Genomic DNA, 72,089 nt, shown 5'->3' on the forward strand with positions numbered 1-72,089 from the left:
ATCATATTATGACGTGCGAAGAGCGAGATAATTGAAGATTGCCTTTAAAACCAAAGAGGGGCTTACGTGCAAACAGCAGTATGTGTAATCAATTATTTACTACTCGTAACTGTATGGGATGATTTGACTCCATTTTATGACGTGCGGAGAGTGAGATAATTGAACAATGCCTTTGAAACCACCCCAATCAAGTATTTGCTTCTATCAGATTTTGGTAATGCAAAACAGGAAAAAAAGATACGATAGTGATGTCGGTTACATGCAAACAGCATTATATCGATCCATCTTTAGTCAGTAAGTGATACCAGTTTGAAATGACATGATATCAGATAATAAACTCAAACCAAAATGTGTCTTGTGTGGACTCCAATTAATCTTTCACCTACTTTATGTGGCAGTAAATGATAAATAGCAGCTTACGCTAGAAACAAAATATTTTGTCGGCCAAAGCATATAAACAAAGGAATTACTGAAAAGGTCAGACGCACGATGACAACATACTATTTGAATAAAAGAATATTCCTTAAAAGCTAGGGTGGTGATGCTTGGTAATTCGTGTCTATTTTACCTACTTTAATGACCGGGATCGACATCTTACAGCTCTTCGTATGAAGTGGATTAGGCGTTTTAAAATATCATATATTATCATTTTCATTGTTGCTTATTTATTGAATAATGATATGTCTTTCTTTTAATTCATTGAAATTATTTGGTTTAAAACTTTAACAAGTTGAGAAGTGATTACAATTTAACTCTTTATGTGCCATGGTTGAAACCCCCTGTGTGCCACGTTATTCTATGCCACAAAGGTAGTCATGCTTTGAAAAAGAATTCTGTTTTTCCAATTTGTATAACTTCTACAAATTTCTGCCTGATGGGCATAATAGTAGGCAAAGTTAAAGGCTAATACCAAGCTTTGTTTCGATATAGATTGTATAACGACTCTATTTTCATTTTTTTTTTTGAATGACCAGTTGCTACATGCCTTACTGTGGAAAGGCATGATTTTTGCACATTCAACCGTGACAGAAACTTAGAATGTACGAACAAATCTAGTTAGGAACATCGCTTGATAGTCGATCACCACATACAATGCAAGCCGTATATGAGAGGAACAAAAGCACGAGAAACGGTTTCACTGCACCGCGGGATTAGCAGTAATTAGTGGTTTATCGATCGGTATTGGCGGCTTTGTTTGTTGAGCAGAATATGCGAACTTGGCACGCCGTCGACTGAGTAGGAGGTGCGAACGTGGCACATAAAGAGTTAAGTAATAAAACTCTCTTTTAGAACGTTTAAGAACTAAAATTCTCGTCTAGTACCTCAAAATATTCATTCATAACTTACTCTCAGCTAAACGATTTGTGACCCTGCACCTCAAAACAAACAAAAAGTCGCCAGACATGAATTTATAGTTAAGACCATATTCTGAAAGAGCAGACTTTAAGCTTTAAAATGATGTATAACTCAAATTTAATTGGCTCTCCTAACCTGTCTAAATATTGGAAAGAAAACACAAACTCAGGAAAAGTGTGAACTGAGAAAAGAGGCCCTGAAGTACAGTGTCTATTCAAGCGCTTAATCTTTACCAAACCGTGCTGGCTGTGCGATGAATGGGACAAAAAACAGGAAGTAAACCACCAGAGTAACAGCAATGAAGGGATTATCAGATTAAACTGAAATTAAATATGCCTCATTAACACATTCTGTCCATAATTAATGCCAACTTTTAAAGCAGTAGCACTATCCTTTCAAAAGTTATTAGAGTTGAAAGTGAAGAGTGTGGACAAGGTTTTTCAGAAATGAAAAGGGGATTCTAAAGACACACCTAATCACACTATTCTACCAAAAAACTTTAGAGATAAACTGCTAAAAAAAAAAAAAACCACACACACTTTCCTGCCCGTTTTATGATACTAAATTTTAGCATAATGTAAAAGAAGACCCGCTCTTTCAGAAAATATGTTCGGCTACGTTGATCCATTTCACTTATTTTCAGTTCTCACGTAAAATCAGTGTGTGCGACTTTATGTTCGTTTTGAGGTGCACGGTCACATATGTAATGTACTGCAATATTGTATGGGGCAACTGTAGCAAAATTAGATTAAACACATTTTTTTATTCTTCAGAAAAGGCTCTTCGTATATGCACAAACTCAAATTTCTTGGCTCACAATGATCCCATATTTTAGCGCTTAAAAACTCTAAAGGCCCATGATATACATATATACCAGGTCCTAACTGCCATATCTATGTATAAACACACTCGGAATTTATTACCATTTTTTCATAATGCCTTAATAACCAATGACCATATTCACTCATACCCTACTCGTCGTTCCCATGATTTTCATCTAAGTAATCCAAAGTTTCTACTTGCTCAAAAGTCGATCAGACATCACGGTCCGGATGCAGGGTCACATATGTGACCCTGCACCTCAAAACAAAACAAAAGTTGCCAGACATGAATTTTTAGTTAAGACCATATTCTGAAAGAACAGACTTTAAGCTTTAAAATGACGTATAACTCAAATCAAATGGACTCTCCTAACCTATCTAAATATTGGAAAGAAAGCACAAACTCAGGAAAAGTGTGAACTGAGAAAAGAGGCTCTGAAGTACAGTGTCTATTCAAGCGCTTTTAATCTTTACCAAACCGTGCTGGCTGTGCGATGAATGGGACAAAAAACAGGAAGGAAGGAACAACAATGAGGGGATTATCAGATTAAACTGAAATTAAGCACGCCTCATTAAGACATTTTGTCTATAATTAATGCCAACTTTCAAAGCAGTAGCACTATCTTTTCAAAAGTTATAAGAGTTGAAAGTGAAGAGTGTGGACAAGGTTTTTCAGAAATGAAAAGGGTATTCTAAAGACACACCTAATCACACTATTCTTCCAAAAATGTTAGAGATAAACTGCTAAAAAACACACTTTCCTGCCCGTTTTATGATACCAAATATTAGCAAAATGTAGTAGAAGACCCGCTCTTTCAAAAGATATGAAAAAGTCAAGTTCGGACAGGTTGACCCATTTCACTTATTTTCAGTCCTCATGCAAAATCCGTGTGTGCGACTTTATGTTCGTTTTGAGGTGCACGGTCACATATGGTAAAAAATGGAGTGTTATATAACAATATTAAAGTTTGACCATTGATTAAATACTTTATTCTCCTTAAAACACCAGTTGTTTTAGATATTGCTGTAGTAATATTCTGAACATGAGTGTTCCAAGTTAGATTGCTATCTAGGGTCACTCCTAGAAACTTGGCTGAATGTTTCTCAGCAGTGTGTATATCATCAATAGAAATACTTTTAGGAAGGGTGGGTTGGGATTGAAGAGTATGAAAATGTATAAAACATGTCGTATCAATATTCATTGAAAGCTTGTTACTGCTATACCATTTCGAGATGTTACCTAATTCCATATTAAGGGTATCAATCAGTGTTGCAATGTCCTTGTGGGAGTAAAAGAAAACATTAGTGTCGTCTGCAAATAAGATGAAGTTCAAACCGAGGGGAGGAATTGATATGTCATTAATGTAAATCAAAAAATGTAGGGGCCCGAGGATAGATCCCTGAGGGACACCACATTAAACGTTAGAATATAATAAGTGACTAGATTTAAATGCAACATATTGTTTGCGATGACATAGATAACTTCTGAAACATGACAAAGTAATCCCTCTCACGCCATAATTATGGAATATTTTCAAGTAAAATGTCATGATCAATAGTGTCAAATGCCTTACTAAGATCCATAAAAACTCCATTTATGTGCTCTTTTTTTAGTAAGCGCTTCAATAATATTGTCAACAGATTTGATTATAGCATAATCGGTAGAAAATCCGTTCCTAAAACCAAACTGATTCGGAATTTCATATATCATTTTCAATCACAAACAAGAATAAACACTTGTAAACAACTTTTTGTAAAATTTTCGATAATACGGGTAACAACAAAATGGGTCTGTAATTTTTCAGCATTGATGGATTTTTTTTTATAGTTCGGGATAACTTTGGCGATATCAAAAAAGTATGGATACTTGCCATTAAGTAGAGATAGATTGAATATTTGGGTGAGAGGGGCTGCTAGGGAGTAAATCATTTTTTTCAACAAATTCACCCTTCAATTATCAGGCACACAAGATTTACTACATAATTTTAAAGCTTAAAGTCTGCTCTTTCAGAATATGTTCTCAACTAAAAATTGATGTCTGGCGACTTTTTGTTCGCTATGTTGTGCAGGGTCACATATATATATATATATATATATATATACATATACATATATACATGTATATATCTATATATTTTTTTTTCGAAAGAGGAGGGGGAGGCAATTGAGAAGTGAATGATACCGATGTATACTTAGATATTTTCATTGGCGTGGCAATCCCTTATCAAACACTCAAGAGTTCCATTGTTTTTATTCAGAGTTTTGATAAATAGTTTAAACTTTAAAATCCACATCTAACATTAAACTTGATTTCAGCTAATGTTCGTCTAAATAATGGATTTGCAGGCTTAAAAGATTTATCTTGTTAGCATTTTGTTGGAGCATTTCATTTTTACATTTAATTCTCCCATTTTTTTGTCTGATTTTTTTTTGTGTGTGTCGTCCAACAACTCAGTAACTCTAAGTTCCCAGAAAAAAAAAATAAAGTGGATTAGGCTTTAAAAATATGCTTTAAAATGCTTTAAAATATCTATTATTATCATTTTCATTGTTGCTTATTTATTGAATGATGATATGTCCTTCGTGCAATTCATTGAAATTATTTGGTTTAAAACTTTGATAAGTTGATTACAATTTAAGTAATAAAACTCTCTTTTAGAACGTTTAAGAACTAAAATTGTCGTTTAGCACCTCAAACGCTTCATTCATAACTTACTCTCAGCCAAAAGATTTAAAACGTGGGTGAACACTTGCTCAAAACTATTATTACTCATAGGATGTAAAGATATCATGGGAATTGATTTCTACATACAAAAACGAGAAAAAAAAAGGAAAAGGTTTTATTGTCTGTTCAATAAATCCGGAACCGTATTTAGGTACTTCAAAGTAGGTCACATTTATATGTGACTACAATGTAGGCATGGTTTTGGAAATAATGAAGATTTTCACATTCATGTAATTACATATATATATATTTATATATACAAAAAAACTCACAGGAATAAAGAGAAACATATGCACCATTCCTCGAACAGAAACACGAATATATATATATATATATATATATATATATATATGGGTGAGAATTTTGAACGATGTACAATTGCCAATTTTCGCACCTTATGACATTTGTTCCCTTAGAACGCGTCAGGATGATCTAAGAAATCACATTCTTTCATGTCATCTCAAAGCCCGGTAAATTTCCTTTTAGAAAAAGTATGGTTTGGTTGACTTTTTACTTATATTTTTCATTTGACAGGGACTTAAAGCGTAAAAATACGGTAAAAACGCTATTTTCACAATAATGTTCGTTTTGTTAAACTAATGATGTGCCTTTTTTATGGTACATGGCATCTAATATCTGACCATGTTCTTGATCTGACATATCATGGAAATGCACCACAAAATTATAAGAACTTTAGGAGCACGTATAAAATTACAGATAACAATTGGAATGTCAAAGCCCTAAACAGACGAACATCCGTGATGCTTTTATTTCTATCGCTGCTGCAAATTCTACTTTGTTTTCCAAACTTTAATGTATACGAAAGTTTGGTGTTCCATCTAATGACCATATCCTGCAAAATTTTACGCCTGCTGGCTGTTCATGGGACGTAACATTCTTTTATGCAAAATTGTACTCAGTCTTCGTCACGGACGTGCTTCCGCTATTTACTTATTAAGATCGTAGCCCATTAAACGTTATTGGCGATATTGTTCTGAGTCGTAAACAACTAAGATCTAGCTTCACGATAATATGAAGAGTTTGTTTGCAAAAACCGATAAGTCCATATTTTTCAAATGGAGATATGTGCGATTAAAGGTCAAGAAAAATAAAGAGAATAATAAGAACATTTTTGCTTCTTTTAACCATAACTTTAAAAACATACCGTTATATGTAGTGACAAATATATCATTTAAAAGGTATTATTTTGTACTTTATGACAGAGACCATACTTCAAATTCTTCAAAAATGGACTTATCGGTTTTTGCAAACAAATGTTTCATATATTTGTTTTGAGTTTCTGTCCATCCTTTGTCAAATAGGAACCGAAATTACATTTTTAGACGAACCTCCGAGAAAAAAGAACGTCCGTGATGATTAAAACGTTATCGAATTGGACACCATCTTGCTTTGATAGCGAAGGTACATTTTACCTCTGGCTCTCTAGCCTAGGAGCTGCATGTCAATTTTGGAGCTGACTGAGGCTCGTCCGCAGTTTTTGGACCATGCAATTCACCGAAAACCAAGCAAACAATTCACATTTCCTCTGAAAATTCACCTCCTGATCCCCCTCTGAGCAATATATATGTTGTAAGGATGTCATTTTTTAAAAATAATTTGCATTGACAATACCTTTTCAAACTTTTGAAAGAGTTAAGAAGGCTAGGTACTCTCTGCCGATTAGTTACCCGTCCTGGAACATGACCCTAGTAGTAGAACGAACGTCCGTGACAATTACAGCGAACGTCCGTGACGTATCAATCCCAACGATAGGGATAACTTGTCCCGAAAGTGTTCTGTATTCTTTAAAACTCTTGGCTCTAGTAGCGACAAATAAAGTTTTACAAAGTAAACAATGAGTTTAGAGCAGTAGTTTCAGAATGTTTAAGGCGGTATGTGATCATGATGAACAAACAGTTGAAAATGTACTCACAATTTCACGCTTGTTTTCCCTCTTATTATATACAAACAGCTTTACACTGAAAACCAAGTTATAGGAAAATGGAATTTTGCGTAATCTATGATTTCTGTGCATTTAGATTTCTTTGTAATGAGGTTCTGGAGACATTTTGCACTGTTACAGGTTCTGAAAATTTCGCTCACGGACGTTCGGTCCGAGAAAGGAAATTTCTGATAAATACACTTATATCACTGCACATTAAGTTAATGTTACTTGAAAATATAATCAAATCATCGAGTCTCTCATACCCAAATGTGAATAACGTTCAGCACTCAATTTACCTGTAATAACAAACGGAAAACGTTTTGGTCACGGATGTTCCTTGGTAGAATAAGTCAATGGATTACATAGTAGGAGAAAGAAGAACAGTGCCACTTTTTAGTGACAGATGCTCCAAGTGTTTATCTTTTGAGTATGATAGCTGCCATCTCAAACAGAACACATCCAGTTTTGGTCTCCATCGCGGACGTTTGCTGTAATTGTCATGATATTAAATGCCTTAATTCATTATTATTTTTCTCTTCACGAGAATATCTCTCTCATTCCCTAAGTAGCCTGAACATACTGCGAGCAAAAAGGAAAAAAAAACCCAAACCAAACTAAACAAAACAAATCCGAAAGTGCTACGCAGTCACATTCAGGATAATGACGGAAGAAGTCTGTAATGGGCATGTGTTGAAGAAGAAACGGAAAAGTATCAAAAGGACGTTGAAGCAGTTGAATGAAAACGAGAAGAAACAGAGCAAGGGTTGAGCTCCAACACACAGAGAAAAGAATTTCCGGTGCACTCCCGTTATACCGAATTCCTTTGGATTTTTTTTTTTAATTTTTTTTTCATCGAAATGCCGTAACAAGCGAACAAAAATTATGCAGTATACAATCATTGTCTCATGAAAACACGCAAATCCTCCGCTTATCATGACATGGTGTTTTTCATACTCATCAATGAAAAGCAATGTTAATTTGTAATTCTGTTCCAGATGTTTTTTTTTTTTCATTTTACGTTCAAGAGACAGAGAGATCGTCAATTTGTTTGTGTTTTTTGTGCTTACTTTGAAAACACATGTTTAAAAAAAAAATATGATTAAGAATATGATTAAGGTTGCACTTTGATACGTTCGCTCTTCCAAAGATTCGTTACTCCGAATGTCCAAAGGTTTGTGATTCTGAAAATGAAAAAAATAATGTTCGTAGTTAATTCAGGAGGTTTCTTATTAAAAATGTTCTTATTCCGAAAGTTTCTTAATCCGAAAATCAAATATCAAGGTTCATTATTTTTAGGTCCGTTCTTCTAAAAGTGGAAAGGGCCTGATATTCGTTTAGGTGAAAACGATTATCATGAGGTTTTGAAATTTGGAGGATTTTGTTGTTAACTTGTTTCTCCACATTTGAATAAGGAAACCTGATTTTTCATGTTCGGAATAATAAACTTTTCGATTAACCTTCGGAGATTCCTATCATTTACCGAATAAAGAAGCTTCGTGACTATACGAACTTTTCGGATTGAAAAACTGTATAACAACAAAAAATGTTTGTTATAACAAACCATATTGTATATTGTTTAATACTATTGTATAATATCGAAGTCACAAACATACATCCAAGTTGTATGGACTTGTGTCTTGTTATGACGAAACTTTGCAGTATCGAGCCTAATATCATTTCTGACTAATATAATAACATAAATTCTCCTCGGTAACAGTGTGTAACACAAGGAGCAAACGCAGAGGGATTTCTTCCTAACGTATTCATTTGCCCTCCCGAGCTAAACTTCGTATTTCTATTATGGAGCACATTTCTTTTTTTTTCTATGTCAATTCCTTGTCATATTTAGCTGTGACCATGTTCGTTATAAGCAAATTTTGAATTGTAGACTTTAGATAACAAATTTAGGACCTGAATCTTTACTTCGTGATAACAAAATTTTGATTCGTTCTCAAGGATGGACTACATCACTGAGATTACACGTATAAAACGTTTGTACGTTCAATTACGAGAGATGGAAAAATTGTTTTCGTTGATTCCTCAGTATGAGAAGATAAACAAGCTTTTATAGTATAAGCTTTTTTTTGGTAGAATAGTGTGATTAGGTGTGTCTTTAGAGTCCCTTTATTATTTTCTTTAAAACCTTGTACACACAGTTCATTTTCAACTGTAATTACTTTTGAAAAGATGATGCTACTGCTTTGAAATTTGGCATTAGATATGTACAGAATGTGTGAATAAGGCATGATCAATTTCAATTTAATCTGATAATCACTTCATTGTGTTACTCCAGTAGATTACATCCTGTTTTTTGTCCCATTCATAACACAGCCAGCACGGCTTGGTATCAAAAGATTAAGCGGTTGGATAGGCTGTACTTTACTGTACTTCAGAGCCTCTTTTCTCAGTTCACACTTTTCCCGAGTGTGTGCTTTCTTTCCAATATTTAGATAGGTTAGTAGAGTCCATTCGATTTGAGTTATACATCATTTTAAATCTTAAATTCTGCTCTTTCAGAATATGCTCTCAAAAGTTTCATGTCTGGCGACTTTCTGTTTGTTTTGTGATGCAGGGTCACATATATGTGACCGTGCACCACAAAACGAACATAAAGTCGCACACACTGATTTTGCGTGAGGACTGAAAATAAGTGAAAAGGAGCAACCTAGCCGATCTTGACTTTTTTATATTTTCTGGAAGAGCAGGACTGAAATTCTTTTATATTATGCTAAAATTTGTTATCATAAAACGGGCGGGAAATTGTGTTTTTTTAGCAGTTTATCTCGAACATTTTTGGTAGAATAGTGTGATTAGATGTGTGTTTAGAGTCCCTTTTCCAATTCTGAGAAACCTTGTGCACACTCTTCATTTTCAAGTCTAATAACTTTTGAAAGGACAGTGCTAATGCTTTGAAAGTTGCCATTAATTACGGACAGAATGTGTTGATGAGGCATGCTAAATTTAAGTTTAAATTTGATAATCTTGATAATGTTGTTACTCTGGTGGTTTACTTCCTGTTGTTGTTGTTGTTTTTTTGTCCCATTCATCACAGACCCAGCTCGGTTTGCTGATTAAGCGCTTGAATAGACACTGTACTTCAGAGCCTCTTTTCTCAGTTCACACTTTTCTTGAGTTTGTGCTTTCTTTTCAATATTTACATAGGTTAGGAGAGTCCATTTGATTTGAGTTATACACCATTTTAAAGCTTAAAGTCTGGTCTCAACTAAAACTTCATGCCTGGTGATTTGTTATTCGTTATACAGTATATATATATATATATATATATATATATATATTTATATATATATGTGACCGTGCACCTCAAAACGAACATAAAGTCGCACACACTGATTTTGCGTGAGGACTGAAAATAAGTGAAAAGGGTCAACTTAGCCGAACTTGACTTTTTCATATTTTCTGAAAGAGCGGGTCTTCTTTTACATTATGCTCAAATTTGGTATCATATAACGGGCAGGAGAGTGTGTTTTTTTAGCAGTTTATCTCGAACATTTTTGGTAGAATAGTGTGATTAGGTGTGTCTTTAGAATCCCTTTTTCATTTCTGAAAAACCTTGTCCACACTTTTCACTTTCAACTCAAATAACTTTTGAAAAGATAAGGCTACTGCTTTGAAAGTTGGCAGTAATTATGGACAGAATGGGTTAATGAGGCATGCTTAATTTCAGTCTAATTTGATAATCCCTTCATTGCTGTTACTCTGGTGGTTTACTTCCTGTTTTTTGTCCCTTTCATTGCACAGCCAGCACGGTTTGGTAAAGATTAAGCGCTTGAATAGACACTGTACTTTAGAGCCTCTTTTCTCAGTTCACACTTTTCCTGAGTTTGTGCTTCTTTCCAATATTTAGATAGGTTAGGAGAGTCCATTTGATTTGAGTTATACATCATTTTAAAGCTTAAAGTCTGCTTATTCATAATATGGTCTTAACTAAAAATTCATGTCTGGCGACTTTTTGTTTGTTTTGAGGTGCAGGGTCACATATATACTAGGTGTTTCAAAAAACATTTCCCACTTTTGATTCTTAATAATTCAAAAATTATGTATCAAATAACACTGTTATTGATATGAGTGATAGCTAAATAGTGTACAATTTAGTTGAAGGTGGTTTAAATATGAAAACATAAATACGTTTCATGATATCCATGATTAATTTCACAGTTAGGTTCCAGACTTTGCTCTATTTTCAACCCTCTGTACAAAATTTCACCTTGCACAGGGGTCAATGGGTGTGTATGGGAGTGTGTGGTTAACACCCTGACAATGGTCCTCAACAATGGCCAGAGTTTGAATGCTTCATTATTTATTCATGAGAAATTCCACTATCACAACTAGTCTTTATACAGCCTCTGGCAGTATCTGTGTAAAGTCAAACGTCTGTTGATACTGTCGTTGAGTCGCGACAGTGCTCTCCCTACTTCTGTAAAACAGAATCACAATGAATACCTTCTGTTCTATCGTAAACGTCGTGACAGGAAGCAAAGAAAAGAAATTGCAGTATAATATTTTGTGTATATGGAGCCTTAAATAAATCTACTGTGAAACAAATCGCCCTTATGGTAAATGCTGCGTAACTCTTTACCAAAGATGATCGCTTTTTATCGAAAAAGCGAAAAATTTTGTCTGACAATTTAATTAGTAGATAGTTGTATTAAAATGAGGAACTTTAGATAATTTATGCTTATTTATATCCCAAATTTAGTGATATGTGAAGCAAAATTTGAAAATGATTGCCAGCTGGAATGAAATGTGGTGTTTGCAAGCACTTTCTATCGTGCATGAATTCAGACTAGCAGTGCCCAGGGCAATCTAAATGAATTATTGATTAAGCATTCTTGTGCCAGGGAGCGCGAGACTGACGCCTAGTCAACAGGTGTTCAGGCATGTCCATTGTTCAGGGCCATTGTCAGCACACACTCACATACACATCATTGGTTCCTGTGCGAAGTTCAGTTTTTTTACAGAGGGTTAGAATTTGACGAAAATCTGAAATCTTACTTCAAAATTAATCTTAGATTTAATGAAATTGGTTTATGCTTTCACGTGCAAATTACCTCCAACCAAATTGTACACTATCCAGCTATTACTCATATCAATGACATTTTTATCGAATAAATAGTTTTTGAACTATTAAGAATCAAAAGTGGGAAATGCATTTTGAAACACGTAGTATATATATATATATATATATATATATATATATATATACATGTATATATCTATACATATTTCTTTTTTCGAAGGGGGGGGGGGGTTAAATTGAGAAGTGAATGATACCGATATATACTTAGATATTTTCATGGGCGTGGCAATTCTTTATCAAACACTCAAGATTTCCATTATTTTTATTCAGAGTTTTGATAAATATTCTAAACTTCGAAATCCACTTCTAACTTCAACTAACGTTCCTATGAATAATGCATTTGCAGGCTTAAAAAAAGGTATCTAGTTAAAAAAAAATGCAAACCTTTTTATATCCTAGGAAGTGTGGAGCATTTCATGTTTTATATTCACTCCTCCCATTTTTTGTCTGTTTTCTTTTTGTGACGTCCAACAATTCAGAAACTCAAAGTTTCCAGAAAAAAGAAAATAAGCAATTAATGACCATTTGCAGAGGAGGCTACTATTTCGCGGAAGAGCCGAATGAAGGAATATATGGGAGTGTATTCAGTCGACACAATCATATTTATTCATCAGAAATGTATGATACTGAAGAATAGAAATCAAGATACAGAGAGTGGCTTACGTGCAAAAAGCAATATATCCAATGAACCTTTTAATCTGTCAAAGACTCGTAACAGTATGGAATAATTTGAATCATATTATGACGTGCGAAGAGCGAGATAATTGAAGATTGCCTTTACAACCAAAGAGGTGCTTACGTGCAAACAGCAGCATATGTAATCAATTGTTTAATCTGTGAATACTCGTAACTGTATTGGGTGATTTGATCCTATTTTATGACGTGCTGAGAGTGAGATAATTGAATAATGCCTTTGAAACCACACCACTCAAGCATTTGCTTCTATCAGGCTGTGGTAATGCAAAACAGGAAAAAAGATAAGATAAAGATGTCGTTTACGTGCAAACAGCATTATATCGATCCATCTTTAGTCAGTGAGTGATACCAGTTTGAAATGACATGATATCAGATGATAAACTCAAACCAAAATGTGTCTTGTGTGGACTCCAATTAATCTTTCACCTACTTTATTTGGCAGTAAATGATAAATAGCAGCTTACGCTTCAAACGAAATGTTTTGTCGACCAAAGCATATAAATAAAGGAATTACTGAAAAAGTCAGACGCACGATGGCAACATAATATTTGAATGAAAGAATATAATTCCCTAAAATATAGGGTGGTGGTGGTTGGTTATTCGTTTGTATTTTAACTATTTTACCGGCCGGGATCGACATCTAAAAGCTGTTCATATCTTGTGGATTAGGCGCTTTAAGAATATCAAATATAATCATTGTCATTGTTAAACATTAATAGAATGATGATATGTGACCATGCACCCCAAAACGAACATAAAGTCGCACACACTGATTTTGCGTGAGGACTGAAAATAAGTGAAATGTGTCAACCTAGCCGAACTTGACTTTTTCATATCTGCTGAAAGAGTGGGTCTTCTTTTACATTATGACGTGGTGCACTGTCTGGGGGGTAATTTTCCTTTTGATAGTTATATAGGGGAGGGGGAGTTGTAGGCCTACTTATCCGGGGTAATCATCCATGGGAAGTTATCGGAGGGGGTAGTTATCGGGTGGAAGTTATCTGGGGTCCAGTTATAGGAGGAGAGGGTAGTTAACCTGGGGATAATTGTACTGGCGGTTATCTGGGGGGTAGGTATCCGGAGGGTAATTATCCTGGGGGTAATTATCCGGGGGGTAATTATCCGGGGATTATTATCCGGGGGGTAGTTATCCGGAGGGGGGGGGGGGTAGCTACCCAGCGGGTAGTTCTCCGGGAGTGGTTACCCAGGGGGTAGTACTCCGGGGGTAGTTATCTAGAGGGTATTTCTCCGGGGGGTAGTTACCCAGGGGGTAGTTCTCGGGGGGGGGGGGGTAGTTATCCAGGGGGTAGTTATCCGAGGGGGTAGGTATCCAGGGGTAGTTATCCGAGGGGTAGTTATCCAGTGGGTAGTTTTCCTAAGGGGGAATTGCCCTGGGGGTGATTGCCCTAGGAGGGTAGTTGTCCGGGGGGTAGTTGTTCTAGGGGGTAATTACCCTGGAGGGTAATTGCCCTTGGAGGGTAGTTGTCCGGGGGGTAGTTGCCCTAGGGGGGAATTTTCCTGGGGGGTAATTATCCGGGTGTTAGTTATCCGGAGGGTGGTTTTCCAGGGTGTAGTGTTCCTAGACCCATAATTATTGTCATTGTTAAACATTAATGGAATGATGGTATGTGACCATGCACCTCAAAACGAACATAAAGTCGCACACACTGATTTTGCGTGAGGACTGAAAATAAGTGAAATGTGTCAACCTAGCCGAACTTGACTTTTTCATATTTTCTGAAAGAGTGGGTCTTCTTTTACATTATGCTCAAATTTGGTATCATAAAACGGGAAGGAAAGTGTTTTTTTCCGCAGTTTATCTTGAACATTTTTGGTAGAATAGCGTGATTAGGTGTGTCTTTAGAATCCCTTTTTCGTTTCTGAAAAACCTTGTCCACACTCTTCACTTTCAATTCTAATGACTTTTGAAAGGCTATTGCTACTGCTTTGAAAGTTGGCATTAATTACGGACAGAATGTGTTAATGAGGCATGCTTAATTTCAGTTTAATCTGACTATCCTTCATTGTTGTTACTCTGGTGGTTTACTTCCTGTTTTTTTTTTGTCCCATTCATCGCAGAGCCAGCGCGGTTTGGTAAAGATTAAGCGCTTGAATAGACACTGTACTTCAGAGCCTCTTTTCTCAGTTCACACTTTTCCTGAGTTTGTGCTTTCTTTCCAATATTTAGATAGGTTAGGAGAGTCCATTTCATTTGAGTTATACATCATTTTAAAGCTTAATGTCTGCTCTTTTACAATATGGTCTTAACTAAAAAATTCATGGCGACTTTTGCTTTGTTTTGAGGTGCAGGGTCACATATGTCTTTCGTGCAATTAATTTGAATTATTTGGTTTAAAGCTGTAATAAGTTGAGAAGTGATTACAAGGTAAGTACTAAAATTCTCTTTTAGCACGGTTAACTACTAAAATTATCTTTTAGCACCTCAAGAGCTTCATGTATAACTTTCTCTCAGTTGAACGATTTAGAACGTGGGCGAACACTTGTTCAAAACTATTATTACTCATAGGATGTAAAGATATCATGGGAATTAAATTCTACATACAAAAACGAGAAAAAAAAAGACATGTTTTATTTTGTTTAATAAATCCGGAGTCGTATTTAGGTACTTCAAAGTAAGTCACAATTATCTGTGACTACAACGTAGGCATGTTTTTGGAAATAATGAAGATTTTGAAATTCATGTAACTATTTGCTAATGAACTTTGTCCCAAATATGAAATTAATAAAGCTGGAGAAGAAAAAAATCTTTAGCTTTGATATGATGTTTAATTAATCATTTTGTAAAGACCTATTTTACAGATATAAAAACACAAAACTCACAGGAATAAAGATAAACATATGAACCATTTATACCAGAGACACACGAAAATAAAAAGGAAAAATATATATGTCTCTCTCTGTATATGTTTTTGTTTTCTTACGCGCAAACAGCAGCATATGTAATCAATTATTTAATACTCGTAACTGTATGAGATGATTTGATTCCATTTTATGACGTGCGGAGAGTGAGATAATTGAACAATGCCTTTGAAACCACCCCACTCAAGTATTTGCTTCTATCAGATTTTGGTAATGCAAAGGAGGAAAAAAAGATAAGATAGTGATGTCGGTTACATGCAAACAGCATTATATCGATGCAACTTTGGTCAGTAAGTGATAACAGTTTGAATGGACATGATAACAGATAATAAACTCAACCAAAAATATGTCTTGCATGGACTCCAATTGTGACCGTGCACCTCAAAACAAACATAAAGTCGCACAAACTGATTATGCGTGAGGACTGAAAATAAGTGAAATGGGCCAACCTAGCCGAACTTGACTTTTTCATATTTTCTGAAAGAGCAAGTCTTCTTTTACATTATGCTAAAAATTGGTATCATAAAACGGGCAGGAAAGTGTGTTTTTTTAGTAGTTTATCTCGAACATTTTTGGTAGAATAGTGTGATTAGGTGTGTCTTTAGAATCCCTTTTTCATTTCTGAAAAACCTTGTCCACACTCTTCACTTTCGACTCTAATAACTTTTGAAAGAATAGCGCTGCTGCTTTGAAAGTTGGCATTAATTATGGACAGAATGTGTTAATGAGGCATGCTTAATTTCAATTTAATCTAATAATCCCTTCATTGTTGTTACTCTGGTGGTTTACTTCCTGTTTTTTGTCCCATTCATCGCACTGCCAGCACGGTTTGGTAAAGATTAAGCGCTTGAATAGACATTGTACTTCAGAGCCTCTTTTCTCAGTTCACACTTTTCCTGAGTTTGTGCTTTCTTTCCAATATTTAGATAAGTTAGGAGAGTCCATTTGATATGAGTTACACATCATTTTAAAGCTTAAAGTCTGCTCTTTCAGAATATGGTCTTAACTAAGAATTCATGTCTGGTGACATTTTGTTTGTTTTGAGGTGCAGGGTCACAATTAATCTTCCACCTACTTTATGTGGCAGTAAACGATAAATAGCAGCTTACGCTAGAAACAAAATATTTTGTCGGCCAAAGCATAATATAAGCAAAGGAATTACTCAAAAAGTCAGACGCACGATGACAACATGATATTTGAATAAAAGAATATTCCTTAAAATCTAGGGTGGTGATGCTTGGTTATTCGTGTCTGTTTTACCTACTTTAATGACCGGGATCGACATCTTACAGCTCTTCGTATAAAGTGGATTAGGCGCTTTGAAATATCAATTATAATCATTTTCATTGTTGCTTATTTATTGAATAATGATATGTCTTTCGTTTAATTCATTGAAATTATTTGGTTTGAAACTTTAATAAGTTGAGAAGTGATTACAATTTAAGTAATAAAACTCTCTTTTAGAACGTTTAAGAACTAAAATTCTCGTTTACCACCTCCAAATCTTCATTCATAACTTTCTCTCAGCTAAACGATTTAGAACGTGGGTGAACACTTGCTCAAAACTATTATTACTCATAGGATGTAAAGATATCATGGGAATTGATTTCTACATACAAAACCGAGAAAAAAAAGGAAATATGTTTTATTTTCTGTTTAATGAATCCGGAATCGTATTTAGGTACTTCAAAGTAGGTCACATTTATCTGTGACTACAACGTAGGCATTGTTTTGGAAATAATGAAGATTTTCAAATTCATGTAACTATTTTGCTAATGAGTGTTGTCCCAGATATGCAATTGATAAAGTTGGAGAAGAAAAAAAAATCTCATGCTTTGGTATGATGTTTAATTGATTAAATTTTGTAAAGACCTACTTTCCATACATATATAGACAAAAAACTCACAGGAATAAAGAGAAACATATGCACCATTCCTCCCACGGAAACACGAATATATACATATATATATATATATATATATATATATATATATATATATATATGTGTGTGTGTGTGTGTGTAACCGTGCATCACAAAACGAACAAAATGTCGCACACACTGACTTTGTATGATTACTGAAAATTGGTGAAATGAGCCAAACTAGCCTATCTCGACTATTTCATATTTTCTGAAAGACCAAGTCTTCTTCTAGATTATGCTTAAATGTGGGATCATAAAACGGGCAGGAAAATGCGTTTTTTAGCAGTTTATCACAAGCATTTTTGGTAGAATAGTGTGATTAGGTGTGTCTATAAAGTCAATTTATTATTTCTGTAAAACCGTGTACACACCCTTCAGTTTCAACTGTAATAAATTTTGAAATGATGATGCTACTGCTTTGAAAGTTGGCATTAGTTATGGACAGAATGTGTTAATAAGGCATGATCAGTTTCAGTTTAATCTAATAATCACTTCATCGCTGTTACTCCAGTACTTTACATTCTGTTGTTTGTCCCATTCATAACACACCCAACATGGCTTGGTATTAAAAGATTACGCTCTCTAAAATTTCATGACTGGCGACTTTCTGTTTGTTTTGTGATGCAGGGTCACATATATGTGACCGTGCACCACAAAACGAACATAAAGTCGCACACACTGATTTTGCGTGAGGACTGAAAATAAGTGAAAAGGAGCAAACTAGCCGATCTTGACTTTTTCATATTTTCTGAAAGAGCAGGACTAAAATTCTTTGACATTATGCTAAAATTTCTTATCATAAAACGGGCGGAAAATTGTGTTTTTTCAGCAGTTTATCTCGAACATTTTTGGTAGAATAGTGTGATTAGATGTGTCTTTAGAGTCCCTTTTCCAATTCTGAGAAACCTTGTGCACACTCTTCACTTTCAACTCTAATAAGTCTTGAAAAGACAGTGCTACTGCTTTGAAAGTTGATATCAATTACGGACAGAATGTGTAGATGAGGCATGCTAAATCTAAGTTTAAATTTGATAATCTTGATAATGTTGTTACTCTGGTGGTTTACTTCCTGTTGTTGTTGTTGTTTTTTTTTTTTTTTTGGGGGGGGGGGGGGGGGGAGTCCCATTAATCACAGACCCAGCTCGGTTTGGTGATTAAGCGCTTGAATAGACACTGTACTTCAGAGCGTCTTTTCTCAGTTCACACTTTTCTTGAGTTTGTGCTTCCTTTTCAATATTTATATAGGTTAGGAGAGTCCATTTGATTTGAGTTATACACCATTTTAAAGCTTAAAGTGATAGTACAGTATTGGTGGAGATGAGAATTGGGCTTTAAACTTTTTGCGAGATACCAAGAAAACACTTATGATATAGTACAGAGAATACCATTTTAAGCGGAATTCAAGGTTTATTTGATGAAAATCGGGTTTGGAATGACTGAAACATCCAAAAACAAAGTAAAACAAAGCGATCGTAATAAAGTGTGGGTCCCACACTTCATTAGAATCGCTCTTTTTTCGATATCCCAGCCATTTCAAAACCAATTTTCATCAAATAAACGTTGAATTCCTCATAGAATTTCATGCTCTATCATATTTCATAAGAGGTTTTTCATTATCTCACCAAAAAATGTTAGAAACCTGAAATTAGGTCTCAACCACAACTGTACAATCCCTTTAAAGTCTGGTCTCAACTAAAAATTCATGTCTGGCGACATTTTGTTCGTTATGTTGTGCAGGGTCATATATATATATATATATATATATATATATATAAATACGTATATATATATATACATATATACATATATATATATATATATATATATACATATATATATATATATACATACATATATACATGTGTATATCTATACATATATTGTTTTTTCGAAAGGGGGGGGGGGGCAATTGAGAGGTGAATGATACCGATATATACTTAGATATTTTCATGGGCGTGGCAATCCTTTATCAAACACTCAAGAATTCCATTATACTTATTCAGAGTTTTGATAAATACTCTAAAACTTCGAAATCCACTTCTAATTTCAACTAATGTTCCTATGAATAATGCATTTGCAGGCTTAAAAAAGGTATCTAGTTACAAAAAAAAATGGAAGCCTTTTTATATCCTAGGAAGTGTGGAGCATTTCATGTTTTATATCTACTCCTCCCAATTTTTGTCTGTTTTCCTTTTGTGGCGTCTTACAATTCAGAAACTCAAAGTTTCCAGAAAAAGAAAATAAGCAATTAATGACCAATTGCAGAGGAGGCTACTATTTCGCGGAAGAGCCGAATGGAGAAATATATGGGAGTGTATGCAGTCGACACATTCATTTTTATTCATCAGAAATGTATGATACTGAAGAATAGAAATCAAGATACAGAGAGTGGCTTACGTGCAAAAAGCAATATATCCAATGATAATTTTTATCTGTCAAAGACTCGTAACAGTATGGAATAATTTGAATCATATTGTGACGTGCGAAGAGCGAGATAATTGAAGATTGCCTTTACAACCAAAGAGGGGCTTCCGTGCAAACAGCAGAATATGTAATCAATTATTTAATCTCTGAATACTCGTAACTGTATGGGGTGATTTGACCCCATTTTATGACGTGCTGATAGTGAGATAAATGAACAATGCCTTTGAAACCACACCATTCAAGCATGTGCTTCTATCAGGTTGTGGTAATGCAAAACAGGAAAAAAGATACGATGAAGATGTCGTTTACGTGCAAACAGCATTATATCAATCCATCTTTAGTCAGTGAGTGATACCAGTTTGAAATGACATGATATCAGATGATAAACTCAAACCAAAATATGTCTTGTGTGGACTCCAATTAATCTTTCACCTACTTCATGTGGCAGTAAATGATAAATAGCAGCTTACGCTTCAAACGAAATGTTTTGTCGACCAAAGCATATAAATAAAGGAATTACTGAAAAAGTCAGACGCACGATGACAACATAATATTTGAATGAAAGAATATAATTCCCTAAAATATAGGGTGTTGGTAGTTGGTTATTCGTTTGTATTTTAACTATTTTACCGACCGGGATCAACATATAAAATGTGTTCATATCTTGTGGATTAGGCGCTTTAAGAATATCAATTATAATCATTGTCATTGTTAAACATTAATGGAATGATTTATATATGACCATGCACCTCAAAACGAACATAAAGTCGCACACACTTATTTTGCGTGAGGACTGAAAATAAGTGAAATGTATCAACCTAGCCGAACTTGACTTTTCCATATTTTCTGAAAGAGTGGGTCTTCTTTTACATTATGCTAAAATTTTATCTCATAAAACGGAAAGGAAAGTGGTCTTTTCGCAGTTTATCTCGAACATTTTTGGTAGAATAGTGCGATTAGAAGTGTCTTTAGAATCGCTTTTTCGTTTCTGAAAAACCTTGTCCACACTCTTCACTTTCAACTCTAATGACTACTGTTTGAAAATTGACATTAATTATGGACAGAATGTGTTAATGAGGCATGCTTAATTTCAGTTTAATCTGATAATCCCTTCATTGTTGTTACTCTGGTGGTTTATTTCCTGTTTGTTTGTTTTTTGTCCCATTCATCGCGCTGAGAGCACGGTTTGGTAAAGATTAAGCGCTTGAATAGACACTCTACTTTAGAGCCTCTTTTCTCAGTTCACACTTTTCCTGAGTTTGTGCTTTCTTTCCAATATTTATATAGGTTAGGAGAGTCCATTTGATATGAGTTATACATCATTTTAAAGCTTAAAATCTACTCTTTCAGAATATGGTCGTAACTAAAAAATTCATGTCTGGCGACTTTTGCTTTGTTTTGAGGTGCAGGGTCACATATGTCTTTCTTGCAATTAATTTGAATTATTTGGTTTAAAGCTTTAATAAGTTGATAAGTGATTACAAGGTAAGTACTAAAATTCTCTTTTAGCACGGTTAACTACTAAAATTGTCTTTTAGCACCTCAAGAGCTTCATGTATAACTTTCTCTCAGCTAAACGATTTAGAACGTGGGTGAACACTTGTTCAAAACTATTATTACTCATAGGATGTAAAGATATCATGGGAATTAAATTCTACATACAAAAACGAGAAAAAAAAAGACATGTTTTATTTTCTGTTCAATAAATCCGGAGTCGTATTTAGGTACTTCAAAGTAAGTCACATTTATCTGCGACTACAACGTAGGCATGGTTTTGGAGCTAATGAAGATTTTCAAATTCATGTAACTATTTGTTAATGAACTTTGTCCCAAATATGCAATTAATAAAGCTGGAGAAGAAAAAATCTTAAGCTTTGATATGATGTTTAATTAATTATTTTTTAAAGACCTATTTTACAGATATAAAAACACAAAACTCACAGGAATAACGATAAACATATGAACCATTCATATCACAGACACACGAAAATAAAAAGGAAAAATACATATGTCTCTCTCTATATATATTTTTTTTCTTACGTGCAAACAGCAGTATATGTAACCAATTATTCAATACTCGTAACTGTATGAGATGATTTGATTCCGTTTTCTGACGTGCGGAGAGTGAAATAATTGAACAATGCCTTTGAAACCACCCCACTCAATTATTTGCTTCTATCAGATTTTGGTAATGCAAAGCAGGAAAAAAAGATAAGATAGTGATGTCGGTTACATGCAAACAGCATTATATCGATGCAACTTTGGTCAGTAAGTGATAACAGTTTGAATGGACATGATATCAGATAATAAACTCAACCAAAAATATGTCTTGCGTGGACTCCAATTAATCTTTCACCTACTTTATGTGGCAGTAAATGATAAATAGCAGCTTACGCTAGAAACAAAATATTTTGTCGGCCAAAGCATATAAACAAAGGAATTACTGAAAAAGTCAGACGCACGATGACAACATAATATTTGAATAAAAGAATATTCCTTAAAATCTAGGGTGGTGATGCTTGGTAATTCGTGTCTGTTTTGCCTACTTTAATGACCGGGATCGACATCCTACAGCTCTTCGTATAAAGTGGATTAGGCGCTTTAAAATATCAATTATCATCATTTTCATTGTTGTTTATTTATTGAATAATGATATGTCTTTCGTTTAATTTATTGAAATTATTTGGTTTGAAACTTTAATAAGTTGAGAAGTGATTACAATTTAAGTAATAAAACTCTCTTTTAGAACGTTTAAGATCTAAAATTCTCGTTTACCACCTCAAAATCTTCATTCATAACTTACACTCAGCTAAACGATTTAGAACGTGGGTGAACACTTGCTCAAAACTATATTACTCATAGGATGTAAAGATATCATGGGAATTGATTTCTACATACAAAACCGAGAAAAAAGGAAACATGTTTTATTTTCTGTTTAATAAATCCGGAATCGTATTTAGGTACTGCAAAGTAGGTCACATTTATCTGTGACTACAACGTAGGCATTGTTTTTGAAATAATGAAGGTTTTCAAATTCATGTAACTATTTTGCTAATGAGTGTTGTCCCAGATATACAATTGATAAAGTTGGAGAAGAAAAAAAAATCTTATGCTTTGGTATGATGTTTAATTGATTACATTTTGTAAAGACCTACTTTCCATACATATATAGACCAAAAACTCACAGGAATAAAGAGAAACATATGCACCATTCCTCCCACGGAAACACGATATATATATATATATATATATATATATATATATATATAAATATATATATGTATATATATATATATATATATATATGTGTGTTTGTGTGTGTGTGTGTGTGTAACCGTGCATCACAAAACGAACAAAATGTCGCACACACTGATTTTGTATGAGGACTGACAATTGGTGAAATGGGCCAAACTAGCCTATCTCGAATATTTCATATTTTCTGAAAGACCAAGTCTTCTTCTAGATTATGCTTAAATGTGCGACCATAAAACGGGCAGGAAAATGCGTTTTTTAGCAGTTTAACTCAAGCATTTTTGGTAGAATAGTGTGATTAGGTGTGTCTTTAGAGTCAATTTATTATTTCTTTAAAACCGTGTACACACCCTTCACTTTCAACTGTAATAACTTTTGAAATGATGATGCTACTGCTTTGAACGTTGGCATTAGTTATGGACAGAATGTGTTAATAAGGCATGATCAGTTTCAGTTTAATCTAATAATCACTTCATCGTTGTTACTCCAGTAGTTTACATTCTGTTGTTTGTCCCATTTATAACACAGCCATCACGGCTTGGTATTAAAAGATTAAGCGCTTGAATGGGCATTGTACTTCAGAGCCTCTTTTCTCAGTTCACACTTTTCCCAAGTGTGTGCTTTCTTTCCAATATTTAGATAGGTTAGGAGAGTCCATCTGATTTGAGTTATACATCATTTTAAATCTTAAAGTCTGCTCTTTCAGAATATGCTCTCTAAAATTTCATGTCTGGCGACTTTCTGTTTGTTTTGTGATGCAGGGTCACATATATGTGACCGTGCACCAAAAAAACGAACATAAAGTCGCACACACTGATTTTGCGTGAGGACTGAAAATAAGTGAAAAGGAGCAACCTAGCCGATCTTGACTTTTTCATATTTTCTGGAAGAGCAGGACTAAAATTCTGTTATATTATGCTAAATTTTTTTAGCATAAAACGGGCGGGAAATGTTTTTTTAGCAGTTTATCTCGAACATTTTCGGTAGAATAGTGTGATCAGATGTGTCTTTAGAGTCCCTTTTCCAATTCTGAGAAACCTTGTGCACACTCTTCACTTTCAACTCTAATAACTCTTGAAAAGACAGTGCTACTGCTTTGAAAGTTGCCATCAATTACGGACAGAATGTGTTGATGAGGCATGCTTAATTTAAGTTTAAATTTGATAATCTTGGTAATGTTGTTACTCTGGTGGTTTACTTCCTGTTATTGTTGTTGTTGTTTGTTGTTTTTTTTGGTCCCATTAATCACAGACCCAGCTCGGTTTGGTGATTAAACGCTTGAATAGACACTGTACTTCAGAGCCTCTTTTCTCAGTTCACACTTTTCTTGAGTTTGTGCTTCCTTTTCAATATGTATATAGGTTAGGAGAGTCCATTTGATTTGAGTTATACACCATTTTAAAGCTTAAAGTCTGGTCTCAACTAAAAATTCATGTCTGGCGACTTTTTGTTCGTTATGTTGTGCAGGGTCATATACATATATATATATATATATATATATATATATATATATATTAATATATATACATATATACATGTGTATATCTATATATTTTTTTTTTCGAAAGGGGGGGGGGGCAATTGAGAGGTGAATGATACGGATATATACTTAGATATTTTCATGGGCGTGGCAATCCTTTTTGAAACACTCAAGAATTCCATTATATTCATTCAGAGTTTAGATAAATACTCTAAACTTCGAAATCCACTTGTAATTTCAACTAATTTTCCTATGAATAATGCATTTACAGGCTTAAAAAATGTATCTAGTTAAAAAAATGCAAACCTTTTTATATCCTAGGAAGTGTGGAGCATTTCATGTTTTATATTTACTCCTCCCAATTTTTGTCTGTTTTCTTTTTGTGGCGTCCAACAATTCAGAAATTCAGAAAAAACAAAAATAAGCAATTAATGACCAATTGCAGAGGAGGCTACTATTTCGCGGAAGAGCCGAATGGAGAAATATATGGGAGTGTATTCAGTCGACACATTCATTTTTATTCATCAGAAATGTATGATACTGAAGAATAGAAATCAAGATACAGAGAGTGGCTTACGTGCAAAAAGCAATATATCCAATGAACCTTTTTATCTGTCAAAGACTCGTAACAGTATGGAATAATTTGAATCATATTATGACGTGCGAAGAGCGAGATAATTGAAGATTACCTTTACAACCAAAGAGGGGCTTACGTGCAAACAGCAGCATATGTAATCAATTATTTAATCTCTGAATACTTGTAACTGTATGGGGTGATTTGACCCCATTTTGTGACGTGCTGAGAGTGAGAAAATTGAACAATGCCTTTGAAACCACACCATTCAAGCATTTGCTTCTATCAGGTTGTGGTAATGCAAAGCAGGAAAAAAGATAAGATAAAGATGTCGTTTACGTGCAAACAGCATTATATCGATCCATCTTTAGTCAGTGAGTGATACCAGTTTGAAATGACATGATATCAGATAATAAACTCAAACCAAAATGTGTCTTGTGTGGAGTCCAATTAATCTTTCACCTACTTTATGTGGCAGTAAATGATAAATAGCAGGTTACGCTTCAAACGAAATGTTTTGTCGACCAAAGCATATAAATAAAGGAATTACTGAAAAAGTCAGACGCAGGATGACAACATGATATTTGAATGAAAGAATATAATTCCTTAAAATATAGGGTGATGGTAGTTGGTTATTCGTTTGTATTTCAACTATTTTACCGACCGGGATCGACATCTAAAATGTGTTCATATCTTGTGGATCAGGCGCTTTAAGAATATCAATTACAATCATTGTCATTGTTAAACATTAATGGAATGATGATATGTGACCATGCACCTCAAACGAACATAAAGTCGCACACACTGATTTTGCGTGAGGACTGAAAATAAGCCAAATGTGTCAACCTAGCCGAACTTGACTTTTTCATATTTTCTGAAAGAGTGGGTCTTCTTTTACATTATGCTAAAATTTTATATCATAAAACGGGAAGGAAAGTGGTTTTTCGCAGTTTATCTCGAACATTTTTGGTAGAATAGTGTGATTAGCTGTGTCTTTAGAATCGCTTTTTCGTTTCTGACAAACCTTGTCCACACTCTTCACTTTAAACTCTAATGACTACTGTTTGAAAATTGGCATTAATTATGGTCAGAATGTGTTAATGAGGCATGCTTAATTTCAGTTTAATCTGATAATCCCTTCATTGTTGTTACTCTGGTGGTTGACTTCCTGGTTTTTTTTTTTTGTCCCATTCATCGCACTATGAGCACGGTTTTGGTAAAGTTTAAGCGCTTGAATAGACACTGTACTTCAGAGCCTCTTTTCTCAAATCACACTTTTCCTGAGTTTGTGCTTTCTTTCAAATATTTAGATAGGTTAGGAGAGTCCATTTGATTTGAGTTATACATCATTTTAAAGCTTAAAATCTGCTCTTTCAGAATATGGTCTTAACTAAAAAATTCATGTCTGTCGACTTTTGCTTTGTTTTGAGTTGCAGGGTCACATATGTCTTTCTTGCAATTAATTTGAATTATTTGGTTTACAGCTTTAATAAGTTGAGAAGTGATTACAAGGTAAGTACTAAAATTCTCTTTTAGCACGGTTAACTACTAAAATTGTCTTATAGCACCTCAAGAGCTTCATGTATAACTTTCTCTCAGTTGAACGATTTAGAACGTGGGTGAACACTTGTTCAAAACTACTATTACTCATAGGATGTAAAGATATCATGGGAATTAAATTCTACATACAAAAACGACAAAAGAAAGACATGTTTTATTTTCTGTTCAATAAATCCGGAGTCGTATTTAGGAACTTCAAAGTAAGTCACATTTATCTGCGACTACAACGTAGGCATGGTTTTGGAACTAATAAAGATTTTCAAATTCATGTAACTATTTGTTAATGAACTTTGTCCCAAATATGCAATTAATAAAGCTGGAGAAGAAAAAAAATCTTAAGCTTTGATATGATGTTTAATTAATTATTTTCTAAAGACCTATTTTACAGATATAAAAACACAAAACTCACAGGAATAACGATAAACATATGAACCATTCATATCACAGACACACGAAAATAAAAAGGAAAAATACATATGTCTCTCTCTATATATATATTTCTTTTCTTACGTGCAAACAGCAGCATATGTAATCAATTATTCAATACTCGTAACTGTATGAGATGATTTGATTCCGTTTTCTGAATAGTGCATAGAATAGTGTGATCAGATGTGTCTTTAGAGTCCCTTTTCCAATTCTGAGAAACCTTGTGCACACTCTTCACTTTCAACTCTAATAACTCTTGAAAAGACAGTGCTACTGCTTTGAAAGTTGCCATCAATTACGGACAGAATGTGTTGATGAGGCATGCTTAATTTAAGTTTAAATTTGATAATCTTGATAATGTTGTTACTCTGGTGGTTTACTTCCTGTTGTTGTTGTTGTTGTTTGTTTGTTTTTTTTTTTGGTCCCATTAACCACAGACCCAGCTCGGTTTGGTGATTAAACGCTTGAATAGACACTGTACTTCAGAGCCTCTTTTCTCAGTTCACACTTTTCTTGAGTTTGTGCTTCCTTTTCAATATGTATATAGGTTAGGAGAGTCCATTTGATTTGAGTTATACACCATTTTAAAGCTTAAAGTCTGGTCTCAACTAAAAATTTATGTCTGGCGACTTTTTGTTCGTTATGTTGTGCAGGGTCATATATATATATATATATATATATATATATATATATATATATATTAATATATATACATATATACATGTGTATATCTATATATTTTTTTTTTCGAAAGGGGGGGGGGGGGCAATTGAGAGGTGAATGATACGGATATATACTTAGATATTTTCATGGGCGTGGCAATCCTTTTTGAAACACTCAAGAATTCCATTATATTCATTAAGAGTTTAGATAAATACTCTAAACTTCGAAATCCACTTGTAATTTCAACTAATTTTCCTATGAATAATGCATTTACAGGCTTAAAAAATGTATCTAGTTAAAAAAATGCAAACCTTTTTATATCCTAGGAAGTGTGGAGCATTTCATGTTTTATATTTACTCCTCCCAATTTTTGTCTGTTTTCTTTTTGTGGCGTCCAACAATTCAGAAATTCAGAAAAACAAAAATAAGCAATTAATGACCAATTGCAGAGGAGGCTACTATTTCGCGGAAGAGCCGAATGGAGAAATATATGGGAGTGTATTCAGTCGACACATTCATTTTTATTCATCAGAAATGTATGATACTGAAGAATAGAAATCAAGATACAGAGAGTGGCTTACGTGCAAAAAGCAATATATCCAATGAACCTTTTTATCTGTCAAAGACTCGTAACAGTATGGAATAATTTGAATCATATTATGACGTGCGAAGAGCGAGATAATTGAAGATTACCTTTACAACCAAAGAGGGGCTTACGTGCAAACAGCAGCATATGTAATCAATTATTTAATCTGTGAATACTTGTAACTGTATGGGGTGATTTGACCCCATTTTGTGACGTGCTGAGAGTGAGAAAATTGAACAATGCCTTTGAAACCACACCATTCAAGCATTTGCTTCTATCAGGTTGTGGTAATGCAAAACAGGAAAAAAGATAAAATAAAGATGTCGTTTACGTGCAAACAGCATTATATCGATCCATCTTTAGTCAGTGAGTGATACCAGTTTGAATGGACATGATATCAGATAATAAACTCAACCAAAAATATGTCTTGCGTGGACTCCAATTAATCTTTCACCTACTTTATGTGGCAGTAAATGATAAATAGCAGCTTATGCTAGAAACAAAATATTTTGTCGGCCAAAGCATATAAACAAAGGAATTACTGAAAAAGTCAGACGCACGATGACAACATAATATTTGAATAAAAGAATATTCCTTAAAATCTAGGGTTATGATGCTTGGTAATTCGTGTCTGTTTTGCCTACTTTAATGACCGGGATCGACATCCTACAGCTCTTCGTATAAAGTGGATTAGGCGCTTTAAAATATCAATTATCATCATTTTCATTGTTGTTTATTTATTGAATAATGATATGTCTTTCGTTTAATTTATTGAAATTATTTGGTTGGAAACTTTAATAAGTTAAGAAGTGATTACAATTTAAGTAATAAAACTCTCTTTTAGAGCGTTTAAGATCTAAAATTCTCGTTTACCACCTCAAAATCTTCATTCATAACTTACACTCAGCTAAACGATTTAGAACGCGGGTGAACACTTGCTCAAAACTATATTACTCATAGGATGTAAAGATATCATGGGAATTGATTTCTAGATACAAAACCGAGAAAAAAGGAAACATGTTTTATTTTCTGTTTAATAAATCCGGAATCGTATTTAGGTACTGCAAAGTAGGTCACATTTATCTGTGACTACAACGTAGGCATTGTTTTTGAAATAATGAAGATTTTCAAATTCATGCAACTATTTTGCTAATGAGTGTTGTCCCAGATATACAATTGATAAAGTTGGAGAAGAAAAAAAATCTTATGCTTTGATATGATGTTTAATTGATTACATTTTGTAAAGACCTACTTTCCATACATATATAGACAAAAAACTCACAGGAATAAAGAGAAACATATGCACCATTCCTCCCACGGAAACACGAATATATATATATATATATATATATATATATATATATATATATATATGTGTGTGTGTTTGTGTGTGTGTGTGTGTAACCGTGCATCACAAAACGAACAAAATGTCGCACACACTGATTTTGTATGAGGACTGACAATAGGTGAAATGGGCCAAACTAGCCTATCTCGAATATTTCATATTTTCTGAAAGACCAAGTCTTCTTCTAGATTATGCTTAAATGTGGGACCATAAAACGGGCAGGAAAATACGTTTTTTAGCAGTTTATCTCGAGCATTTTTGGTAGAATAGTGTGATTAGGTGTGTCTTTAGAGTCAATTTATTATTTCTTTAAAACCGTGTACACACCCTTCACTTTCAACTGTAATAACTTTTGAAATAATGATGCTACTGCTTTGTAAGTTGGCATTAGTTATGGACAGAATGTGTTAATAAGGCATGATCAGTTTCAGTTTAATCTAATAATCACTTCATCGTTGTTACTCCAGTAGTTTACATTCTGTTGTTTGTCCCATTTATAACACAGCCATCACGGCTTGGTATTAAAAGATTAAGCGCTTGAATGGGCATTGTACTTCAGAGCCTCTTTTCTCAGTTCACACTTTTCCCAAGTGTGTGCTTTCTTTCCAATATTTAGATAGGTTAGGAGAGTCCATCTGATTTGAGTTATACATCATTTTAAATCTTAAAGTCTGCTCTTTCAGAATATGCTCTCTAAAATTTCATGTCTGGCGACTTTCTGTTTGTTTTGTGATGCAGGGTCACATATATGTGACCGTGCACCAAAAAAAACGAACATAAACTCGCACACACTGATTTTGCGTGAGGACTGAAAATAAGTGAAAAGGAGCAACCTAGCCGATCTTGACTTTTTCATATTTTCTGGAAGAGCATTACTAAAATTCTGTTACATTATGCTAAAATTTCTTAGCATAAAACGGGCGGGAAATGTTTTTTTAGCAGTTTATCTCGAACATTTTTGGTAGAATAGTGTGATCAGTTGTGTCTTTAGAGTCCCTTTTCCAATTCTGAGAAACCTTGTGCACACTCTTCACTTTCAACTCTAATAACTCTTGAAAAGACAGTGCTACTGCTTTGAAAGTTGCCATCAATTACGGACAGAATGTGTTGATGAGGCATGCTTAATTTAAGTTTAAATTTGATAATCTTGATAATGTTGTTACTCTGGTGGTTTACTTCCTGTTGTTGTTGTTGTTGTTTGTTGTTTTTTTTTTGGTCCCATTAACCACAGACCCAGCTCGGTTTGGTGATTAAACGCTTGAATAGACACTGTACTTCAGAGCCTCTTTTCTCAGTTCACACTTTTCTTGAGTTTGTGCTTCCTTTTCAATATGTATATAGGTTAGGAGAGTCCATTTGATTTGAGTTATACACCATTTTAAAGCTTAAAGTCTGGTCTCAACTAAAAATTCATGTCTGGCGACTTTTTGTTCGTTATGTTGTGCAGGGTCATATATATATATATATATATATATATTAATATATATACATATATACATGTGTATATCTATATATATTTTTTTTTTCGAAAGGGGGGGGGGCAATTGAGAGGTGAATGATACGGATATATACTTAGATATTTTCATGGGCGTGGCAATCCTTTTTGAAACACTCAAGAATTCCATTATATTCATTCAGAGTTTAGATAAATACTCTAAACTTCGAAATCCACTTGTAATTTCAACTAATTTTCCTATGAATAATGCATTTACAGGCTTAAAAAATGTATCTAGTTAAAAAAATGCAAACCTTTTTATATCCTAGGAAGTGTGGAGCATTTCATGTTTTATATTTACTCCTCCCAATTTTTGTCTGTTTTCTTTTTGTGGCGTCCAACAATTCAGAAATTCAGAAAAACAAAAATAAGCAATTAATGACCAATTGCAGAGGAGGCTACTATTTCGCGGAAGAGCCGAATGGAGAAATATATGGGAGTGTATTCAGTCGACACATTCATTTTTATTCATCAGAAATGTATGATACTGAAGAATAGAAATCAAGATACAGAGAGTGGCTTACGTGCAAAAAGCAATATATCCAATGAACCTTTTTATCTGTCAAAGACTCGTAACAGTATGGAATAATTTGAATCATATTATGACGTGCGAAGAGCGAGATAATTGAAGATTACCTTTACAACCAAAGAGGGGCTTACGTGCAAACAGCAGCATATGTAATCAATTATTTAATCTGTAAATACTTGTAACTGTATGGGGTGATTTGACCCCATTTTGTGACGTGCTGAGAGTGAGAAAATTGAACAATGCCTTTGAAACCACACCATTCAAGCATTTGCTTCTATCAGGTTGTGGTAATGCAAAACAGGAAAAAAGATAAGATAAAGATGTCGTTTACGTGCAAACAGCATTATATCGATCCATCTTTAGTCAGTGAGTGATACCAGTTTGAAATGACATGATATCAGATAATAAACTCAAACCAAAATGTGTCTTGTGTGGACTCCAATTAATCTTTCACCTACTTTATGTGGCAGTAAATGATAAATAGCAGCTTACGCTTCAAACGAAATGTTTTGTCGACCAAAGCATATAAATAAAGGAATTACTGAAAAAGTCAGACGCAGGATGACAACATGATATTTGAATGAAAGAATATAATTCCTTAAAATATAGGGTGATGGTAGTTGGTTATTCGTTTGTATTTCAACTATTTTACCGACCGGGATCGACATCTAAAATGTGTTCATATCTTGTGGATCAGGCGCTTTAAGAATATCAATTACAATCATTGTCATTGTTAAACATTAATGGAATGATGATATGTGACCATGCACCTCAAACGAACATAAAGTCGCACACACTGATTTTGCGTGAGGACTGAAAATAAGCCAAATGTGTCAACCTAGCCGAACTTGACTTTTTCATATTTTCTGAAAGAGTGGGTCTTCTTTTACATTATGCTAAAATTTTATATCATAAAACGGGAAGGAAAGTGGTTTTTCGCAGTTTATCTCGAACATTTTTGGTAGAATAATGTGATTAGCTGTGTCTATAGAATCGCTTTTTCGTTTCTGACAAACCTTGTCCACACTCTTCACTTTAAACTCTAATGACTACTGTTTGAAAATTGGCATTAATTATGGTCAGAATGTGTTAATGAGGCATGCTTAATTTCAGTTTAATCTGATAATCCCTTCATTGTTGTTACTCTGGTGGTTGACTTCCTGGTTTTTTTTTTTTTGTCCCATTCATCGCACTATGAGCACGGTTTTGGTAAAGTTTAAGCGCTTGAATAGACACTGTACTTCAGAGCCTCTTTTCTCAGTTCACACTTTTCCTGAGTTTGTGCTTTCTTTCAAATATTTAGATAGGTTAGGAGAGTGGATTTGATTTGAGTTATACATCATTTTAAAGCTTAAAATCTGCTCTTTCAGAATATGGTCTTAACTAAAAAATTCATGTCTGTCGACTTTTGCTTTGTTTTGAGTTGCAGGGTCACATATGTCTTTCTTGCAATTAATTTGAATTATTTGGTTTAAAGCTTTAATAAGTTGACAAGTGATTACAAGGTAAGTACTAAAATTTTCTTTTAGCACGGTTAACTACTAAAATTGTCTTTTAGCACCTCAAGAGCTTCATGTATATCTTTCTCTCAGTTGAACGATTTAGAACGTGGGTGAACACTTGTTCAAAACTACTATTACTCATAGGATGTAAAGATATCATGGGAATTAAATTCTACATACAAGAACGAGAAAAAAAGACATGTTTTATTTTCTGTTCAATAAATCCGGAGTCGTATTTAGGAACTTCAAAGTAAGTCACATTTATCTGCGACTACAACGTAGGCATGGTTTTGGAACTAATGAAGATTTTTAAATTCATGTAACTATTTGTTAATGAACTTTGTCCCAAATATGCAATTAATAAAGCTGGAGAAGAAAAAAATCTTAAGCTTTGATATGATGTTTAATTAATTATTTTCTAAAGACCTATTTTACAGATATAAAAACACAAAACTCACAGGAATAACGATAAACATATGAACCATTCATATCACAGACACACGAAAATAAAAAGGAAAAATACATATGTCTCTCTCTATATATATATTTCTTTTCTTACGTGCAAACAGCAGCATATGTAATCAACTATTCAATACTCGTAACTGTATGAGATGATTTGATTCCGTTTTCTGACGTGCGGAGAGTGAGATAATTGAACAATGCCTTTGAAACCACCCCAATCAAGTATTTGCTTCTATCAGATTTTGGTAATGCAAAACAGGAAAAAAAGATAAGATAGTGATGTCGGTTACATGCAAACAGCATTATATCGATGGAACTTTGGTCAGTAAGTGATAACAGTTTGAATGGACATGATATCAGATAATAAACTCAACCAAAAATATGTCTTGCGTGGACTCCAATTAATCTTTCACCTACTTTACGTGGCAGTAAATGATAAATAGCAGCTTACGCTAGAAACAAAATATTTTGTCGGCCAAAGCATATAAACAAAGGAATTACTGAAAAAGTCAGACGCACGATGACAACATAATATTTGAATAAAAGAATATTCCTTAAAATCTAGGGTTATGATGCTTGGTAATTCGTGTCTGTTTTGCCTACTTTAATGACCGGGATCGACATCCTACAGCTCTTCGTATAAAGTGGATTAGGCGCTTTAAAATATCAATTATCATCATTTTCATTGTTGTTTATTTATTGAATAATGATATGTCTTTCGTTTAATTTATTGAAATTATTTGGTTGGAAACTTTAATAAGTTAAGAAGTGATTACAATTTAAGTAATAAAACTCTCTTTTAGAGCGTTTAAGATCTAAAATTCTCGTTTACCACCTCAAAATCTTCATTCATAACTTACACTCAGCTAAACGATTTAGAACGTGGGTGAACACTTGCTCAAAACTATATTACTCATAGGATGTAAAGATATCATGGGAATTGATTTCTACATACAAAACCGAGAAAAAAAGGAAACATGTTTTATTTTCTGTTTAATAAATCCGGAATCGTATTTAGGTACTGCAAAGTAGGTCACATTTATCTGTGACTACAACGTAGGCATTGTTTTTGAAATAATGAAGATTTTCAAATTCATGTAACTATTTTGCTAATGAGTGTTGTCCCAGATATACAATTGATAAAGTTGGAGAAGAAAAAAAATCTTATGCTTTGATATGATGTTTAATTGATTACATTTTGTAAAGACCTACTTTCCATACATATATAGACAAAAAACTCACAGGAATAAAGAGAAACATATGCACCATTCCTCCCACGGAAACACGAATATATATATATATATATATATATATATATATGTGTGTGTGTGTTTGTGTGTGTGTGTGTGTAACCGTGCATCACAAAACGAACAAAATGTCGCACACACTGATTTTGTATGAGGACTGAAAATAGGTGAAATGGGCCAAACTAGCCTATCTCGACTATTTCATATTTTCTGAAAGACCAAGTCCTCTTCTAGATTATGCTTAAAAGTGGGACCATAAAACGGGCAGGAAAATGCGTTTTTTAGCAGTTTATCTCAAGCATTTTTGGTAGAATAGTGTGATTAGGTGTGTCTTTAGAGTCAATTTATTATTTCTTTAAAACCGTGTACACACCCTTCACTTTCAACTGTAATAACTTTTTAAATGATGATGCTACTGCTTTGAAAGTTGGCATTAGTTATGGACAGAATGTGTTAATAAGGCATAATCAGTTTCAGTTTAATCTAATAATCACTTCATCGTTGTTACTCCAGTAGTTTACATTCTGTTGTTTGTCCCATTTATAACACAGCCAACACGGCTTGGTATTAAAAGATTAAGCGCTTGAATGGGCATTGTATTTCAGAGCCTCTTTTCTCAGTTCACACTTTTCCCAAGTGTGTGCTTTCTTTCCAATATTTAGATAGGTTAGGAGAGTCCATCTGATTTGAGTTATACATCATTTTAAATCTTAAAGTCTGCTCTTTCAGACTATGGTCTCTAAAATTTCATGTCTGGCGACTTTCTGTTTGTTTTGAGGTGCAGGGTCACATATATGTGACCGTACACCAAAAAAACGAACATAAACTCGCACACACTGATTTTGCGTGAGGACTGAAAATAAGTGAAAAGGAGCAACCTAGCCGATCTTGACTTTTTCATATTTTCTGGAAGAGCAGGACTAAAATTCTGTTACATTATGCTAAAATTTCTTAGCATAAAACGGGCGGGAAATGTTTTTTTAGCAGTTTATCTCGAACATTTTCGGTAGAATAGTGTGATCAGATGTGTCTTTAGAGTCCCTTTTCCAATTCTGAGAAACCTTGTGCACACTCTTCACTTTCAACTCTAATAACTCTTGAAAAGACAGTGCTACTGCTTTGAAAGTTGCCATCAATTACGGACAGAATGTGTTGATGAGGCATGCTAAATTTAAGTTTAAATGTGATAATCTTGATAATGTTGTTACTCTGGTGGTTTACTTCCTGTTGTTGTTGTTGTTGTTGTTTGTTTGTTTTTTTTTTTGGTCCCATTAATCACAGACCCAGCTCGGTTTGGTGATTAAACGCTTGAATAGACACTGTACTTCAGAGCCTCTTTTTTCAGTTCACACTTTTCTTGAGTTTGTGCTTCCTTTTCAATATTTATATAGGTTAGGAGAGTCCATTTGATTTGAGTTATACACCATTTTAAAGCTTAAAGTCTGGTCTCAACTAAAAACTTCATGTCTGGCGACTTTTTGTTCGTTATGTTGTGCAGGGTCATATATATATATATATATATATATATATATACATATACATGTGTATATCTATATATATTTTTTTTTTCGAAAGGGGGGGGGGGCAATTGAGAGGTGAATGATACGGATATATACTTAGATATTTTCATGGGCGTGGCAATCCTTTTTCAAACACTCAAGAATTCCATTATATTCATTCAGAGTTTAGATAAATACTCTAAATTTCGAAATCCACTTCTAATTTCAACTAATTTTCCTATGAATAATGCATTTACAGGCTTAAAAAAGGTATCTAGTTAAAAAAATGCAAACCTTTTTATATCCTAGGAAGTGTGGAGCATTTCATGTTTTATATTTACTCCTCCCAATTTTTGTCTGTTTTCTTTTTGTGGCGTCCAACAATTCAGAAATTCAGAAAAACAAAAATAAGCAATTAATGACCAATTGCAGAGGAGGCTACTATTTCGCGGAAGAGCCGAATGGAGAAATATATGGGAGTGTATTCAGTCGACACATTCATTTTTATTCATCAGAAATGTATGATATTGAAGAATAAAAATCAAGATACAGAGAGTGGCTTACGTGCAAAAAGCAATATATCCAATGAACCTTTTTATTTGTCAAAGACTCGTAACATTATGGAATAATTTGAATCATATTATGACGTGCGAAGAGCGAGATAATTGAAGATTGCCTTTACAACCAAAGAGGGGCTTACGTGCAAACAGCAGCATATGTAATCAATTATTTAATCTGTGAATACTTGTAACTGTATGGGGTGATTTGACCCCATTTTGTGACGTGCTGAGAGTGAGAAAATTGAACAATGCCTTTGAAACCACACCATTCAAGCATTTGCTTCTATCAGGTTGTGGTAATGCAAAACAGGAAAAAAGATAAGATAAAGATGTCGTTTACGTGCAAACAGCATTATATCGATCCATCTTTAGTCAGTGAGTGATACCAATTTGAAATGACATGATATCAGATAATAAACTCAAACCAAAATGTGTCTTGTGTGGACTCCAATTAATCTTTCACCTACTTTATGTGGCAGTAAATGATAAATAGCAGCTTACGCTTCAAACGAAATGTTTTGTCGACCAAATCATATAAATAAAGGAATTACTGAAAAAGTCAGACGCACGATGACAACATAATATTTGAATGAAAGAATATAATTCCTTAAAATATAGGGTGATGGTAGTTGGTTATTCGTTTGTATTTCAACTATTGTACCGACCGGGATCGACATCTAAAATGTGTTCATATCTTGTGGATCAGGCGCTTTAAGAATATCAATTACAATCATTGTCATTGTTAAACATTAATGGAATGATGATATGTGACCATGCACCTCAAACGAACATAAAGTCGCACACACTGATTTTGCGTGAGGACTGAAAATAAGCCAAATGTGTCAACCTAGCCGAACTTGACTTTTTCATATTTTCTGAAAGAGTGGGTCTTCTTTTACATTATGCTAAAATTTTATATCATAAAACGGGAAGGAAAGTGGTTTTTCGCAGTTTATATCGAACATTTTTGGTAGAATAGTGTGATTAGCTGTTTCTTTAGAATCGCTTTTTCGTTTTTGACAAACCTTGTCCACACTCTTCACTTTAAACTCTAATGACTACTGTTTGAAAATTGGCATTAATTATGGACAGAATGTGTTGATGAGGCATGCTTAATTTCAGTTTAATCTGATAATCCCTTCATTGTTGTTACTCTAGTGGTTTACTTCCTGCTTTTTTTTTGTCCCATTCATCGCACTGAGAGCACGGTTTGGTAAAGATTAAGCGCTTGAATAGACACTGTATTTCAGAGCCTCTTTTTTCAGTTCACACTTTTCCTGAGTTTGTGCTTTCTTCCAAATATTTATATAGGTTAGGAGAGTCCATTTGATTTGAGTTATACATCATTTTAAAGCTTATAATGTGCTCTTTCAGAATATGGTCTTTACTAAAAAATTCATGTCTGGCGACTTTTGCTTTGTTTTGAGGTGCAGGGTCACATATGTCTTTCTTGCAATTAATTTGAATTATTTGGTTAAAAGCTTTAATAAGATGAGAAGTGATTACAAGGTAAGTACTAAAATTGTCTTTTAGCACCTCAAGAGCTTCATGTATTACTTTCTCTCAGTTGAACGATTTAGAACGTGGGTGAACACTTGTACACTTGTTCAAAACTATTATAACTCATAGGATGTAAAGATATCATGGGAATGGAATTCTACATACAAAAACGAGAAAAAAGACATGTTTTATTTTCTGTTCAATAAATCCGGAGTCGTATTTAGGTACTTCAAAGTAAGTCACATTTATCTGTGACTGCAACGTAGGCATGGTTTTGGAACTAATGACGATTTTCAAATTCATGTAACTATTTGTTAATGAACTTTGTCCCAAATATGCAATTAATTAAGCTGGAGAAGAAAAACATCTTAAGCTTTCATATGATGTTTAATTAATTATTTTTTAAAGACCTATTTTACAGATATAAAAACACAAAACTCACAGGAATAAAGATAAACATATGAATCATTCTTATCACAGACACACGAAAATAAAAAGGAAAAATACATATGTCTCTCTCTCTATACATGTTTATTTCTTACGTGCAAACAGCAGCATATGTAGTCAACTATTCAATACTCGTAACTGTATGGGATGATTTGATTCCATTTTATGACGTGCTGAGAGTGAGATAATTGAACAATGCCTTTGAAACCACCCCAATCAAGTATTTGCTTCTATCAGATTTTGGTAATGCAAAACAGAAAAAAAAGATAAGATAGTGATGTCGGTTACAAGCGAACAGCATTATATCGATGCAACTTTGGTCAGTAAGTGATAACAGTTTGAATGGACATGATATCAGATAATAAACTCAAACCAAAATGTGTCTTGTGTGGACTCCAATTAACCTTTCACCTACTTTATGTGGCAGTAAATGATAAATAGCAGCCTACGCTAGAAACAAAATATTTTGTCGGCCAAAGTATATAAACAAAGGAATTACTGAAAAATTCAGACGCACGATGACACCATAATATTTGAATAAAAAATATTCCTTAACATCTAGGGTGATGATGCTTGGTTATTCGTGTCTGTTTTACCTACTTTAATGACCGGGATCGACATCCTACAGCTCTTCGTATAAAGTGGATTAGGCGCTTTAAAATATTAATTATCATCATTTTCATTGTTGCTTATTTATTGAATAATGATATGTCTTTCGTTTAATTCATTGAAATTATTTGGTTTGAAACTTTAATAAGTTGAGAACTGATTACAATTTAAGAAATAAAACTCTCTTTTAGAACGTTTAAGAACTAAAATGCTCGTTTACCACCTCAAAATCTTCATTTATAACTTACTCTCAGCTAAACGATTTAGAATGTGGGTGAACACTTGCTCAAAACTATTATTACTCATAGGATGTAAAGATATCATGGGAATTGATTTCTACATACAAAACTGAGAAAAAAAGGAAACATGTTTCATTTTCTGTTTAATAAATCCGGAATCGTATTTAGGTACTTCAAAGTAGGTCACATTTATCTGTGACTACAATGTAGGCATTGTTTTGGAAATAATGAAGATTTTCAAATTCATGTAACTATTTTGCTAATGAGTGTTGTCCCAGATATGCAATTGATAAAGTTAGAGAAGAAAAAAAAAAGCTTATGCTTTGGTATGATGTTTAATTGATTAAATTTTGTAAAGACCTATTTTCCATACATATATAGACAAAATACTCACAGGAATAAAGAGAAACATATGCACCATTCCTCCCACGGAAACACGATATATATATATATGTATATATATATATATATATATATATACATATATATATATATATATATATATATATATATATATATGTATATATATGTAACCGTGCATCACAAAACGAACAAAATGTCGCACACACTGATTTTGTATGTGGACTGAAAATAGGTGAAATAGGCCAACCTAGCCTATCTCGACTATTTCAGATTTTCTGAAAGACCAAGTCTTCTTCTAGATTATGCTTAAATGAGGGATCATAAAACGGGCAGGAAAATGTGGTTTTTTAGCAGTTTATCTCAAGCATTTTTGGTAGAATAGTGTGATTAGGTGTGTCTTTAGAGTCCCTTTATTATTTCTTTAAAATCGTGTACACACCCTTCACTTTCAACTACAATAACTTTTGAAGGGATAAAGCTACTGCTTTGAGATTTATTACGAACAAAATGTGTTAATGAGGCACGCTTAATTTTAGTTTAACTCTTTATGTGCCATGGTGGAAACCCCCTGTGTGCCAAGTTATTTTGAGACACGAAGGTAGTCATGCTTTGAGAAAGAATTCTGTCTTTCCAATTTGTATAACTTCTACAAATTTCTGTTAAGGTGGGCGTAATAGTAGGCAAAGTTAAAGAGGAATGCCAAGCTTCGTTTCGATATAAATTGTATGCTGACTCTATTTTTATTTTTTTTTTCTTTTAATGACCAGTTGCTACATTACTATAAAGGCATGGATTTTGCACATTAAACCGTGACAGAAACATAGAATGTACGAGTAAATTTAGTTGGGAACATCGCTTGATAGTCGATCACCACATAGAATGCAAGCCGTATATGAGAGGAACAAAAGCACGAGATACGCTTTCATTGTGCCGCGGGATTAGCAGTAATTAGCGGTTTACCGATCGGTCTTGGCGGCTTTGTTTGTTGAGCAGAATATGCGAAGTTGGCACGCCGTCGACTGAGTCGGAGGTGCGAACGTGGCACATAAAGAGTTAATCTGATAATCCCTTCATTGTTGTTACTCTGGTGGTTAACTTCCTTTTTTTTTTCATTCATCGCAGAGCCAGCTCGGTTTGATGATTACGCGCTTGAATAGACACTATACTTCAGAGCCTCTTTTCTCAGTTCACACCTTTCCGGAGTTTGTGCTTTCTTTTCATTGTTTAGAAAGGTTAGGAGAGTCCATTTGGTTTGAGTTATACATTCAATATCAATATATATATATATTCAATAGATACTTTATTTTCTGCAAATCAATGAATCAATCTGCAAATCAATATACATAAGGCACATAATCATGAACATGTGGGTAATGTACCAAATAAATGTGACCCGCTACAATAAAAAGGTCCTAAAGTCGCGAACGATCGAAGCCGTGAAAATCGAGTTTGAAGTCAGAGCATCAAAATTGGTCAAAACTTACGATTTTCTGATGTTGACATATTATTGTAGTCTGACATATCTTCTATCATCCGTCGAAATTTTGAAGCAAAATGGTGAAAGGAAAGAAAAAAAAATAGCGTTTTTCTGGGCCATGTTTTTTGGCGTTTCAATAAAGCAGAAACTGGTTCCAAAATTTGGATTGAGCGCCACAGATAGGCTCCGCCCCTAACAACGACCAGAGTGATCTCATTGGTCAGTTTGCTGCTTGCCGCTAACCGAAGCGTGAAGCTCACACACTGTCCAGTCGACTGGTGCGTGCAGGCGGGGTGCGCTATGCCCAGCCGCTTCTCCTGGCATCCTGGTCACTGATTGGTCATTGAGGAGACCGCCGACGCTGTGCTTGAATGAGCATTTTGGGAGTTGCTAGGGCTTGCCTTCTATTGTCCGGAGGTGAAAACTGACTTGCGTGTCCCTTGATCGCGATTGCGTCGCAAGGAATACTTTTAGGCTTCTTTTCTCGAAACGGTGATTTCCCAGGCGTCTCGACATGCTCTCTTTTTAAACATCGATATCTCCGCAGCCGATCATTTTTATAAGATGTGTTATATATCAATTTAAAGCAGAAAGATTTGGAAATTAAGCCATGCAATTTTCAAATAACTGACCTCGCCGGACTTTAGGATCATTTTGTTGTAGCGGGTCACAAATTCAAAACAGAGTCATTTCACTTGCATAAACAAGGATATAAAAGGAAATTAATGTTACAATATACATTATGCATGTCTATGCTGCGGGGATTACAACAACAATCGTAATTATGGAACGATTATGCAGAGGGCTGCCATTGTAAGAATAGCTTGAAAAGATGACCGGCCCGAGGAAAAGGTAGGGACGTACACTAGTTTCGTAACAATACAATACAATACAATACAATACAATACAATACAAATTCTGCTGCGAAGATAGCAGGGGAAAATAAACTCTGATGTATGGTGGTGGTGGATGTGCGTGCAAGTGCTTTAAAGTGCACAAGGGCAGATATGCTGGAATGTAGAATAAAATTGGTTTGCTGGAAGAGGGAACAATATGCAATGTTGCTATTGGGAGACCAACATTAATCATATGAATTATTTGTTTTTAATTCGTATGTGAGGTATAGTGTAATAAAATGTGCTTCTTTAAGTTTGCTTTGAATGAAAACAAGGAGGCACACTGTTTCAACTCCCCACGAAGAGTGTCCAATGTATCCGGACCGCGATGTCTGATCGACTTTTGAGCAAGTAGAAGCTTTGGATTACTTAAATGAAAATCATGGGAACGACGGGTTGGGTATGAGTGAATATGTGACCGTGCACCTCAAAACGAACATAAAGTCGCACACACTGATTTGGCGTGAGGACTGAAAATAAGTGAAATGGGTCAACCTAGCCGAACTTGACTTTTTCATATTTTCTGAAAGAGCGGGTCTTCTTTTACATTATGCCAAAATTTGGTATCATAAAACAGGCAGGAAAGTGTGTTATTTTAGCAGTTTATTTCTAAGATTTTTGGTAGAATAGTGTGATTAGGTGTGTCTTTAGAATCCCTTTTTCATTTCTGAAAAACCTTGTCCACACTCTTCACTTTCAACTCTAATAACTTTTGAAAGGATAGTGCTACTGCTTTGAAATTTGGTATTTATTATGGACAGAATGTGTTGATACGGCATGCTTAATTTCAGTTTAATTTGATAATCCCTTCATTGTTGTTACTCTGGCGGTTAACTTCCTGTTTTTTGTCCCATTCATCGCACAGCCAGCACGGTTTGGTAAAGATTAAGCGCTTGAATAGACACTGTACTTCGGAGCCTCTTTTCTCAGTTCACACTTTTTCTGGGTTCGTGCTTTCTTTCCAATATTTGGATAGGTTAGGAGAATCCATTTGATTTGAGTTATACATCATTTTAAAGCTTAAAGTCTGCTCTTTCAGAATATGGTCTTATCTAAAAATTAATGTCTGGCGACTTTTTGTTTGTTTTGAGGTGCAGGGTCACATATGGTCATTGGTTATTAAGGCATTATAAAAAAATGGTAATAAATTTCGAGTATGTTTATGCATAAATATGACAGGTAGGTTTATATGTATATCATGGGCCTTTAGAGTTCTTAGGCGATAAAATATGGGATCAGAGTGAGCCAAGAAATTTGAGTGTGTGCATAAACGAAGAGCCTTCTTCTGAAGAATAAAGATTGTGTTTAATTCATACAGTTGCCCCATACAATATTGCAGTACATTACATATGGTAAAAAATGGAGTGTTATATAACAATATTAAAGTTTGACCATTAATTGAATACTTTATTCTCCTTAAAACGCCAGTTGTTTTAGATATTGCTGTAGTAACATTCTGAACATGAGTACCCCAAGTTAGATTGCTATCTAGGGTCACTCCTAGAAACTTGGCTGAATGTTTCTCAGCAATGCGTATATCATAAATAGAAATACTTTTAGGAAGGGTGGGTTGGGATTGAAGAGTATGAACATGTATAAAACATGTCGTACCAATATTCATTGAAAGCTTGTTACTTCTAAACCATTTCGAGATGTTGCCTAATTCCATATTAAGGGTATCAATCAGTGTTGCAATGTCCTTGTGGGAGTAAAAAACATCAGTGTCGTCTGCAAATAAGATGAAGTTAAAACGAGGGGAGGAATTGATAATGTCATTAATGTAAATCAAAAAAGTAGGGGCCCGAGGATAGATCCCTGAGTGACACCACATGACACGTTAGAATATAATAAGTGACTAGATTTAAATGCAACATATTGTTTGCGATGACTTAGATATCTTCTGAAACATGACAAAGTGACCCCTCTCACGCCATAATTATGGAATATTTTCAAGTAAAATGTCATGATCAATAGTGTCAAATGCCTTACTAAGATCCATCAAAACTCCAATTATGTCCTCTTTTTTAGTAAGCGCATCAATAATATTGTCAACAGATTTGATTATAGCATAATCGGTAGAAAATCCATTCCTAAAACCATACTGATTAAGAATTTCATATATAAATTTCAATCATAAACAAGAATAAACAACTTTTTGTTAAATTTTCGATAATACCGGTAACAATGAAATGAGTCTGTAATTTTTCAGCATTGATGGATTTTTTTTTTTATAGTTCGTGATAACTTTGGCGATTTTACAAGAGTCTGGATACTTGCCATTAAGTAGAGATAGATTGAATATTTGGGTGAGAGGGGCTGCTAGGGGGTAAATTATTTTTTTCACCCTTGAATTAGTGTGCAGGGTCACACACACACACACACACACACACACACACACACACATATATATATATATATATATATATATATATATATATCTATATGCATATATCTATTTTTTTTTGAAAGAGGAGGGGGGAGACAATTGAGAAGTGAATGATACCGATGTATACTTATATATTTTCATGGGCGTGGTAATCCCTTATCACGCACTCAAGAGTTCCATTGTTATAAGCAGAGTTTTGATAAATATTCTAAACTTCAAAATCCACATCTAACGTTAAACTTGATTTCAGCTAATGCTCGTATGAATAATGGATTTGCTGCCCTAAAAGATTTATCTTGTTAAAAAATATGAACTTTTTATAGTCTAGGAAGTGTGGAGCATTTCATTTTTACATTTAATTCTCCCATTTTTTGTCTGATTTCTTTTTGTGGCGTCCAACAACTCAGTTACTCTAAGTTCCCAGAAAAAAGCAATTAATGACCAATTGCGAAGGAGGCTAGTATTTCGCGAAAGAGCCAAATGAATGAATACATGGGTGTGAATTCAGGCGATACACTAATTTTTATTCATCATAATGTATGATACTGAATAATGGAACTCAAGATATAGAGAGTGGCTTACGTGCCAAAGCGGTATATCCAATGAATCTTTTAATCTGTCAAAGACTCGTAACAGTATGGAATAATTTGAATCATATTATGACTTGCGAAGAGCGAGATAATTGAAGATTGCCTTTAAAACCAAAGAGGGGCTTACGTGCAAACAGCAGCATATGTAATTACTTATTTAATACTCGTTACTGTATGGGATGATTTGATTCCATTTCATGACGTGCGGAGAGTGAGATAATTGAACAATGCCTTTGAAACCACCCCAATCAAGTATTTGCTTCTATCAGATTTTGGTAATGCAAAACAGGAAAAAAAGATAAGATAGTGATGTCGGTTACATGCAAACAGCATTATATCGATGCAACTTTGGTCAGTAAGTGATAACAGTTTGAATGGACATGATAACAGATAATAAACTCAACCAAAAATATGTCTTGCGTGGACTCCAATTAATCTTTCACCTACTTTATGTGGCAGTAAATGATAAATAGCAGCTTACGCTAGAAACGAAATATTTTGTCGGCCAAAGCATGTAAATAAAGGAATTACTGAAAATGTCAGACGCACGATGACAACATAATATTTGAGTGAAAGAATATTCCTTAAAATCTAGGGTGGTGATGCTTGGTTATTCGTTTCTATTTTACCTACTTTAATGACCGGGATCGACATCTTACAGCTCTCCGTATAAAGTGGATTAGGCGCTTTAAAATATCAATTATCATCATTTTCATTGTTGCTTATTCAATCAATAATGATATGTCTTTCGTTTAATTCATTGAAATTATTTGGTTTGAAACTTTAATAAGTTGAGAAGTGATTACAATTCAAGTAATAAAACTCTCTTTTAGAACGTTTAAGAACTAAAATTCTCGTATACCACCTCAAAATCTTCATTCATAACTTACTCTCAGCTAAACGATTTAGAACGTGGGTGAACACTTGCTCAAAACTATTATTACTCATAGGATGTAAAGATATCATGGGAATTGAATTCTACATACACAAAAAAAGAAAAAAAAAAGGGGGGAAGGTTTTATTTTCTGTTCAATAAATCCGGAATCGTATTTAGGTACTTCTAAGTAGGTCACATTTATCTGTGACTACAACGTAGGCATGGTTTTGGAAATAATGAAGATTTTCAAATTCATGTACCTATTTTGCTAATGAGTGTTGCCCCAGATATGGAATTGATAAAGTTGGAGAAGAAAAAAAAATCTTATGCTTTGGCATGTTGTTTAATTGATTAAATTTTGTAAAGACCTACTTTCCATATATATATATATCTATATATATATATATATATATATATATATATATGTATATTTATATATAAATATATATATACAAAAAACTCACAGGAATAAATGGAAACAAATGCACCATTCCTCGAACAGAAATACGAAAATAAAAAATAAATATATATATATGTATATATATATATATATGGGTGAGAATTTTTAAACGATGTACAATTGCCAATTTTCGCACCTTATGACATTCGTTCCCTTAGAACACGTCAGCATGATCTAAGAAATTACATTCTTTCATGTCATCTCAAAGCCCGGTAAATTTCCTTTAAGAAAAAGTATGGTTTGGCTGACTTTTGACTTATTTTTTTTTTCATTTCACAAGGACTTAAAGTGTAATAATACGGTAAAAACGCTATTTTCACAATAATTTTTGTTTTTCAAACTAATGATGTGCCTTTCTTATGGTACATGGCATCTAATATCTGACCATGTTCTGGATCTGACATATCATGGAAATGTACCACAAAATTATACGAACTTTAGGAGCACGTATGAAATTACAGGGAACAATTGAAATGTCAAAGCCCTAAACAGACGAACATCCGTGATGCTTTTATTTCTATCGCTGCTGCAAATTCTACTTTGTTTTCCCAACTGTAATGTATACGAAAATTTGGTGTTCCACCTTATGAGCATATCCTGCAAAATTGTACGCCTGCTGGCTGTTCATGGGACGTAACATTCTTTTATGCAAAAGTGTATTCAGTCTTCGTCACGGACGTGCTTCCGCTATTTACTTATTAAGATCGTAGCCCATTAAACGTTATTGGCGATATTGTTCTGAGTCGTAATCAACTAAGATCTAGCTTCATGATAATTTGTTTGTTTTGAGATTCTGTCTATCCTTTGTCAAATAGGAACCGAAATTACATTTTTAGACGAACCTCCGAGAAAAAAGAACGTCCGTGATGATTAAAACGTTATCGAGTGGGACACCATCTTGCTTTGATGGCGAAGGTACATTTTACCTCTGGCTCTCTAGCCTAGGAGCTGCATGTCATTTTTGGAGCGGACTGAGGCTCGTCCGCAGTTTTTGGACCATGCAATTCACCGAAAACCAAGCAAATAATTCATATTTTCTCTGAAAATTCACCTCCTGATCCCCCTCTGAGCAATATATATGTTGTAAGGATGTCATTTTTTTTTTAATTTGCATTGACAATACCTTTTCAAAATTTTGAAAGAGTTAGGAAGGCTATATACTCTCTACCGATTAGTTACTCGTCCTGCAACATGACCCTAGTAGTAGAACGAACGTCCGTGACGTATGCAATCCCAACGATAGGGATAACTTGTCCCGAAAGTGTTCTGTATTCTTTAAAACTCTTGGCTCTAATAGTGACAAATACAGTTTTACAAAGTAAACAATGAGTTTAGAGCAGTAGTTTCAGAATGTTTAAGGCGGTATGTGATCATGATGAACAAACAGTTGAAAATTTACTCACAATTTCACGCTTGTTTTCCCTCTTATTATATACAAACAGCTTAATACTGAAAACCAAGTTATAGGAAAATGGAATTTTGCGTAATCTGTAATTTCTGCGCATTTAAATTTCTTTCTAATGAGGTTCTGGAGACAATTTGCACTGTTACAGGTTCTGAAAATTTTGCTCACGGACGTTCGTTCCGAGAAAGAAAATTTCTGATGATTACAATTATATCACTGAACATTAAGTTAATGTTACTTGAAAATATAATCACATCACCGAGTCCCTCATACCCAAATGTGAATAACGTTCAGCACTCAATTTACCTGTAATAACAAACGGAAAACGTTTTGGTCACGGATGTTCCTTGGTAGAATAAGTCAATGGATTACATAGTAGGAGAAAGAAGAACAGTGCCACTTTTTAGTGACAGATGCTCCAAGTGTTTATCTTTTGAGTATGATAGCTGCCATCTCAAACAGAACACATCCAGTTTTGGTCTCCATCGCGGACGTTTGCTGTAATTGTCATGATATTAAATGCCTTAATTCATTATTATTTTTCTCTTCACGACGATTTTTCTCTCATTCACTAAGTAGCCTGAACATGCTGCGACAAAAAAAAAAAAAAACAAACAAACAAACCAAACAAAACAAAACAAAACAAAACAAATTCGAAAGTGCTACGCAGTCACATTCAGGATAATGACGGAAGAAGTCTGTAATGGGCATGTGTTGAAGAAGAAACGGACAAGTATCAAAAGGACGTGGAAGCAGTTGAATGAAAATGAGAAGAAACAGAGCAAGGATTGAGCTCCAACAGACAGATAAAAGAATTGCCGGTGCACTCCCGTTATACCGAAATCCCCTGGAGATTTTTTTTAATTTTTTTTTCATCGAAATGCCGTCACAAGCGAACAAAAATGATGCAGTATACAATCATTGTCTGATGAAAACACGCAAATTCCCCGCTTATCATGACATGGTGTTTTTCATACTCATCAATGAAAAGCAATGTTAATTTGTAATTCTGTTCCACATGTTTTTTTTTTTTTCATTTTACATTTAAGAGACAGAGAGATCGTCAATTTGTTTGTGTTTTTGTGCTTACTTTGAAAACATATGTTTAAAAAAGTTATGATTAAGAATATGATTAAGGTTGCACTTTGATACGTTCGCTCTTCCAAAGATTCGTTACTCCGAATGTCCAAAGGTTTGTGATTCTGAAAATGAAAAAAAATAATGTTCGTAGTTAATTCAGGAGGTTTCTTATTAAAAATGTTCTTATTCCGAAAGTTTCTTAATCCGAAAATCAAATATCAAGGTTCATTATTTTTAGGTCCGTTCTTCTAAAAGTGGAAAGGGCCTGATATTTGTTTAGGTGAAAACGATTATCATGAGGTTTTGAAATTTGGAGGATTTTGTTGTTAACTTGTTTCTCCACATTTGGATAATCAAACCTGATTTTTCATGTTCCGATTAATAAACTTTTCGATTAACCTTCGGAGATTCCTATCATTTACCAAATAAAGAAGCTTCGTGACTATACGAAACTCTATCTATTTTCGGATTGAAAAACTGTATGAATAACGAACATCCGAAATGACGCGCTAAAAATGTTCGTTATAACAAACCATATTGTATATTGTTTAATACTATTGTATAATCTCGAAGTCACAAACATACATCCAATTTATATGGACTTGTGTCTTGTTATGACGAAACTTTGCAGTATCGAGCCTAATATCATTTCTGACTAATATAATAACACAAATTCTCCTCGGTAACTGTGTGTAACACAAGGAGCAAATGCAGAGGGATTTCTTCCTAACGTATTCGTTTGCCCTCCCGAGCTAAACTTATTTCTATAACGGAGCACATTCCTTTTGTTTTTCTATGTCAATTCTTTGTCATATATAGCTGTGACCATGTTCGTTATAAGCAATTTTTGAATTGTAGACTTGAGATAACAAATATAGGACCTGAATCTTTACTTCGTGATAACGAAATTTTGATTGATATATTCGTTCTCAAGGATGGACTATGTACATCACTGAGATGACACGTAAATACGTTTGTACGTTCAATTACGAGAGATGGAAAAAAAATTTCTTTGATTCCTCAGTATGACAAGATAAACAAGCTTTTATAATTGAGAATGTGTAATATCTATTCAGGATTTTCCAGAGGAGTTTGTTCTCGACATAAAATTGCTGTTTATTGTAAATAGAATGTGTTTCGAACTCAAGGGAACTGCATTGTTCAATATCTTGTTTGTTCCGAACGTCCGTGAGCTATATGGGAACCTCCGTGATGAAAATATGCTATGTTTGTTGGGTTATAAAGACTACCTAGATCAGATACATCTTAAAAAGGTATGTTATTATTTGGGAGTGATTATTAAAGTATGGGATAGTGAAATAAGAGGTCAAGATATTGAGTTTCTGTAAAATGAGCGTAAAGTGGAGAAAGTGTTTAGCGGAAGAGCACTATTTCAACGGAAATGACGATTTTGGTTAAATCATCAGTTGTCTACCATTACGTACAGGTTAGGAGTACAAGGTTAATATTCTGCCAACAATTAAACATGTCCCTTAAAATATTTCGTTACGATTTTGAACTGAATCAGATCATTGCAAACTATGTTAAATGGTATTCAAATGTATGTGCAGTACTATTCCTCACGGACGTTCGCCGCTCTAGACCTGGTAAACTTCCGCGGTGAATAAAAACTTGTTCCTCTAGGAAAATCCTAGTATAATTGGGTTAATATTAAAACTTGAGTTATGCTCTTTCTTTTAACATAAATGATTTGGATAATTTCCTACTTTTTAAATTTTGCGTTGTTTTGTACATCGTCCAAAATTCTGACCCATATATATATATATATATATATGTGACCGTGCATCACAAAACGAACAAAAAGTCGCACACAGTCGCACATTTTGTATAACGACTGAAAAATAGGTGAAATGGGCCAACCTAGCCTATCTTGACTTTTTCATATTTCTGAAAGAGGAAGTCTTCTTCTACATTATGCTTAAATTTGGGATCATAAAACTGGCAGGAAAGTGTTTTTTTTTCTTTTTTAGCAGTTTATCTCAAACATTTTTCTTTTTTGGTAAAAAATAGTGTGATTAGGTGTGTCTGTTTCGACACGGATTGTCGCCCCTACACGGATTGTCGCCCCCGTCACGGATTGTCGCCAGGCGACAATCCGTGACGCTTGTGCAGTTCCCAGTTTTTGACCTCGAAGGCGACAATCCGTGTTGGCAAACAATTTGTTGCGACACGGATTGTCGCCCCGTCATGGATTGTCGCCCCGGGCTCGGGGTGGTTCCTCCGGTGTTAAGCTTCGGTGGGATGGGTATGACTGGTAAGTTATGCGTATGTGTGTGTGTGTGTGTGTGTGTGTGTGGGTGTGTGTGTGTATTGTGAGCTGCATGATATGTGATGTGTATGATTTGTTGTGTGTGTGTGTGGTGTGTGTGTGTGTGTGTATGTGTGTGTGTTTGGAGTATGATAATACAATATGTAGAAACTGTGCATGTGTGGTGGTTGTATAGTGGTAGTGGTTTGTTTGTCTGTGTGTATACGTGTGCCTGTATGCTTACGTGTGTATGTGGAATACAGTGGCGCTACTGTGGCAATACAAACGCCTTTAGAGTGTATGAGCACGTGTTTAAAGAATTCACACCAATCGTTGATCTAAAAATAGTATGGGTGTGTCAACCTATATCAGCGGTGAGGTGGGCTAGGCGAGAGAGAGACCGACAGAAAATACATTCGAGGGAGGTACCCTCCCAAAATGTTACTCGAGTATTTGTCTTTGTTCATTTTCCACTGCAGTCATTTTCTTCCATCAGTCTTATAAACTAGAACATCCATACCACTATTCTTTGTCCCAGAGTAGGTTTGGCATGCTTTATGCATGAGTGAATAATTTCCACACGCCGTAAAAAAAAAATTGTCAATCGTTAGTTGATTTTAGCACAAACGAACTGCCATTGCACAACGCTAATACATACGTAATACAAAGAAACACCAACAAACACTCAAGCAAATCCTCATAATGCAAATAAACCAACTCAACACTTTTTTCCTTGATATTTATTGATTTCATTCAAATCATTCATAAATCGACCCATATTGGGTGTAACATGAACAAAAAAAAGTTACAAATGGCAATTCGAAACACAAACAAATCAATTTGTCAATTTATACCACAAATAATGTCACTTCAACATAGAAAACTCGATTATAGACCAACCCTACTAACATTTTTTTTTTTTTCGCGAGAAAGTTTTGATATGTAGGGCCCTACCAAACCTATATTCCTTGAATATATTAGTTTGGATCATGTAACACCTTCTTACTAACAAGGGCACATACATAAAAAAACACACAAATACATTACACAAATCTAGAATGAAATCAGTCATAAAAAAACCCCGACCACCCCCTCCCCTCCCCAACCGAAACAAATGTAGGGCCTACATCTATCCTAGATATTAGATCCTACCAACATCTGTCATACCATTTGTAGCTATCCTTCTTCAAATCCAATCCCCAACCCACCAACCCCTGATTAAACAAAAACTACATCATCCCACACCCACATTCACCAACCCAAATACATACATACATACACACACACACACACACACACACACACACACACACACACACACGAAGGTTCGTTAATATCGAAGTTTCGTTTTTTCCGAGGATTCATTTATCCGAAACACACAATTCCCTATACCTAGAGGTTCGTTGATCCAAAAATGAAATTCGGAATAACGAACCTTCGGAATAATGAGCCTTCAAACGAATGAGTCTTTGGACGAATTAGCCTTCAGAATAACAAACTTTTGCAATAACGAAATGTAACCCCCTTCCCACATACCGACGCACACCCGAACCGATACCACATTCCTTCCTGATGAAACGATTTCCCAATGTTGATAAATAAGACATAATGGACCGTATGCAGAAAAGCAGCATCCGCCCGCACGCAAGCTCCACCCCGAATTCATATACAAATCTACCAAACAAACTCATCAAATTCAAAGCTGCTGATAAAATCAATATCAACGTTTATGCCAGCAACAGCTTACTAGGTATCCCTCCCCACGCGCAGCTAAAAGCACATACGCAAAAAACTGACTTAATAAACACATTCTTCCATCACACATACACACACACACACACACACACAAACGGACACTAAATTATCATGTGCACATACACACTTCCTTGAAACCTCACCATCACTTTTTACATGGCATGTTTGCATGGATGTAGCCATGTAAGTTATGTGTTAGTATTTCAGTGATTATGTCCCGAACGATATTACCCAGCAAAATGTGCTTCGTGGGCGGGCGACAATCCGTGCCGCCAGCCCTCGTCACGGATTGTCGCCAGGCGACAATCCGTGACGGGGGCGACAATCCGTGCCGCCAACGCCCGTCACGGATTGTCGCCCCGAGCAGGAGGCGACAATCCGTGTAGGGGCGACAATCAGTGTCGCAACATGTGTCTTTAGAGTCCCTTTATTATTTTCTTCAAAACCTTGTACACACCCTTCACTTTCAACTGTAATAACTTTTGAAAGGATGATGCTACTGCTTTGAAACTTGGCATTAGGTATGTACAGAATGAATAAGGCATGATCAATTTCAGTTTAATCTGATAATCACTTCATTGTTGTTTCTCCAGTAGATTACATCCTGTTTTTTATCCCACTTATAACACAGCCAGCACGGCTTGGTATCAAAAGATTAAGCGCTTGAATAGGCACTGTACTTCACAGCCTCTTTTCTCAGTTCACACTTTTCCCGAGTGTGTGCTTTCTTTCAAATATTTAGATAGGTTAGGAGGGTCCATTTGATTTGAGATATACATCATTTTGAATCTTAAAGTCTGCTCTTTCAGAATATGCTCTCTAAAATTTCATGTCTGGCGACTTTTTGATTTGATTTGATGTGATTTGATTTGATTTGATTTTATTGTTCCACATCTCAAAACATCAAACATAATACGATCGATTGAACATAAGATTGAACATAGCGTCGTAATTACAAAGAATACAAGAGAAGACAATTTAACAAACATGAAATGTGGGGACCTACTAAAAAGCAAAGCTTGTAATGTATAGGTCCCTGTATATATGAAAATGTTGGTCTTCTTAAACAACCTAGTAACGAAAAATATGAAAGGAAGGAAAGGGACGTAAAAGAAAAGAGAGCAAAAAGAGCAAGAGAAAGGAATAAACTATACGAAAACATAGCGAAATACAAAGTAGCCACCTGTATCGCGCTTACAAGACTCCTTGTCACCCGAGCAACACAGTAACGTAACTGTAAGAATGCGCAGAAATGCACATGATGCATAATGATTCATTAATTCAGGAATAGCCTTGACATAAATGACTCAGTAAAAAGAACGAAAAGCAAACCTGGAATACATATAATAAGCAACGAATCTGATAAAGAAGAGGGACTTCAAATAAAATTGCATGTTGTATTATTAGATATAAGCCTACAGAAGGGATTTTTTGAGTTTACGTTTAAAACAATTCAGTGACAACGATTCAGTAATGTCGGAGTCAAGGCTATTCCAGAATGTCGGACCTGTATGTACTATTGTTTTAAGAGCAAATGCAGTTCTCACGGGAGAAAAGTGAAATGAATTTTCCTGTCTTGTAGGATAGGAATGTATAACTTTATTTTTTACAAACATGGGAGTGAAAGCATAAGGTAATTCGTCTTTAGTTAACTGGTACATAAATATCCCAAGGGAGTAAGAATACATATCAAAAATCTTTAAGAGGTTGTTACTTTTGAACAGTGGGCTTGTCGGTGCTAAATAATTGGTACAATTGACAATCCTTATAGCTCGCTTTTGTATTCTAGAGATAGACTCCAAGCGTATTTTGGAACAATTCCCCCGGGCCAGTATGCTATAATGAAGATACAGCAATAACAAAGTCGAATATAAGGTACGTAATATATATATATATATATATATATATATATATATATATAATATGGGGAAAACATGTTTATGCTTCTGTATAACACCCAAATTTCTTGATAATAACTTACATAAATGATTTGTTTGTTCCTGCCAAGATAATTCACAATCAATTAAAAGACCAAGAAATTTAAATTTGTCTGTTGTAATTTTACTCCTGTGATTGAAATTGAGCCGGGTAAACAAGTGATTGTGTTACTTAACACCATAAAATTAGTTTGGTTTAGATTTAGGGATAATTTGTTACTTTGAATCCAATTATTGACGTGATTCAACTCAGAGATAAGCATATTAAGTAACTCAGTAGGAGTTTTGTGCGTCAAAAAAAGACTTGAATCGTCCGCTAATAAGAGGAAAGAAATGAGTGCTGACGACCTGGGCAAATCATTTATGTACACAATAAAAAGGAGTGGTCCAAAAAGGGAGCCTTGTGGAACACCACATGTTATATTTGCTGTGCATGAATCAGAATCATTAATGTGTAAAAATTGTGATCGATTTGTGAGGTAATCTCTGAACCACTCCAAGGCGCTGCCACGAAACCCATAATGAGACAGTTTGTACAGCAAGATTTCATGATCAATTGTGTCAAACGCCTTGGAGTGATCCAGAAAAATTCCAACAGTGTGAGATTTAGCTTCGATAGCTTGAACAACACTATCTATTAACAACAAAACGGCGTGAGTAGTCGAATGTTTTTTTGCGAAAACCAAATTGTGTGTCTTCTAAGATATCATGATCATTTGAAAACTTGATAGTTCGGGAGTAGACAACTTTTTCAAGTACTTTGGAGAATGATGATAAAAGAGATATAGGTTTATAATTGCTCAGGTTGTCTTGTCTGCCTTTCTTAAAAACAGGAATAATCTTGGCAACTTTCATTTTACTAGGAAAAATACCAGTCATTAAAGACAAATTAAATACATGGGTCAAAGGTGCGGCTAATTCATAAATGATTTGTTTAAGAAGAAACATTGAAATACCATCATAGTCTGAGCTTTGTTTAGCTTTAAAATTATTTACAATATCAATAACATCCAATGCATCTACGGACGTGAAATATATAGAACTAGGATTGGGATTCACAAGAAATGAATGAAATGTTTTTTTCCGTTAGTGGAATATTTCTGGCCAAATTTGACCCAATATTTACAAAATACGTGTTGAATGCTTCAGCACTACCACGGGAGTCATCAATTATCGTTCCATTTTGTGTTATTTTATCAATTCCCGGTTTCTTTCCATCATTCTTTTTTAAAACATCGTTTACAACTTTCCAAGTAGACTTGATATCATTTTTATGGATTTGAAATTGTGCAGGAAAATAATCTTTTTTTTTGCTTTACGTAGCACAGAAGTCAAAGTATTTCGGTAAGCTGAGTATTTGCGTTTTGCTTCTTCTGTGCCACTACACTTATATCTATAAAATAAATTATTTTTACGATTTAGAGATCTCAAAATTGATTTGCTGATCCAATGACTTCTTGGGATTTTTTTTTTTTTTTGTAATTCGATTTGATCGAAGAAACTGGGAAATTAGCATCATATAAACGCAATACATTTTCATTGAATATATCAAAAGCTATATCAGCGTCATTCGTATTATAAACAACAGACCAGTCGGTATGATCAAGACTCATTTTAAAACTTTCTATACGTTGTTGTGACATTACTCGAAAGCCCTTTTTATTATAATTTGTTTTACTTTTTTCGAAAATATCATGTAAGGTCACAAATATAGGGAGGTGATCCGATATATCAGAAACAATGATTCCTTGATCGGCAACGTGAGATAGATTTGTAAATATGTTGTCAATTAGTGACGAAGTTGTATCAGAAACCATTTTTGGTTTCGTGGTACAAGGTATATTCCTGACACTGGGGCTTTTCATTATAATGAAATATATTGATATTAAAGTCTCCCATCAGTATACAATGCTTGTTCATGAGAGAGGGAGAGTCAAGTATAGTTTACAATACACCAACAAAATCGTTGAAATTACTATTTGGTGGCCTGTAAATTTCTCCAACTGTAAGGTTTTTCGCATTTGGTATAACAATTTCTACAAAGACACATTCAATCATATCAGGAACTTGGCAAAATTCTTCCATAACATTAAACTTGACATCATCTTTAACAAACAAGGCCACACCACCACCATGCTTACGTGTTCTATCCTTTGAAACTAGAGTGTAACCTTCAATACATACCAACAAATGAACCGGATCATGCAATCAAGTTTCGCAAAAACCAATAACTGAAAAAGTAACTGATGAAAGATTTAAAAGTAATTTCAATTGATCAAAATTTTTACTTAAACTTCTCACATTATGATGCATTACAGAAAAACCATTTCGTGACGAAAAAAATTTCGCTGTGTACCAGTTGTTGTGGTAAAACATATTTAGTGGTTATACGAGGTACAGCTGCATCACTTTCTGTTTGTTTTGTGATGCAGGGTCACATATATGTGACCGTGCACCACAAAACGAACATAAAGTCGCACACACTGATTTTGCGTGAGGACTGTAAATAAGTGAAAAGGAGCAACCTAGCCGAGCTTGACTTTTTCATATTTTCTGGAAGAGCAGGACTACAATTCTTTTACATTATGCTAAAATTTGGTATCATAAAACGGGCGGGAAATTCTGTTTATTTTTTAGCAGTTTATCTCGAACATTTTTGGTAGAATAGTGTGATTAGATGTGTCTTTAGAGTCTCTTTTCCAATTCTGAGAAACCTTGTGCACACTCTTCACTTTCAACTATAATAACTTTTGAAAGGACAAGGCTACTGCTTTGAAAGTTGGCATTAATTACGAACAGAATGTGTTAATGAGGCATGTTAAATTTAAGTTTAATTTGATAATTCCCTCATTGTTGTTACTCTGGTGGTTTACTTCCTGTTTTTTTGTCCCATTCATCACAGACCCAGCTCGCTTTGGTGATTAAGCGCTTGAATCGACACTGTACTTCAGAGCCTCTTTTCTCAGTTCACACTTTTCTTGAGTTTGTGCTTTCTTTTCAATATTTAGATAGGTTAGGAGAGTCCATTTGATTTGAGCTTAAAGTCTGGTTTCAACTAAAAATTCATGTCTGGCGATATTTTGTTCGTTATGTTGTGCAGGGTCTTATATATGTATATATATATATATATATATATATATATATATATACATTTACATATATACATGTATATATCTATTTTTTCGAGGGGGGGGGGGGGGCAATTGAGAAGTGAATGATACCGATATATACATAGATATTTTTATGGGCGTGGCAATCCTTTGTCAAACACTCAAGAATTCTGAATTTTGATAAATATTCTAAACTTCGAAATCCAATTCTAATTACAAGTAATGTTCGCATGAATAATGCATTTGCAGGCTTTAAAAAATGTATTTAGTTAAAAAAAAATGCAAACCTTTTTATATCCTAGGAAGTGTGGAGCATTTCATGTTTTATATTCACTCCTCCCATTTTTTGTTTGTTTTCTTTTTGTGGCGTCCAACAATTCAGAAACTCAAAGTTTCCAGAAAAAGAAAATAAGCAATTAATGACCAATTGCCGAGGAGGCTACTATTTCGCGGAAGCGCCGAATGAAGGAATATATGGGAGTGTATTTAGTCGACACATTCATTTTTATTCATGAGAAGTGTATGATACTGAAGAATAGAAATCAAAATACAGAGGGTGGCTTACGTGCAAAAAGCAATATATCCAATGAACCTTTTAATCTGTCAAAGACTCGTAACAGTTGGAATGATTTGAATCATATTATGACGTGCGAAGAGCGAGATAATTGAAGACTGCCTTTACAACCAAAGAGGGGCTTACGTGCAAACAGCAGCATATGTAATCAATTATTTAATCTGTGAATACTCGTAACTTTATAGAGTGATTTGACCCCATTTTATGACGTGCTGAGAGTGAGATTATTGAAGAATGCCTTCGAAACCACACCACTAAAGCATTTGCTTCTATCAGGCTGTGGTAATGCAAAACAGGAAAAAAGATAAGATAAAGATGTCGTTTACGTGCAAACAGCATTATATCGATCCATCTTTAGTCAGTAAGTGATACCAGTTTCAAATGACATGATATCAGATAATAAACTCAAACCAAAATGTGTCTTGTGTGGACTCCAATTAATCTTTCACCTACTTTATTTGGCAGTAAATGATAAATAGCAGCTTACGCTAGAAACAAAATATTTTGTCGGCCAAAGCATATAAACAAAGGAATTACTGAAAAAGTCAGACGCACGATGACAACATAATTTTGAATAAAAGAATATTCCTTAAAATCTAGGGTGGTGATGCTTGGTTATTCGTGTCTGTTTTACCTACTTTAATGACCGGGATGGACATCTTACAGCTCTTCGTATAAAGTGGATTAGGCGTTTTAAGAATATCAATTGTAAGCATTGTCATTGTTAAACATTAATTGAATGATGGTATGTCTTTCGTGCAATTAATTTAAATTATTTGGTTTAAAGCTTTAATAAGTTGAGAAGTGATTACAATGTAAGTACTAAAGTTCTCTTTTAGCACTGTTAAGTACTGAAATTCTCTTTTAGCACCTCAAGAGCTTCATGTATAACTTTCTCTCAGTTTATCGATTTAGAACGTGGGTGAACACTTGTTCAAAACTATTATTACTCATAGGATGTTAAGATATCGTGGGAATTAAATTGTACATACAAAAACGAGAAAAAAAGACATGTTTTATTTTCTGTTCAATAAATCCGGAGTCGTATTTAGGTACTTCAAAGTAAGTCACATTTATCTGTGACTACAACGTGGGCATGGTTTTGGAAATAATGAAGATTTTCAAATTCATGAAACTATTTGCTAATGAATTTTGTCCCAGATATGCAATTAATAAGGCTGGAGAAGAAAAAAATGTTAAGCTTTGGTATGATGTTTAATTAATTATTTCTAAAGGCCTATTTTACAGATATAAAAAACAAAAAACTCACAGGAATAAAGATAAACATATGAACCATTCATACCACAGACACACGAAAATAGAAAGGAAAAATAGATATCTGTCTCTATATATATATTTTTTTCTTATGTACAAACAGCAGCATATGTAATCAATTATTTACTACTCGTAACTGTATGGGATGATTTGACTCCATTTTATGACGTGCGGAGAGTGAGATAATTGAACAATGCCTTTGAAACCACCCCAATCAAGTATTTGCTTCTATCAGATTTTGGTAATGCAAAACAGGAAAAAAAGATAAGATAGTGATGTTGGTTACATGCAAACAGCATTACATCGACGCAACTTTGGTCAGTAAGTGATACCAGTTTGAAATGACATGATATCAGATAATGAACTCAAAGCAAAATGTGTCTTGTGTGGACTCCAATTAATCTTTCACCTACTTTAGGTGGCAGTAAATGATAAATAGCAGCTTACGCTAGAAACGAAATATTTTGTCGGCCAAAGCATATAAACAAAGGAATTACTGAAAAGGTCAGACGCACGATGACAACATACTATTTGAATAAAAGAAAATTCCTTAAAATTTAGGGTGGTGATGCTTGGTTATTCGTGTCTGTTTTACCTACTTTAATGACCGGGATCGACATCTTACAGCTCTTCGTATAAAGTGGATTAGGCGCTTTAAAATATCAATTATCATCATTTTCATTGCTGCTTATTTACTGAATAATGATATGTCTTTCGTTTAATTCATTGAAATTATTTGGTTTAAAACTTTAATAAGTTGAGAAGTGATTACAATTTAAGTAATAAAACTCTCTTTTAGAACGTTTAAGAACTAAAATTCTCGTTTAGCACCTCCAAATCTTCATTCATAACTTACTCTCAGCTAAACGATTTAGAACGTAGGTGAACACTTGCTCAAAAATTGTTATTACTCATAGGATGTAAAGATATCATGGGAATTGATTTCTACATACAAAATGTATCTTAGTTTTCAGTCTTATGAAACACACAAACTTGATATTAAATGTGGGGTACCTCAAGGCTCCATTTTAGGGCCTCTGTTGTTTAACATTTATATAAATGATATTATAGGTTCTTCTCCATCTTTGAATTTTATACTTTTGTTGATGATACATCCATTATTACATCAGATTATGATATAGGGACACTTGTTAATCGTTTGAACACTGAATTATTGAATATATTGAATTGGTTTAAATCAAACAAGTTATCTTTGAATGTTAATAAGACAAATTTTGTTCATTTTAGAAAACCCTACTCAAAGGATCTTAATGTCAACATATCAATTGATGGGTTTTCTCTTTGCGAGAAACAGGTTATTAGATTTGTAGGCATTACAATCGATTCTCATTTGACATGGAACGAACATATATCCTGTTTACAAAGGACCCTATCAAGTAATATTGGTGTACTCTGGAAGTTGAAAGATCTCTTATCAGAACGATCCCTGATTATTCTATATAATTCTTTAATTTTGCCTCATATATTGTATTCAAATATTGTATGGGGAAATTGTAATATTACTAAACTGAATTCATTGTATTTATTCCAAAAGCGTGATATTCGTATTATTACTAATTCCACATATTTATCTCATACAGATACTTTATTTCATCGTTTGCATACTTTGAAGCTTCAGGACATCCACATTTTACAAACAGGTATATTTATGTACAAGTATGCAACAAATCAACTTCCCTCTTTATTTCATAATATTTTTCACTTAAATTCGAATATACACACATATCCAACTCGCCGTTCGACAGATTTTCACCTTGTTAACCCCAAAACTGTTTTAGCTCAGAACTCAATTAGACATTACGGTCCCGATGTCTGGAATAACCTACCTGATCAATCAAAGCAGTGTACTTCACTGTTTTCCTTTAAAGCTCATTAAAAAAAGTATTTATTATTGAAATGTGTTTCCAGTTAGTAGTCTTTGATCAATGTACTTTTTCTTCTTTTTTTCTGAAGTCTCAGTAAGCCCTGATCCATGCGAAGTGTTTTTTTTTGATTTTTTTTCATTCCCTCCCGTTCCTTTCTTTCATAATGATATTGCATACATTCATTAAAGCGTATACCTTACCCCAAAAATAGGCATGCTACAGCATTTTGTGACCGTGCACCTCAAAACGAACATAAAATCGCACACACTTATATTGTGTGAGGACTGAAAATAAGTGAAATGGGTCAACCTAGCCGAACTTGACTTTTTCATATTTTCTTAAAGAACGGGTCTTCTTCTACATTATGCTAAAATTTGGTATCATAAAACGGGCGGGAAAGTGTTTTTTTTAACAATTTATCTCGAACATTTTTGGTAGAAGAGTGTGATTAGGTGTGTCTTTAGAATCCCTTTTTCATTTCTGAAAAACCTTGTCCACACTCTTCACTTTCAACTCTAGTAACTTTCGAAAAGACAATGCTACTGCTTTGAAAGTTGGCATTAATTATGGACAAAATGTGTTAATGAGGCATGCTTAATTTCAGTTTAATCTGATAATCCCTTCATTGTTGTTACTCTGGTGGTTTACTTCCTGTTTTGTGTCCTATTCATCGCACAGCCAGCACGGTTTGGTAAAGATTAAGCGCTTGAATAGACCCTGCACTTCAGAGCCTCTTTTCTCAGTTCACACTTTTCCTGAGTTTGTGCTTTCTTTCCAATATTTAGATAGGTTAGGAGAGTCCATTCGATTTGAGTTATACATCATTTTAAAGCTTAAAATATGTTCTTTCAGAATATGGTCTTAACCAAAAATTCATGTCTGGCGACTTTTTGTTTGTTTTTAGGAGCAGGGTCACATTTATTCTCTCTTGCACTGTCACCTGCACACACGACGCACTGTCACTCGCACACACCTACGCTTTTATTGTCTACTATACCATGCAGCAGTAAATGGTGTTGCGTGCCGTTTTTTTTTTCTTGTTTTAAAGCGCCAAGTTCCTTTTTTTTCTTTTCTGTTTTTTTTTCTGTAGCAAAATGTGTTTTGTGTATTAAGATTAAGAGTTTTATGAGTACATATACAATTGGTGTTGTATTGTATTGGTATCACATATTCAGATAGCGCCTCATCCACGTCAAGCTCTGCTTATGATGACGGTCCCCTGTACTGATTTCTCCTTTGTTAATAGATACAGTATGCCTTAATATGTTATTTTGATTCATAATTATGCCACTTCAGACTGAATGTTGTTACGCAAATTATTTTTCTTTGTATTGATTTGTATGTATCTGTATCATTTTGTTTTCATTTGCAATTGCATGCGGAGAAAGAAAATGCAGAAATAAACCAAACAAACAAACAAACAAACAAAACCGGGAAAAAAAGGAAAAATGTTGCATTGTTTGTTCAATAAATCCGGAATCGTATTTAGGTACTTCAAAGTAGGTCACATGTATCTGTGACTACAACGTAGGCATGGTTTTGGAATTAATGAAGATTTTCAAATTCATGTACCTATTTTTCTAATGAGTGTTGTCCCAGATATGCAATTGATAAAGTTGGAGAAGAAAAAAAAAATCTTATGCTTTGGTATGATGTTTAATTGATTAAATTTTGCAAAGACCTAATTTCCATATATATAGACAAAAAACTCACAGGAATAAAGAGAAACATATGCACCATTCCTCCCAATGAAACACGAAAATATATTATATATATATATATATATATATATATATATGTAAATATATATGTGACCCTGCACCTCAAAACAAACAAAAAGTCACCAGACATGAATTTTTAGTCAAGGCCATATTCTAAAAGAACAGACCTTAAGCTTTAAAATGATGTATAACTCAAATCAAATGAACTCTCCTAACCTATCTAAATATTGGAAAGAAAGCACAAACTCAGGAAAAGTGTGAACTGAGAAAAGAGGCTCTGAAGTACAATTTCTATCCAAGCGCTTAATCTTTACCAAACCGTGCTGGCTGTGCGATGAATGGGACAAAAACCAGGAAGTAAACCACCTGTAAAGTAGAGCAGATAAGCCCTCAAAATCACGTGAATTGTGCAAAATTTGACTAAAGCAAGAAACTTTCACCAGTGTTAGTACATAGGCCTACCATAAGATTTATATTAAGATCGGGAGGTAAGTCTGATTTGACCTCTGATGACCTCCAGAGGTCAATGTACTTTAGATATCAGAAAATCGATGTTTTTAGACATTTGCAAATGATATATGTAATTATGTTGCACTAAACATGCATTTATACCACAGAGAAATCATTTCCAGATTCAACAGAGCACTTACAGGTTTTTACCTTTGACCTCTGATGACCTCCAGAGGTCAATGAACTTTAAATATCAAAATGTCGATGTTTTTAGACATTTGTGAATGATATATGTGGTTATGATTCACTAAACAGGCATCTATACTTCAATGAAACCATTTTCTGATTCCACAGAGCATTGACAGGTTTTAACCTTTGACCTCTGATGACCTTTGGAGGTCAATGACTTCAAAATATTATATTGATCTGTGATGTCATTGGTTAATGGTAACCATTATTAAGATGTACAAAACAAGCATATCTGTCTTACAATGAAATTGTCTTCATATTCTAAAGAGCAGACAGGTTTCTACCTTTGACCTCTAATGACCTTGAGAGGTCAATGACCTCAGAATATCAGAATATTGAAGTATGACATCATTGGTGATTATGCTTATGAAATAATAATTATATTAAAAAAATGCATTTCGTGTGTGTGTGTGTGTCCAAAATTGTATGCAGAGTATTCCACACACAGTTCAATTTTGACTTCCATCTAGGACAATGAGCGGTTACTTTTTTCTCAACTACACTGTAATATCAAAATCTATTGAAAAAACACGATGGCGGCTGGGTCTAACACATTATCATTCCTTTTCGTTGGAGATCCATGCGGGATGGTCAAAACAAACATAAAAAATAGATATCTCAGACCTAATTGTTATAACAAAGCATCATATCCTCATATACCCAACCCAACCCTCTATGCCCAGACAATGTAAACCACCCCATGGACTTACTTGGAGCTTTAGAATATCCTTTGTCAACAGAGAGAGACATCCAAACCTTTGCAGTGCCGACTAAGATCTGCCATGGAACTGATTGGTATTGGCTCTGCATCATTGACAGCAGATCTCGTTTCCTATTCTCCTTCTTCTTCTTCTTCTTCTTCTTCTTCTTCTTCTTCATTATACTGTGTAATCTTGTAATATTCTGCCATGGAGCCTTTTCTTAATTGGTTAAAGAAGGTATCCAAAGAGCTATATGAAGCAAAAAACAACAAACAAATGCAAAAACAAAAAGAGAGACATATGTATCTTTAATAATAGAGCTGAATATTGAGTATCTCTCTCCTGAAGTGTTTCAAAGAGATACAAGAGACAGTGGCCGAGAGTAGCCGCCACCTTTTTTGGGAGTAGGCCTACTTTGTGTTCTTGCAAATGATGCCTGACATTTTTGGTCATTTGCCCTTTTTGAAGAATGTAGCAATAGAGCCACAACTTCCTGCGGAGTGAATATTGTGGGGTTCTTGATGCAGAACATCATCGCTGAATTTGCCTGAGCTGTACTTCTTACAGGGATTGCCATTGTAGTTTTCTTTTGTTTTGCTTTGTTTTGTTTTTCAAGTGTGGCTGTAACACTGCTTGTTTTGCATATGATGGTCATTGCAGCTAAAAAGTGCATATCTTCTCTGGATCATTCCAAACTTCATGATGTTTCACCTGGGTGAATGGATCCCAGATGATGCATGCATATTCCAGGACAGTCCTGAGCGGCATGGAGTAGCAAAACACCTGAACTTTATGATACTCGTATCTTCGTCTGGAGAGAGTCTTTGGTTGAAGTATAACCTTTTTAAGCTGCTGTGGCGATTTGATTCCAGCTGAGCCTCCTATTGGAACTCCAAAATATTTTGCACAATTCGCTTTCTCCATGGTTTGCCATGAATGCTTATCTATTCTCTGGGTAGGTCTCGGATGGCAATAGCTAGTTGCAATACACACGATTGCTTCATGTGGAATGCATGTTGGGCCTCACAGTATGTCGAAGTTTTCAAGATGGTCCATGATGTCGCAGCTGTGGACTGTATACTCCAGGACCATGAGTCATTCATCGCAGTCATACTGTAACAACCCACCAGCTTTACACTGGCCAATACAGGCCCACCAGCTGGAAACTATGCAAATATTGCCCATGAGCTTGACACTTAGGCAAACCAGTCCCATAATGAGTCCGACAAATGGGGGAAAAGATCTATGAGACTTACACTGAATAGATTAAACACTCTGTATATCAGTCTCGTGGCCATATTTGCCTATATTTGCTAGTCTACATAACTAACCCAAACATAACAGTTGTATTTGAGGTCACTGCCATCACTCAAGAAACTTAAGCTTATTTCTGAAGTAATTGACCTCTCACATTTCAGAGACCTGTTACTATAAACCAATGCTCTGTGGAATATGCATACATACTTTGATCAAAACATCAGTGCGTGATTTGTACATGATTAAGCATTTACGATTACACCAATGAAGCCAAACATCAATACAGGTAAGCCTACACATGTGACCTCAGTGACCTCTCATTGTCCTGAGAGGTCAAAGTTGGATATAATGCACAGGCTAATGACCAATGTTCCATGGAATGACAAGATTCTTCTATTATAGCATAAATGATTGTACATCGGGTATTACAAAGTTGACCATTGACTATACATAGAATATCAATATTCTGATATTTTGAGGTCATTGACCTGTCACCTTCCTCAGAGGTCAAAGGTAGAGACACGTGAGTAATTTCTCTTGCTCTGTGGAATAGGAAAACAATTCAATTGTAATACAAATGAATATAACATCTAAATCATGTTTGTCATCAACCAATTGCACCAAATATCAATGTTCTGACATTTTGAGGTCATTGGCCTCATCATAGGTCATCTGAGGTCATCAGAAGTCAAAGGTAGAAATCTGACTCGAAAGGCTCAGTGGAACATTGAGGCAATTCCTCTTACAAAAATTAGTTTTTAGTACATAATTATCGTGTTTCAGTTATGAGTGACGCTTTAAAATATCAATTTTCTGACATTTTGAGGTCATTGACCTCTGAAGGTCATCAGAGGTCAAAGATAGAAACCTGTCAGGGCTCTGTGGAATATAAAGACAATTTCACTGTGACAAATATTAAGTTTTAGTACATCATTACTGTGTTTATCATTAACCAATGACGCAAAATATCAATTTTCTTAGATTTTGAGGTCATTGACCTCTAGAGGTCATCAGAGGTCAATTCAGACTTACCTCCCGATCTTAAAATTAATCTTATAGCATGTACTAACAATGGTGAAAGTTTCATGCTTTAGTCAAATTTTGCACAATTCTTCGGCTTATCTGCTCTACTACTGAGTAACAACAAACAACAATGAAGGGATTATTAGATTAAACTGAAATTAAGCATGCCTCATTAACACATTCTGTCCATAATTAATCTCAACTTTCAAAGCAGTAGCATTATCCTTTCAAAAGTTATTAGAGTTGAAAGTGAAGAGTGTGGACAAGGTTTTTCAGAAATGAAAAAGGGATTCTAAAGACACACATAATCACACTATTCTACCAAAAATGTTCGAGATAAACTGCTAAAAAAACACACTTTCCTGCCCGTTTTATGATACCAAATTTTAGCATAATGTAAAAGAAGATCCGCTCTTTCAGAAAATATGAAAAAGTCAAGTTCGGCTAGGTTGACCCATTTCACTTATTTTCAGTCCTCACGCAAAATCAGTGTGTGCGACTTTATGTTCGTTTTGAGGTGCACGGTCATATATGTATATATATATATATATATGTGACTGTGCATCACAAAACGAACAAAATATCGCACACACTGATTCCTTTTTCCTTTTATTTGCTTGAAGCAGTCGTCAAACCATGTGTCATTTTCGTAGCGACATCACTTAGGAATTAGAATATATGAAGATAATCGTTACTCATTTATTTTGCGCTACCTTTATAGCATTTACATTTTCCATGCCCTTTTTATTGACAGTATTATGTTACTGTATGGTTACGATTACGAATGTTGGTTATGAATGCAAAAGACTGGTTTATTAATCGAACTATAAAGGTAATAGCTGTTTTGAAATAGTTCGATACAAGTTCAAAACGCAATCAAAGTCATCGTCATAGGGGGAACTGATAGCTCTAGAAAACTTGTTTAGGCCAGTAAAGATTGCCGTATGCAATCCTTGTAGAAAGTTTTGACTTAGGCCATCTTTTAAGTATTTTGAGAAATTATATAAAGAATTATTTGTTGTGATTATGTCAAACATTTGTTTGAACTATGAGAATAAAGAAGGTGCGGCTACCCAAACAATGTCGTAGTTCGATTAGACATGATGGGTAAAGTGAATTCACGACTTGACTAATCCTTACTGAATTGATAATCACTTCTGTAAACCATCAGTTATGTCTTGCAGATGATACCTCTGTAATCGTAGTCAAAATTCTTTTGAGAGATGAGACGAAAATCAACAAACAAAATGCCGTGTATCATCGCTCGAGATTCTCACATTTGGCGTCACCCGACCAACAATAAGTGACGAATCAAATGGAATATTATGTTGTGGGATAGCAGACTGAGTTACGATTCAAATAAAATGTTTTGAGCAATTGTTAAAAAAAAGAAAATGAGGCAAAGTTCAAGAAATTAGAAAAAAAGCACGTAAATGCAGGCGACCATGTTTGATAATCTAATTAAGAGATTACAATCGGCCATGCGGATGTATATGATTGCCTTATTAACATGTCTGATTTCTGTAAACTATGTTATATTTAAATTTTTATAAGTTCCCTTTCCTCCTTGATAAAAGTTGTGTTGAGTTTTCGCTATAGGCATTTATTAGGAAACGCTGTAAAAACGACAACAAATGCCTACTATACATCAAGAGATGACCTATACATACGTGAATCACAAAAATTATCTACGTTCTGATATAATGCAACTGCTTGTTTGTTTGTTTGTTTTGAATTACCATGTTCTTTGTCGGGAGAAAGGAGAAGAAAAGTAGTAGAGTGTATCACTCTCAAATCCGGATGATTGCGATAAGTGTGAATCCCCGCCCTTTCTATACAGGTAAACGATTTAAGCTTGGTATGCTATCATAAAAGCCTGGTGTCACGCAGAAGAACTGATTCCGCTATCACTTTTAACCTTTCATAAAATTCACGTTTTAAGATAGTAACGATAGCTTGTAGGAGATAGAGTAAGTTGGCGTGCCTGACTGTGGTTCTGAACACAAAAGGGGACTGGAAAATTCTTTTACAAATTAGCAGACATAATGCCGATCCTCCAACACTGTTGCTCCATTACGTCACTGATTCTGCTATCAATGGCGAAGAAAGAATACTGGTTGCGTGATTATCCACCCCTTGATAGCAGGAAGTTTACCTTTCATTGTTTAAGGCTTCGTTGATGCGGGGTTTACTGTGATACAAAGCGTGAACAGTGTCGTTTGAGTTCTTTCATTCGAAATTCCTCAGAATACGCAATTCAATGGGCAATTAGCGCTGCTACTTCGCAAAGCTGTTAGCCTAGTTCTTTGCAGACTTGACCTCTCACATGTCAGCTACATGCAATACACGACAAACAGCTATCATTACAAACATTCTGATTAAAAAACAAAACAAAATGAAGAAGCACACTTTTGAGTATAGCGACACAGCTTTCTCTCACTTTCTCAAATAGGTCCTACTTCTAAAAAATACACAGATGACAAGAGTCAGAATATCCTCCGAAGGGAACACGAGCTATTTGGGCATTAATAATGTTTGTCTTCCGATTTCTCTCCATGCCGTCACGCCCCAAACCATTTTAAGAAATAGGGCAATAAGTTTTATTAACCAGGGAAATAATAGTACGCACTACATACATTAATTTTGGCGAATTATCACACAAATTGTCGACTGTATAAAAGCGAGAATAATTGACAACATTAGGCCCTACTATATCTCCAGAGATGAACTTTAAACAGCAAGTCACATACCAGGAGGGAACGAAAGTTATGATTATTTCAATGAATTCATTAATGAGGCAATTAATAACAGTTGTGAAAGTACACACACGCATAAAGAGGTTTCAAGTCCGATATGTGATCATTGTATTAGCTAATAGATAAAGTATCATGAATTTTGCGTGATCGTTTGTTGATTTTTTTTTTCAGCGCGATTTGTGCGTCACATCAATCACCACTTCATGAAATGCAGTGCATGTATCAAACGAAACTCGCTGGTCATTCAATCGATAACCTTTGTCAGCTCACTATTATTGCGTAATTCTAAAGCCCTCGCCGCTTGGCCGCCGACGCCGCCGCGCCCACCATGCTTTGTTTTGTCTTCAATGGGATCAAGAGCAATGTCTCATTAGCATACACCCTAGCAACGGAGGAGGAGTCTCGATCGGTTAAGAACAATAGGTGCGAAACGCAACGTAAAGGCGAGCGTTCGAAAAAAATGTAACCGAAAAAAATTGTCTCAGAAAAACTGTGGTTTGGGACACTTGTACTCATTTTTTACACGCTGAAATTTTCTGTAAAAACAGATAAAACATCAAGGAATCAAAATCTGTCATAAAAATTTTTCGACCCGAGCAGTGTTTCACCTTCATTTTCGGCTCATTACGGAAAAAACTCCCCTTGCGACTTATGACTCATTTTGTCGGAGCGCCACACATTTATTGCCACGATAGTTTTCAGATTTCACTTGCTTCATTATCGAAGCTGTTGGACATTTGAAAGAACTGCTTCATACGAAATCACCTTTCATTTATTATATGTTTTCCCAAACAAATTTGATCACTTACATATTTTTTTTTACTTATTTTAACCCGTTCCTTCCGCAATTCTCTGAGTGCCTTTAATGCCCCCAAACGAGATTCTTTTCGCCCGTCGACAGAGAGGCACACAGGTTGGTAATCCAGCTGTGTGAAGGCAGTCAAGCGGTTCATTGTGTCCCCCTTTCTACGGTCAACTAATGTGCCTGTGAACAATGGAAATGTCGATCGGGTGCGAGGTATGAATAGAGCGTGCGCTGATGAGCTCTCAGAATCTTTTGTTCTACACAAAACCAGGTACTTGAATGAGCTGACTGGGGTCAGCGAACCCGCATTTCTAACTGATCTCAGCCTTGATCATTATGTACATGTTCGTACGAGTTTACAGCAGAACAAGCAAAAAACTAAATCTGGAAAAGGTACATAATACTGTAACCCCCCCCCCCCTTTTTTTAAACAGCAGGAAAAGAAATCGTGATAGAATAAACTCTGATCTTTTTATCAAACCCACTATTCTGAGCATTTCAACACAAAGGAACATGAATTTAGGCCACTGAAGCAGGCACCCTTGTCTTCATTTTGGGAACCTGGTAAACCAGGTTCCCGTAAGGAACGGGTTAATGTCATAATATTTCATGATGGTATGTGTTCTGTCTTTAAATGGCAAGATGGGATTTTTTTCCATCCAGCGCCAGTAGGGAGGACACAGCCACACGATTCTACTGCAATTCTTCGATAACTTTATTAGGACGTGAACACCAAATCTCCAGTCAGAAGAACATAGCCCCATCCAACACAAGGGGGCGACATAACCAATGGCGTAATTTCTCTTCTCTTCCCCCCTTTGTGTTTCTCCCACACTGAATTATAAACCACATACACAATAACTGAAATGTCTTGGTGTAAGGCTTCTCACAACAATTATCTAAACAAATAAACGACCTTACAAGGATAAGAAAGGTCTTATTGTAA

Source organism: Diadema antillarum, unplaced genomic scaffold, assembly GCF_040938485.1.
Source record: "Diadema antillarum isolate AM-2024a unplaced genomic scaffold, OU_Dant_1.0 scf00000073, whole genome shotgun sequence".
Classification (NCBI taxonomy): Eukaryota; Metazoa; Echinodermata; class Echinoidea; order Diadematoida; family Diadematidae; genus Diadema; species Diadema antillarum.